General features: G+C 43.1%; 3 protein-coding genes and 2 long non-coding RNA genes across 5 annotated transcripts; all 5 read left to right on the top strand.

Annotated features, from left to right (window-relative positions):
* Positions 1-6,116: 6,116 nt before the first annotated feature.
* On the top strand, positions 6,117-7,350 carry LOC127304830 (uncharacterized). The gene is made up of 3 exons (XM_051335407.2): positions 6,117-6,479; positions 6,630-6,740; positions 6,865-7,350. Exons 1-3 carry the CDS (start codon positions 6,145-6,147, stop codon positions 7,208-7,210), a joined length of 792 nt encoding a protein of 263 aa, XP_051191367.1. The 5' UTR covers positions 6,117-6,144; the 3' UTR covers positions 7,211-7,350.
* A 4,129-nt stretch (positions 7,351-11,479) lies between these two features.
* LOC127300062 (uncharacterized) lies at positions 11,480-14,475 on the top strand. Its single transcript, XR_007850901.2, has 2 exons — positions 11,480-12,162; positions 13,955-14,475. It is a non-coding gene; the product is annotated as an uncharacterized lncRNA (long non-coding RNA).
* A 2,619-nt stretch (positions 14,476-17,094) lies between these two features.
* LOC127300061 (uncharacterized) lies at positions 17,095-18,495 on the top strand. Its single transcript, XM_051330141.2, has 3 exons — positions 17,095-17,534; positions 17,640-17,747; positions 17,845-18,495. Exons 1-3 carry the CDS (start codon positions 17,164-17,166, stop codon positions 18,305-18,307), a joined length of 942 nt encoding a protein of 313 aa, XP_051186101.1. The 5' UTR covers positions 17,095-17,163; the 3' UTR covers positions 18,308-18,495.
* A 14,033-nt stretch (positions 18,496-32,528) lies between these two features.
* On the top strand, positions 32,529-33,695 carry LOC139831612 (uncharacterized mitochondrial protein AtMg00810-like). Its single transcript, XM_071820913.1, has one exon. The coding sequence runs from the start codon at positions 32,529-32,531 to the stop codon at positions 33,693-33,695; it is 1,167 nt and encodes a 388-aa protein (XP_071677014.1).
* Positions 33,696-39,132: 5,437 nt separating this feature from the next.
* LOC127300063 (uncharacterized) lies at positions 39,133-41,771 on the top strand. The gene is made up of 2 exons (XR_007850902.2): positions 39,133-39,443; positions 41,541-41,771. It is a non-coding gene; the product is annotated as an uncharacterized lncRNA (long non-coding RNA).
* The last annotated feature ends 30,318 nt before the right edge of the window (positions 41,772-72,089 follow it).

The following is a 72,089-nucleotide window of genomic DNA, read 5'->3' on the forward strand; positions in this document are numbered from 1 at the left end:
TACTTCATTGCCTTTCGTTTTTCTGGAGGTTTATACCAGACTTGTTACCTCTGTTTATATAGCACACAAGTGCCTCACGATCCGCTCGACTCCTACACCGGTACGTGATACTTGTAACATCCGAAAAATTCAAAACAAAGAATAAAATGAATTTCCGTTATTCCAAAATTTGGAGCCAACAAAAACTTGGTTGGATTTTAAATTGAGTGCATAGTTTTCATGCATGAATGTTTGGATGTGGCCATGAATGTTTGTTTGATATGTTTCTAAACCCAAAACCATGCTTATTGGATCAAAGAGAAACAAAGCAAAAGAAAAATAAAATAAAAAGAGAAGCCTATATGGGCAAATGGCTACTTTTGCAAGTTTAGCATATGTCATGCTTAGATGGTTTGAAACCATTACACAACTCAACATAATACTCATTGAACCCAAAACAATAACATTTGAGTCAAAGAAAAGTAAAACAAATTAAAAGAATAATAATAACCAAGGCACATATGATAATGGTCACTTTTGACTATTTTAGTCTGATGCCTACTTTGAACCCTTGTGGTTATTATTTTCTAAACCAAACCTCCTCATATTTTTGCCCAGATCACAAGTACACGTAAAAGTGAGTAAATTGGCGTTGGCCAAACTTGCTGAGTCATTTTCAATTACTTATAATAAGCAACCATAGTGACAACTTTGAAACAGAAGTAAGATCACCTCAAATTTGATTTTCATCAAATCAACTTCACTTTGCAAACCAATGCCACCATGAGATGCCAAATATTATTAAAATCACACTCATAAAATATTTTGGAAAAATTCAAAATAAAGTCTCTTGCGGCCATTGTGTCAAACACCTTATGTGCAGAAATCAACTATGTGCATACACTCTAAAATCTGGTGGGTATTAGCCTAAACCATCACTCCAATTGTCAACCTCAGTGCCCCCTTGAACCCTTTGAACAATGGCAACCATCTGCACCAATGATCACTGATGATCCTCACCATGCCATGGCCATGCCGTGACCACCATGCCACTCACCGTGCCATCCCTCTCTCCTCTTGTCCCTGGCTGACCTCACCATGTCCTGGAGGTAGCCCTCACTCAACTGACCCTGCTGGTACACACCACTGGCCAAGGCGAGCCTCTGCACGCCCAGCCCAGGACGTGCCCATGCCACCCAGCGACGCCAGCGCGTGCACGGCCACGCCCACGGGCACGCCAGAGCACGACCTCGCCCCGTCGCCTCCGTCCTCGCCCGCCATCAGCGCCCGCCCTGAGCATCGTCACGACACCAGGAACCTGCCAGACAACGTCACCAGCTCCCCTGTGCCCTGTCGCTGTCGCCATCGTTGACGATGTCCGCCACAGTACCGCCGGACACGTCGATCGCACCACTGCTCGTGACCACCATTTTCCGTGCGATGACGCACGTGATGATCGCCGTGACACTCTGAACAACACACCATCCTCGCCCACGCCTCTAGTCGCCCATAGCACCACCTCACCGTCCGCCACCGTGACCACCCGCAGCACATCGTGGAACCTATAAAAGGAGCACTCCCCGTGCTCATTCTCCACACCAATCTCCTTCCCTCTTCTCCCTGAGCCTGCCCAAGCAATCCCCCGTCCCAATATAGATCACAACGCCCCAATTGTTCGCCGGAGCTCCGCCAGTACCACTGCAAGCTCGCCGACGATTGGAGCCACCCCAGGAGCTGATGCCGGTACCAGGAACCTCGCCGTCATCTTCCACGATGTCTGCCAGCCTCGCCGACGCTTGCCCGCCCTCCTGTGAGCCTCCGATCCCCTAGGTACGCCGCAGTTAGGGTTGGAGCTCGTCGTCGACGACGAAGAGCCTCGGCTGTTCGATCTAGTTCTAATCCTACGACCCCTGTTCGCGTACCGATTCAGGCTGGTTATGAGCCGCTGACAGGCGGGACCCGCTGTCAGGTCGCCAGCGTGTGCGCGAAGCGCCACTGGACCAACCCGATTAGCTCTTCCCTTGGCCCATTTCGTTTTTCCGCCTAAGCCCACGAATTCAAATTCGTTTAATTCTTGTTAAACAAAAATTAAATACTGATGCCCTGTTCTAAATTTAATTGAAAATATCTACTTAGCCAAATTGGATAATTCAAAATTTGTGTAAAAGTAAACATATCTATCCAACCCAATTAGTCCCAACCCTTGAATCATTACAGAGCAATTACAATAAAAATAACAAGGAAGTAACTTTGCCAAATTCAATTTTTTTTTATAAAATCAACCATAATGTATTTTGAGGTGTTTCCACCTCTCAAAATTCACATTTCAGATACTCTATCTGAATATGTAAAAATATGACATGGTTGTTTCCTATGATAATGGGCTAGATTCAAATAATGGCTATGTGGCTATTTCTAGTTCATTTAAATTATTTCAAAAAATGCTAGCCAAATAATATGATATGTAGCATCTCATTTAAATCACTTTCCCAAGTAATTTAATGTGAGGTGATGACTTTAGTTACATGGTCTCATATTTTATTATTTGAGGATATTAAATCTTAGTAAATTTTCAATGAGAGGAAATTACTTTTCAAAGGAAATAAATGGAAACCCTAGTATTAATTCTTGTGATGATAATAGATCGTCTTGTGTGAGCCATTATGGCTAAATAGTCTACTTAAGTATTGTTTGGTGATTGTATACCTCTTATCTATTTATAGACGCTAGTACCGAAGGCTACGAGGAGGAGGAGGTCTTCTACGAAGAAGAGGAGGAACACTTTGATCATTGTACCAACCAAGGCAAGCTCTACTAATGCAAGCTATACTAGTGCAAGATACCCTTGCAATACTATTGTGTTTAAGGATTTGTCCAAGCCCAAGTTTTTATCTTGCACTCTTTTACTTTGGTTATCAAGGCTTATTTGTATAGTTAACTTTGGTCTAAATGTAGAGTACTACAAGAGCATCAAACTTAGCCTAGAGAGCTAAAATTTAGTTAGCACTCCTCATGACTAGTTGCTAGTGCTAAAACTAAAATGGACTATTCTAGGTGGTAATTTGTGAATCAAATGACTTTGAAAACCTTAGAATGCTGAGTCATTCTACTGAAAGCTTTGAAGGTGAATATGACCTTTGAATAACAAGGTGAATTTGACAAAACTGATGGTTGGGTTCGGATGTGATACCATTCCAACTTTAGAGTACTCCCACAATACGTGATACTGGGTAGGGCTTACCTGGAAATTTATGTACTTTAGTATGGGTTCCCTCTGAAAAAACGTCATAGGTGTTATGCCGAGGCTGCCTCCGTGAAAAGTGAAATAACGTGAAAAAGAGATAAATGTCCTACCCAAGCCCTGTGCAGTTTCCAGGATGGTAGATCACTATCGCTGGGAGGCCAAGCTCATAGGGGAGGTGTCTATAGTAGGGTATGTAGGTAAAAGGTTAATGGTTGATGATCTGCATACTAAGTATGATGATTCAGGGCTATCCCTGATGGATGAAATCAAAAGTTGTGGCACAAGTATAGAACCTCTGCAAAGTGTTAAACCATTCGAATAGCCGCGTCCACGGTCATGGACGGTTGGATGGCCATACTGTTCCGTTGTCAGATGTTTTCTAAAAGTGACGGGTGACTTGAAAAATGAACTTGAGTGATCATAACAGAGTTGTGGGGATGACACTAATGTTCCCACTTGAGTAATTTTAGGCAAATAAAGAGTCTTTAACTACTAAGTGTTGAGGAAATAAAACTAGCTTTGTGCAAATAAACCTAGAAGCTTAGAACCCTTATTAGAGCTACTAGTACTTCTATTAGTGGTAGTTTGCGAGTACTTTATAAAGTACCCATGGCTTTGTCCCTGGCTATTCAAATGGCCAGACTATGAAGAGGGGGAGAACCAGTACCAGGAAGATGAACAGCAGGATGTCTGTGATAACTAGGATCACCTCCCAACGTCAAGTGTTGCCTGTGGATCAGATGGACGCTACTACGTTTCTTCCGCTATGTGTTTTGTATCTGATCTTTAGACCAACTGTTGTTTTAAGATTGGATCATGAGATCCCTTGTTGTAAGACTATTATGGTTTGTAATGAATAATGTTCTGTGATATCGACTGTTATGTCTCGCAAAAACAATCTTCTTGGGATTGCGATGTATGACATAATAGGCATCTGGAATTAAAAATCTGGGTGTTGACATACCTTTTCGACATAGTGCATATATTAATATCGGAGATACCAATTACACTCGGCCTCTGCAACAACGCATTTACCTAGCGGTATTACGGATGCACACAGCCAAAAAAAGAAAGAAGAATTACAGAAAAAGAAAAGTCCCGCTACGGTGGTTTAATCCTTGAAACAGCGGCACTAACACCACCAAGACAGCACCATAAGTCCAACTTCTACAAAAGCGGCGCCTCCAAGAAGGGAACAACGCACAAGCGTTGTCGTCGCCCGATCAAAAGATCTGGATTTTCACATTTAAGAAGGTCCTCGCTCTCAAAATAATGCATTCAACAAGGCCATTGCCAGGCACAACCAATTAAGGTCAGACCTTGGATTTTCACCCTGAAAGGTAAAACTTTGGTCTTCTCATGTGCAGTCGCCTCCACTTGCATGCCGCTGCTCCAAGTTATGAAACACCAAGCCAACTCCTCCTCGCCCCAAAGATTGGAACCTCCATTGCTAGTCCTCAGATCTCGGCCTTCATGACATTCTCTGCCAGCACCATGGCCGGAACGAGAACATACCCCATGATATTAACAGCCAGCAGAACTTCGAAGCGCTCCATCTGAAACCAAATAACCAGAGTAAAACATGGGTGCGCATGACCAAATCCCACCCGATCCAGCAGTCTCCAGGCGTGAATCTCCCATGGAAGATCGCCGGCGGCGCCTTCCGGAACCCGTCACTCTAGCCAGATCAATGGGACACACCCCCGGCAGATCATCATCTTGACGCAAGTTGGAATCCTAGGACCGCCGCCTTTATTCAGATTGCACGCAAACGCCGGCGACCATCCAGGCCGGCCAAGGCTCCCGCCGGAGACACCAAGCGCATATCGCGAAGTCCGGAGACACCGCACATGCCTGGGCCCTGCCGCAGCCGAGAGCCAGCCCTCCATCGCCGGTCGCCGGGAGGCAAGGAGAAGTCCCGCCCCCACCCCTCCCTCTGCCGTCGACAGGACACACCACCGCCTCGTCATCTATCATGCCGCCGCCGAGCCGAGGCCAGGCGCCGCCACCGAGGTCCCCGACGATAGGGCCGCACCCTGGCCCGAGGAGGGCGACCCGCGCCCGACCCCCGCGCACGAGAGGATGAGGAAATCCCCGCCGGCGCCGGCTCTGGCCAGGCTTTGCCTGACCGCGCCCCCTGGCGGCGGCGAGGGAGGGGAGTGGGAGAGGGGGGGAGGCGGCGGCAGCCGCGGTAGGGTCCCCCTCCGGCCGCCACGCGGAGGTGGCACGGGAGGGTTACAATCTGTTTCTGGAGATTCCTGATATTTTCTTACTATATGGGGGCGTCACGGGAGGGTTACTACGTGTTATCTAACTAGTAAATCAAAGCGGACTCAAGCTAAACCTTCCTATTCTACTAGTACTAGGACACGTTTGATGCGACTAGTATAAGTAGGTCACGGACAAACTTATGGCATGGAAGCCGACCACTTGGAAACCCAAAAGTAACAAACCGACTCTTACTAATTTGGATTTTACCCAACAGCCCCGTTCCCGGAACAGGAAATTATTCATTACCAGTATACAGGGTCTTACTGTGCTCGACGAACATGAAGTTCACATACACTCTGGTAAGCCTCCGTTTCAACCTGGTGTTCCCTGGTCCAGGTGATCGAGTTCTTTCTTTAGCCTATTTCCTTGATAAGAAAGTATCCTTAGCTAAGCACGAAACCGTGTCCCGGTCAAAATTCTCACTCCCACGCCTCGTGCTCGCCCAGTCTCAGTAGCGCGTTGCCATACCATATGCACTCACACTGTGAAACGGACGCCTCACTCGTTCTTTAAACTCAACCAGGTACACATCACCGTGCAACGTTCTGAAAAGGTGCACATCAACTTCGCTCCTAGTATATATAACTGCCACGAGCTTGCGAGAAGCGTGTGACCCCTAGACTGAGAAAGCAAAATCGATTCCAAAGCATATGGTTCATAGCGGACATGGTGCCGAGATCGAGGCGCTGCTGCGGCAGCAGCAGGAGCTCGTGACCCAGCTCCGGGCGCTCATCCTTCCACAACTCCACAGCGTCGATAGTGGATCTGCCGAGCTCGCCCTCCAGCTCTTCGACGATGTGATCGGCTGCAACACCAGCTTAGTATCAAAGCTCTTCAGTGTTCGTGGTGGAGCGGCCGCTGAGCCTGTCGACGACAAGTCCTTGGTGAGGAAGAACAGTGCTAGCACTACTGCTAATGATGATGTCATCCATGAAAGAATGGAGAAACAGGGGATGCCTAGTAGGAGTGCTGGTGGAAAGAGAAGGTGTGTCTGTGCGCATATATCGTTTCAAATTAATCTTATGCATAGAACATGTTCACAAAAGCTAATTAAGTCCATGTTTATCTGTGATATACTGTATATATTGCCTATCTTCAATTTGCATGATCAAGACGAATACCTGGCATCTTGTAGGAGGAACGATGGTAAGCGATCAAGATCACTCGTCACAAATGTCCCGGATTATGATGGTCACCAGTGGAGAAAATATGGGCAGAAGAACATCAACGGAAGCCAACATGCTAGGTAACAAATTTCTAAACAAAGCTCACCTGGACGAGCATATTTAAGTCCCTACTAATTAGAAAAGTGCCCAGAGATGATTATAGATAATTAATCATGCACTATGCATAAACTTGTGATTAAGCAGGAGCTACTACAGATGCACCTACACAGAACGGAACTGTCCAGCAACCAAGACAATCCAGCAGCAGGATAAAGACCGCGGCAGTGCTAATTATTCCACAGATGCCAATGGGGATGAAGCTGCAAAATACACTGTGGTGTACTACGGTGATCACACCTGCAAGGCCAGCGACATCATAAGCAACAACAACACTAGCGACTGTCTGCCCGATCTTGTAGATACTGGCTGTCGCAGCAGTGGGAAAACAGCACAATTAACGGCAGATATCACAGAGTGGGAGACGGAATTGGATGTACCGGCTCTGCTAGAAGTGTTCAACAATTCTCTTCTTAATTGGGAGATGATATGATAGGTAGCAGTAATGTTAGTTCAGATCAGGCATTTCTTTGCCCTTGCATGGTGGATTTTAATTTTAATAATTCTTAGGTTTTCCACGTATGCAGATTGCAAATTTGCCCTAATGGTAGCAGATTTTTCAATAAATAAACAAACACATATCTGCACAAGTGAATATTCACTAAGTAGTACTCCCTCCATGAAGATGTGCGATGCTCCCAAGTACTCCCTCCGTCCTAAAATATAATATGCCGGCCCTTAATTTTTTGCTAGTAATCAACTTAAAATTTTGACTATAATTTGTACTTATAATATGTCTATAAAATTAGTATAAATATATAAAATAAATATTTTTTGAAGACAGATGCAACATACCATTTACCATTCTCAATCAATATAATTTGGTGTATATCGGTGATCAAAGTCATGCATTAAAGACCATGCAAAAAAAACATGTCTTACATTCTAGAACGGAGGGACTACTTTATAAATCCATAATTTGACCTAGAAAACGTGCTATATGCCACAAAATTAAGGTACATATCATCGGATTAATATTTGAGTCAAGATAGAGTTTATTCAGTCACTAACTTCAGTCTGCGACCAAATATGGGTTGCATGAGACTCCCAATATAGCCCTAACTCCGTTTCACATGAATTTGGGCATTTCACAGTTGAAGAAGATGTTACCTACGGCGTATGGTTTACCAGAAAGGGAAAATTCATATTTGAAGGCCCCCAACGCTTGTACATTTTTTCATTGGACGACAAACAAACCTATGGCTATGAAACCCAATAGACGAGAAACGAACCTTGGCTAGCTTCCAGAGGAAAATCTTGATCTTCAACAAGATCAGAAGATTCCAAATGTCCTTGGCAAATGCGCCAACCGCGCCCTGGCTAAGTTTCTGATATAAGGAGTGTGTGGAAAAATGACCCAATGAATCTAGATATTAGGACATTCTGCCTTCTTCATCCAAAGGTTTGGAGTCCTTAATTTTAGCATACATACAATGGCATTGGTTAATTTCAGCAGGTCCAAAAGATCTGTGGAAAGATAAGCTACTCATGACAGCGATAAACTTGGCTAATAGAGATCTCCAGCGAAGAACAAATATGAAACAACTGCTGGTTATATGGATTTAAGGTTGCTCTCCCCATTCACCAGTAAGAGTAGAACAGAATATGGCAGCCATTTCCTAAAATAAACTTAGCACCTAGTTTAAACAGATTTTTTATCTGATAAATATTGTTCAATAATTGGGAGCCGGCTTGAGGATTGTAAGCAAATATGTTCGTGGATCACGGACATTTCGCCATGATCAGTTGTTCTGTGATCCGCGAACATATTTGCTTATATGGGTTGAGTTGTTCTGTTGTTCTGTAAGTTCTGTAAGTGTCGTCGATCGCCGGCTTGAGTTGTTCTGTAAGTGTCGTCGATCATCGGCGGCACTAACCTTTAGTGCTAAATATATGCTAATTTAGGCCTGGTGGTATTGTGAACGTCAGCACATAATTAAGGGGAATACAGTATATGTAGCATATTTCTGTTTGTCCTATCTTTTGAACCACTGCCATTAGGTGATCAGGATGCATGCCACTCCCTTTCTATTTATTGATGCAGGTTCCTTCCTGAAAATAGGGCCAAAATCAGATATAGTTGACTAGTCCCGGTGCGTTGGACTATATGCTTAAGCAGGCTGCAATTCGTTTTCGTGCATTTTGTCGTTGCATGTGCAAGGGGCAGCGTCGACTCAGCACAGGAATCTACCTAATGTATCTGCTGCAGCTAGCATAAACTCAGCCTCGATAAATATCATTATCCGTGGCAATACAGGACAACGTTGTGGCGGCCAGGAGGCGGGCCCACTTCAAAAGAAATGGTAGCTTAGGCAGGGTGGTTAACCTGTGGAAGGAACTCGCCATTGTGAGGCAACAGCCGGAAGGGAATACTGAGCATAATAAACCGTAGACAGCCGAGGTGCTGCTTTTCTTTTCGGACGTTCCAAGTGTCTGTAATATTGTAGAACGTAATTTAGCGAACTGCTGGTGTGTAGGGAACTGTAGTAATGTACTAATATGCTTCTTGGTTGTTGCATTGTTATCAGCATTTTTTCAGTAGGGGCTTGTAAGTTGTAATACCCGAACGGAAGAAATGTGTGAGTACCTACAATAAAACAAAATTATGAAATCTGAATATTTTTCAAAGGAATTCAAGTTGCAGTTTTGGAGTACAATATTACAATTAACAGTTATTAGTAGTGTCTTTTGATCAAAGTTGCAGTTAATATACTCCGATGTGGCCTACTCTTTTCAAATGGAGGCAAAGGCTTTGTCTCATTTTATTAATTAAGGAGTTTTACATGATAGAAAAGGAAAATATTACAACTCGGCCTACTCTCGCAGCATCAAATCACTCACACGCTTGGCGCCCACGGCAACACAATGTCTTAAATCTTTCTTGATATTCCCAAAAATCACCGTTGGTAGCACATGTTTATGCCCAAAAACTCTAGCATTTCGCTCGTTCCAAACTTCCCAAAAGGTGAGGAGAACAATGGACAATGGCTTTTCGGTTTGCTGTGGAAGCACCTGTCGTATGAATCCACCACTTATGAAGAGTCATCGTGTGCCATATGTGGAGGTCGAGGAAATATAGACCGAGCCACACTTTGAGGAGGCCGCAAATTCTTTTGATGTATCGACAATGGACAAGCAGGTGGTCAATAGATCCCGCGCTCCTCTTGCAAAGAGGGCAAGTGCCACAATTAGGGCCACCTCATTTTTGCAAGCACTCCGCTGTCCAAAACCTATTTTGAAAAGCAAGCCAACTCCACTTTGGGCGGTGCTCAAATCTTCCAAACGGTCCTTCATCTCCGAGGCATGGCTCCAAAAAATTGGGCTAAGTAAGCATAAGCCGCCGTGTATTGGCCATTATCCGTGAGCGTCCAAGAAATAGTATCCTCCACATCCTCATCAAAATGGAGTATAATATTACGATTAACAGTTAGCGGTCTCAGCAAAAGGCCGTCACAATGAAGAGCCAAAGGAGGGATGTGGCGACGAACGAACGTAATCTTTTTCGATGGTGATTGCTCGTTCATTGTTTTACAAAGTCTATGGGCTTAGGTTCGATCTCGACGACAAAAAGGGTACCATACCACTGAGCTCAGACTCTCGCTTTTTCTGACCATCTGATCGACTGGAAGAAACAAAGAAGGGGTAGATAAACGTGTTGCTGGTTGCATTACACTCCAAAATACAATTCGAATCATCCCACACACGCTTGCAGACTGAGCTCGGGAATGAAAACGAAATGAATTTGCAGACGACCCGAGAGAGTCATAATTTACCAATTTTACCTCAGTCTCGGGCTCTCGTCCACATATGAGGAGGTGACGAGATTGTGGTGACATTATCTTGCTTCTCACAGGGTGACGCGATTATCGTGCGTATGTGTTTCTTGATGAAGTATACAATTAGGCTGCAACCGGACCGAAGCATACAATTAAGCTACCTGAAATCCTGAACAGCATATGTTTCTTCGTGGGGAAATGGCAATATATATAGACGATTAACTGTCTTGGTCGAACAAGACGGATTACTGGCCAGACCTGTTTAATTTGATCGTGGGATGGAAACTGCTGAACACAAACGACATTGACCATTCATTGATGCAGATGAAATTAAAATCATGCTACCGATGTATGCGTCAGTTTAATTTGGTAATCATCTGAATGATCCCACGTGCTGGAATCCTACACTACAAATGCATGCATGGAGCCGATTAGGGCAAATTTATGTGCAAGTTGGCAGGGCCCCCCTAGTTTACGCGGTTCTATCACCATAAATACTACTAAACCGCACACACAGTTAGCTTCCTAGTCTGACTCCGAATTATCACATGTGCTTGATCGATCCCCCTCCTGCCTACACACGCATATGGAGCTTAATTAGGGAATAATTTTATGGGCAAGTTGGCAGAGGGCTTATAGTTTACGTGGTTCCATCACCATATATATACACTAGAGTTCTTTTGTGGTACCCCCAAATCAATAACAGCCATCTATTTTAGTCCATCCAAAGGCTTAAAAGAAATCATACTGCTCTCAAAAACGAGAGAGGTATGTATCATACCGATGCCAAATTTCGCAGCAAACTAGAAAGAGGCCCTATCTGGGCCCAGCCCAGTAGACGCCCACGACCCAATTGACAGCCCGACACATGTGTGGATATCCTCGTTCATCAGGGAACTCGATTCGCTCAAAAAAAAAAAAAAAAAAAAATCAGCGAACTCGCTGGGTTGGGTGCGGCCGGCAATCCACAAGTCCGACGCCGGCGTCCTTGCGAGATATCCACCTCCTCCCCTCCGCCGCCCCTCCCGTACATGTCCTGGCCGCGCTCCCTTGGCCGGCGACGACATCCTCGGTCGCTAAGGCGGTCGATTCTGGGGAAGCGCAACATCGGCGCCCTCTTCCCGGCCCGCGGCGCCCTTGGCCTCACCACTGATTGAAGATGGTGCTCGCCGCCCTCTTCGCACGCAAAGAAGCCCGAGGTATTCACAGTGGTCCGGGTGCGTTGCGTGGCGGTCATCGCGTCGCGGCGCCCGTGCTGGCTCGGCGGTGGCGCATGAGATTGGAGGAGGCCGACGATGTGAGGCGTCGCCCGCGCGTCGTCTTCTCCCGCGTCGGTCCTTCGCGGTGGTCGTCCTCGGCATCCAGACCGTGGTGGACTGCGAGCTGGACAGGAATTCGTCCCTAGCGACAAGACGGGGTTCGGCGTGCAGTTCTCGTCGCATAGGGGTTCAGCGGCGAGGTGGCCACAACAACCAGGGGGCCGGCGCTCGTGCGGGTGCCAGGAAGGTGTGCCTGGGCTCTGGGCGACTGCCTGGTGGGTAGTGGCCAACATTGGGTCACTGAGCGAGTGCCAGCTCTCTGAACAAGACACCGACAGGCTCCCTGTAAGGTTTGTGTACCACATTCTGAAATGAATACTGAAATTGCAGTATAGGGTATTGGCATTGGTAATTTTACTACACCATTGTGTCATTTTTGGTGGAAACAACAATTTGCTTGATGCATAAAAGTTTACAATGCCAAAGAAATGAGGAGATAAAGTGTGAGTAGTTATGCTAATACAGCACATTTTGCCGTTTGGCTGACAAAACATGGAAAAGAGGTGCCATACATCATTCTTGCCCTCTAGAATATGTTTTAACAATTTACAAATTTGTTTCATCCATTTCTTTTCTTCTGTAGTATGGTAGATCTGAACCCTTCCATTTGTTAACAAAAGTGTAGTTAGGCTACTTGTATGCTCATCATAATTCTCAAATACAACAAAAGTGATATTGTGTGCATAAGTAATATTCAAGTTGATGAGCAAAATAAAGATTGCAATGCTTATAAAGTTGTACTGAAGCTTATGGCTTGCACTTTTTTTAATAATACAAATAATATAGTAAGCCTTATGTCTTGTTCTTTCTTGAAAAATCAGTTTAAAATCCACTGAGCAAGTTTAATTTAAAAAGAATGTTTCCATGATAAATTTTTACCAGGCCTCGTTGGTGGCTTTGATCACCAGTAGCAAGAAAATCATAGTAATTCATGCTTGCTTCATCAGCTCTGTTTCTGTTTTCTTTTATTATTAGTCTCTATAAGCATCATCGAACTGCATTGTCCAGTTAGTTCTCTGCTATAGCAAGAGCTTCATTATTTATTTGTCGACTAGTGCAAACACAATGTTGCGTCGACTGATTTGTTTGGAATGACAACAGCCTAGCTATTCTGATCAGCTAAAAGAGAAATCACATATGAAGTTGTGATTTTGCTGTGTCCAGGTTTCATCCAGATTAGGTTAGTTACCTGCTGTTGGCGGTAGTATTTCACTGTTAAAGAAAATAAAGCAAGAGTAAAGTCATAGTTAGAAGACCACATCACACACGTGAAGATGATAAATCTGTTTATAAGTGCTACTGCTTACATAAATGATAGGAGGATTAAAATTAGAAACAGAAGCTAAGAAGTTGTACTAACTATCAGAAATATGTAGGTAAAATGGGTGGAATGAAGGCAAAACACAATATATTATTAGGACCTAAATATGGCATAACTTGGACATGTAATCATATAACATGGAAACCAAAAGGACAGAATATGATTTTATAAATGATGGGTGGCCATAACATGCCCACAACGGTAGTTGAAAGAGATGCATAGAAAGATCCCACAACCATATCAGTAAGGCAGAGCACCAACCATGTCCAGTATGCATGGAAAACAAAGCAAAGACTCGAAGAATAGCACCACAAGTGACATACTTGGGACAATGTCCTGATTCATCGTCACCTAGAGTGAAGCAAAAATGGTCAACTGTCAATTTTGCCCAATTAATCGATCTAACTTTTTGAACACTATCAACCAGACTAAGGTACTTGGAGTTTACTGCTAAACCTGTAGTAGGGCATAATATCTTCCCAATAGTATATAAAACAAAGCATTGTAAAAATTCCTCTAGTGGCAACTCTTTATTTTGCATTTTTTCTAGGAGGGAACTATACGTGATTTCAGTTTCCTTGGTCTCCTTAAGGTTTCTTTTGTCCATTAGATCTGCGTGTAGATTAGATGTTCTTTGGGACGCTATAGGTTGTATATCATGCCCTTGAGAGGGCAGTCCCATTAAGCTCTCCACATCCTGCAGAGAAATTGCAACATGTCTGCCATATTTCATGACAAAGTATTTAGCCTTCATGTCGTAGGTACTTGCCAGCCATCGGCACATGCGGCGCCAGATGTTCACTGGCTGTATCTTAAGAAGGTGGCCTAGTTCAGCAGCAATTATGAATGCTCGCTGATCGCGTGTCAGCGAGTTGATTAATTTAAAGTACGCTTGCTGTGAGCATCTCTACCCTGACGATGATGAAGACCTGAGCTGCAAGCACAAGTTTAAGACCTGGCGCAGCAAGATTGACGGCACAGACCTGGATTTCATGGCGATGCGTGATTAGAAGTTGCTATGATCAGCTTTTCTCCGGTGTTTACTTGAATTTGTCATGTTTTAGACTAGCTGTTTTTATCGAGTTTGGTACTAGTACTGTTTACTTCAATTTTTCATTCCGTTTGATACAGAGATCTTGTTATTTAATACTCCCTCCAGTCTGATAAGATTGACGCGAGCGTGTATACTAATTAGCCTAGATTAGGCACAAACGTTGCGTCGATTAAATCCGACCAGATGAGTAATACAATTTGGATATCATTTATCATACTTTTGAAATAATTCAGTTGCACACTGAAACTCACCATCTACATATTGCTGTTGTGTCTGTGGTCCAGCTCAAATGGATCAACAGGACCAAGACAGCCGTTTTTGTGTCCATGGTATAGATCAAAAGGATCAAAACAATTTTGGTGTCTAAAATGGGTCAGGCGACCTAACAAAGGTGGTACAATTTCAGCTCCTCCATGCCATATTTTCCTTAGCCAACAATGGGCTCTGTCGGCTCATCCAGAGAGACGGATACCGCGTCCGTGCAAAACATACCTGACTGTCGACTACATATGTATTGTTCTTCCGTAGCATTTCCAAGCACCCAAATTCTGGTACCACCAGTCCACCACCCTCACCTAGACCCCGAACCCCACAAGTGCAATCTTTCCCAGTAACGTCAAAGCCGGTCAGTCCATTTCCCCCTCCAGATTTTGCAGATAGACAAGAGCATTCACATTGCATATGTAAAAACTACCAGATCTGACAACACTTTGTGTACAATAAGAAAAAGTATTATATTCCCTACAAATTTTAATTGATGCATCATTTCACTGGAGAAAATGCTCTCTTTCTCAAGACCTTTCACTAAGCCATCATTTCATTTCATTCAAGGGGTACATGGAACGGAGAAAGAAAAACACCAGCAATACTGAGTTTTTTTTGTTGCAAATTAACTATGGGCTTCTACTCAAAGCAGCAAGAAAACATTTGTTTTGATCCTGCAAATTAACTATGGCCATGAACATGTGTGCCGTTTGAATCAACTTAACACATCCATGATCAAGAAGGAGCAGCTATCAAATGCATAAGCAGAGATCAAGAATCCCCTGAGCAGCATCCGTACAGTCAATGTACCTGAATAAATAGGAGTTAATATATTAGCATCCATAAATCAGCATCTTAACTCTCTCATTATCATTGACCAAATCATGGACTAAACGAAACCCAACAACACTGATGCACATAAATCTTAGGGAAACCAATAGTGCTGCACTAGCAAAAGAAATTGCATGCTAGGCATACATACAGTGAATTTTAATTTTTCAGAGTGTCTAGAGGAATTCCAGGCATACACACAGTGAATTTTAATTTTTCCTCCAATCACTGATATCTTATATCCAAATCTACAATAAGGACTTAACATAGTTGGACAAAGTTTCCAAATATAAGGTTAACTCTTACGGGCAGACTGTTCTTTCGGTTGTCCTGACTGTCTTTTGCTGCTCTCAACTGCACAATGGTCTCTACTAGAGTGTCTAGATTGAACATACTCAAATGAAATTTATCATATGAGCAGTTAGTTTCCATAATTTCAGTTCAAGGCTTGTGGCAGATTTCACAATGGTTGACCAAAATAACAGCTATCCTTGTTGATATGTTACTATCATTGTATATATATAATTGGCATAGCTTTCTCACTCAGACATATGTTGTGCCTATACAACAGGTTGGTACTAAATTAGATCAATGACTTAACATCTCACTGGAACTAAAGTTCACGGTGAACTGAAACTTACTGGGGCTTTGAGATGCCTGTAGAAGCTCCTAGAGTTCAAAGATCCTATTAATACCACCAGAAAGATGAAGGAATTTCTTATGCAACTCAATGTACCTGCCGGCGAGATTGGTTCTGGCCTCTGTTGATGTTGCGGCAGCATCGACCTACTGGTGGCGTCGCTCGCCGGCCACGCACGATAGGGCTGACCTCCAGAATATATCTCACTATTCAGCTGGCCCATGACCAAATGCAAGGGATGTCTAATACTATCTTATACTAGGTTAGCGTGAACATACTGCAATTTTTACTATTTCCCTTATAAATCATTGGTACTGGGAACCTAACTTTGTAACTCTTCGGAGTCTTCTTATTTCCTGCAACAATAGCAGTAGCACTGTAGCCAACTCCACCCTCTATGCCTGCTGCCTAGCCAGGACTAGTTACTGAATTCCGGCAATTTGGTCCTATGGTGATTTGACTCAACGATTTCATATCTCTGCAAGTCATTTGTGTACTATTCTCTCTAAAAGATGCAATGAAGGGACTAGTTACAAACCTAGGAATAGGCCAATACCCACAGCACATGAACAACATACTCATGCCTTGAATACCGATATGGACAAAACAAGTTGCAGCCTTGTCGCCCTGCATCCACAATATGGTGTTCAGTGTATCTGCGGATGCTGGCCATGGCAAGTGGCAAGCCAGACAAACACCGTGCCTATTTTTCCGTTGGCTGCAGGACCGGGCCGATCCGCTGCGGCGGTGGTCGCCCTTGATGCAGGACTACGGGGAGTCGATGGCGGCGGCAGCGATAGCCCTCGATGCAGGAGGACCGGGTGTCGAGGGCGGCGGTAGTGGTCGCGCTTCAGGCAGGACGACGGGATGTTGAGGATGTCGATGGCGGCGGCGGCGGTCGCGCTCCAGGCAGGATGACGGGTGTGAGTTGTGAGATAGGGGTCGCGTGCTAGGCTAATTGTTGGGCCGATGTCAAAACTGCTACTTTTAATTTTTTTCTCTATTATCTACGTCTTGCTGGGCTGTTGGGCCGTTTAATCCTGACCGTTGCCTAAATCATACCTCTCCCCTCATCAGGTGTGGTAAAAGGTACTGTAAAAGAAGTCATACAACTAAGCAGCGGGCACACAATTAGATCCAGGTGAGGGGAATTGGTTGTTGAGAGTTGAGACTTGAGAGAGATGAGGCAAAGCAAGGACAGCACCAGCAGCTCGAGGCTTGTCTGCGACAACGACCATGACCGGTCGGCGGCGGTGTTGAGGGAGATGGCTAGAGAGCAGTCTCTGGTGACGCAGCTGCGCGCCCTTGTGCTGCCGGCGCTCCAACTTGCCGGCGGCGAACAGGCCGAGGTGGTCGCCCATATGTTTGAGAGCATACTGGACTGCTCAGCCAAGGCTATAGCCGAGCTGAAGCTTCTTCGGCTCGATCGTTCTAAATGCGACGATGTGCCACCGCTGACGGGGGTGGACGACAAGAGGAGAGTCAGGAAGATCCTCTCTGGCGGCGGCAACGGCGACAGTGCCAAGCCCAATCGCCAGCAACACAAGAGAAGGTGAGTTGTGTAGAGCACAACATAATTTGTCGAGAAATACTAATTGATGGATCCATTACAATCATTGCATGCTTAATTGATGATTTTATTGGTTTAATCAAGCAGGAGATTAGCTAATGACTCTGTGACGCTTGAAACGCCTGTTCCTCACTACGACGGCCACCAGTGGAGGAAGTATGGGCAGAAGCTCATCAACAACGCAAACCACCCAAGGTACATAGTACAATATATACTACGCACGTCAATCAATCGAACTGCAAAAAGTTGACCTTAATTTGTACGGCCAATAATATGGATTTGAATGAAGCAGGAGTTACTACAAATGCACCTACAAGCAAGAACAGGACTGCGGAGCAACAAAGACAGTGCAGCAGTACCAACAGGACGGCGGCACCGATGACCCTGCCATGTACACCGTCGTCTACTTCGGGCAACACACCTGCAAGCCGGCCGGTAACGACACCGATGCCGCAGTCGTCAAGACAGAGAGCACAGGCCGTAGCAGTGGCGGCGGCGCTGGCAAGCTGTCACCGAGCGACAGCCAGTGCAGCAACATTTCGGTGACCTGCACTTCGGTTGTAGTTGACCACCACCAACGGACGGCATCCATCGCGAGCAACTGCGAGCTGCTGGACATGGCTGCAGACCTGGAAAATACAGAGGTCAACACATACGATCAGATATATGACGAGGCTGGATTTTCACCCTTCGATTTGGACACCGATTGGGCCATAGATGCGCATGGGCATGACCTCCTAAAGTATGGTTGGTAAGAGCAAAACTCGAAGGTGTGCTCCGGTATCCCCCCGTACCCCATTAACCACCAAAGTTGAAAGGATAAATTTCCGCTTGGTTTCCCTGTGTTTTAGTAAAACCGTAGGTAATTATTACGGACTTATCCAGTCCACGCTGAAAATCCTGCATGCTCTCTATATTATCCAGCTCCGCCCGGTATTAAAAACAGCATTTCGAACGGGCCCTAAGTTAACCCACCAAGAGGTATTGAGAGATCCTGACCGTCTACCAGGACCAAAATTCAGAGAGGGAGGGAACACCAAAGTTGAAGCCAAACTCGAATCATGTGAGGGGTGATATTTATGCTTCGCTATGAGAGGACCAAAGTTATGGAATCATCTTAAATTATCTATGGGCAATGCTTGATTGCGATATTATGGATCCATTTTTTATGGACATTATTACATTAAAACTGCGTAATTGGTTATCTGGTGCATAACCATATATATTTAATTATAAATTTCATGAACCGAGACTCAGTCAGAAGTTTGAACTAGAGAATTGAATGCAACATTTCCCTTCACAGCCAGGCTCTAAAAGGCTTTACACGTCGCATCAATATAGGCCGCTCATATTTTTATTGGTTCTGGGTTGGTTCTTTTGCTTTGAAAAGGAGATTCGCTCCAGCCTCTGCATCGATTGATTCATGCCATTATTATTATTATTATTATATTCAGTAAAAATCTGACAAAGATCCTATATTAAAAAACATGAATCCACAACGCAACACCTACAAACTCTTGAACTAGAGATCTCTATCTTACCTCTGATATCGTACGGGTCGTGACAGTTTTAAACGCCGAGACATACGCCTAGAAGGCGCGATCGCGTTGAGGCGGAAAATAAAAGCCGCCAGGAGTAACTACATCGAGAAAAGTGCATACATGGTTTTAGAAGGATCTAGAACATCGGGAAAAGTTTCGGAAGGGACATGGGCCATGGCCTCATGTGCCCTCCTTGACCATTTCAAAAATGGAGGGAATAGTCCACGTGGACTACAACTCCCCCCCTAATAAGTTGGTTCGGGAGGGAGGACTCCACGTGGACGCCTGGAGATCTTACGGTCTTCCATACAAATAAGTCTTCATAGAATATGAGAAGAAAGTCATCTATAAAGCATATTATGATCACTAGTCATCAACCTGTGCTTCGCACAGGCTTGATCATATCTCTATTTTTTTTATTGTTATGCATAGTATGTACCATATAATTATGCTTCATGATAGAGAACCTTAAGTTACATATTTGCGTGCCAAGGTAGCTTGAGTGCAGATCATAGTAATTTGAAGTAGGCATAATATCTATCTTTTTTATACTTCTATTGTAATACACATTCTTTGCTGCATATTGAGGTAATTTAAATTGGTGAAACTGGAATACCAAACACAGCAAATTTCTTTCTTGACACATATTGAATACAAATTTATGTTAATATTTTTTGGCATTTCATTGGTTACACATTAAAATGTGAAAAATTATACAAATTTATCAACATGGCCGTATCCCTAAAACGGCTGATATTATACATGGCGCTTTAAATAAACTTGTCGAGAAGACAATTTAGAACTTTTACTATCTCTTTTAATTTGGCTTTCTAAGATGATGATATTAGTTGTACACTTTTTTTATGTTAGTTCTATATGAATATTTAAAATTTCACCAAATTCTCTATGTGCAAGAAGAAAATTGAATAATGGCAGTAGTTGTAATAATAATAATAATAATAATAATAATAATAATAATAATAATAATAATAATAATAATACCTCTATCTATAATAGATGTTTTCGATTTATCAAAATTTAGATTTATGTAGAAACTATTTAGTATATAATAGTTAAATTTAAAAAAATTAAAATATATGTTTACGAACGGAGGGAGCATGATAATATACTATCGAAATCTTAGCATTATCAGTAAGCACGGAGTTTACTTTATTTGTTAATAAATTGATGTCTGAACTTTATTAAAATTTAAATGTATGTAAACCCACTTTATTAACTGAATATATTCAAATTTAGCTGAGACATCATTTTTGGACAGAGGGAATATTTGGAAACATTATTATTATGGAATGTCTAAGGGCCGCGTCTTATCCATTCACTAAGCATCATCTACCTTTGCCCATCGTTGTACTACACGAAGAGGCAGGGCCAGTCCGCTCCAAATCTGAGCAAAAGCGAATTGGCAATCAGCACCATCTCTATCATCCCGAAATTCCCTTCAATTTTAGGTGTCTCCACACCCTGATTCCACTCCTTTTGCGCCTCCCGTGTTCCGTTCTTTTGCATCTAGATGCGGCTTCGCCGGTGAGGTGTGAATGTTGTTGTTGAAATGTTGAGGGAAGGACCCATCAAGTAGAGTACCGAAGCAGAGGAAGTGGGTAGCTAACTGGTGATATGCGGATGGTGTTTGCCAGTGCCGGTGTTGATGTGAACTTGTGAAGTAGGTGCCCACGAGTCGGCAGCTCGGCGTTGCGTCTTGATTTTCCTTCTCTAGTTTTCTAGGATTTGGGATTATTTGTAATTTATTTGAGTAATACTTAATTAGTTGCTAACATTTTACATGATTTTTCTTGTAGTTTGCATATTTCTGAGGATGGAAGAACAACGCTTGTGTACTTCTGAAATTTTTTGTTTGGCAAGAATTTCTGGATGTATTATTTGGTGGGATTGAGCCGCACGCTTTTGAACATGCGTTCATTTAAACGGAAGGTACATGTTCCTCTTGTTGGTCAATATTTTCATTCTGACTATGCAATGTACCGTTTACCTATTGTTTGAGACCTAGTATAGGTACAACAATACACAACATATATCTAAAGAATAATTGTGCAAATGTAGGTCAGCAAAAAGATCTGATTTAATGTAAAAAAGTACTACATATAGTTAAAAAAAACATTCTAAGGTCTCTTGCACTAAAGGATCTGCTTGTACCCATTATATTTTTGCCAAATGATTTTCTTGGGACTTTTAGCCAATATGTACTTGTGATGCATTATGCTGCTACATAGAGCTTTTTGTGCAAATGTTAGGTGAACACTTGCTTTGGTAAACATAGTCCATCAGCTTTTTGTGACTGCCCGTGATTATTGTCTATCATATTTGAAAACAAACTCATATTGGATATTGCCTCCTCGTCAATAGAATCCATTTTATTCAGTTGGTAACATGATTATTCCTGGAATATAGACCTTGTTTGTTGTTCCCAGTGTTTGTCACTGCTATTATTTACGCTCTGATGAACCACTTCGCTAGCTGTATTACATTTTCTCAAGCCATTGCATAAGTCAATGCCTCCATCTATAAGCGTGAGTTTTGTTTTGTCAGACATGGCTGAAGTGCTTAAAAGTTCAAGATTATCCTGTGACATCATTGTATGTCCTGAGAGACTAATTTCCATGTAGATTCTCATTGTTTTGCTTGATCTGTCACCTCACAAAATAGAAGTACTATGCAGAATAGTTTTCTTTTTGTTGTGCAGAATCCCAAAGTGATGTTTATGAATACTCCCACTCTCTGTCATCATCAAGTAATTCAACCATGTAGCAGAATAGTTTGCTTTTTTGTAAGCCAGGTGTATAATACTGTTTACTTTTCTGGTGTCTTGAAATCATTTACAACCTTTGACCATGTTTAGCAGTATTCTCAGGTAGTATTTCTCACCACTTGCTGGATGGTCATTGTAGTTCCTCCTAATAGATCTTTATTTTTGCCTTCTCTTTGTTTCCATTTTTGTCTTCGAGTGTCAGGTGCACTTAGTTTGAAATTTTGCATAGTGAGATCATGGGCATCTTCAGATAATTGATTCGCCGTCGCCCGTTCAGTGAATTTTTTTTTCTATATGCCAATTCTAGATACAGATTACTAATATCATATGATGCTGGTAACACCAACAATTGTTCATCTTGAAGGTTGAACTACAATCTTTGTACATAAGTCTTCCACTATGAAGTTAATTCAAATCCAAATAATTTTGGTTGGATGTGAAAGTGATAAATAGATCTCGATCCAGGGTACTGGCAAATCACCATGTTAGAGTTGTATATGGCATTGTATAGGTAACGTGTGTGTTCCGGTATTCTCTACCGTGTGTGTTCTTGTTGTACAAGTATTTACCCATATATAATGATGCCAGCCGGTTGGGGCAAACCACGGCAAATAATTCTTTTTGACTTGGTATCAGAGCGACCGATGATCCACCTAGGGTTTCTGTCGGTCCTCCCTTAAGACGTCGCCGCCGCGCGTGCCTAGCGCCGCCGCCGCCTCTCTCCCGTGCAGGCTTTCGCCGCACTAAGCTTCTGTCCCCGCGCGCGATGACGTCCGCACTGCAGCTCTCCACCTCCACCGGCGCGTTGGCTTCCGCCTCCGCTCCATCCATCCCCGCCGGCGCCATCATCTCCGCCCCCACCGGTTCCACCCTCAACACCATCACGGTCCGCCTCGGCCGCTCGAACTTCCTGCTTTGGAAGATGGAAGTCGTCCCCAACATCGCCGGCCAGGGATGGTACGGCTTCCTGGACGGCTCGGCTACGATGCCACCGGCTACGGTCACCGAAGGATTGTGTGTCGATGCCGTGACCAAGCCCAACCCGGACTACGCCAACTGGTTCTATACCGATCAGCGTTTCCTTAGCATCCTCGTTGGCTCTATGACGGAGGAGATACTCGGCCACCTCATCGGCCGCAGCACCTCGGCGTCCGTATGGGGATGCCTCATGACCATGTTCTTGGCTCGGAACAGGGCCGGTGCGCGCCAGATGCGGCACCAACTGACGTCGGAGAAGAAGAACGATCTCACCGCCGACGCCTACTTTCACAAGATGAAGGGATATGCCGACGCCATGGCCATGGCCGGCCACCCTATCACCGACGATGAGCTGGTGGATTACATAATCGTCGGTCTCGGGCCGCAGTACGCGTCCCTTCAGTACTCGCTCACGGTGCTTGCCGCCGCCAACGCCGATAATCTCAGTTTGTCGGCGTTCTACTCCATGCTGCTCAACAGCGAGAAGATCAACGAACAAAATTCTGCAGCTCCCGAGTTCTCCACCTCCGCCAATGCTGTGTCTAGGCAAGGCGATGCGAACCGTGGGGGGGGGGGGGGGGCGTCCGTTTAGTGACAATACTGGGGGTCGCTTCGGCAGCCGCCCGACCGGTCAGCCTACCGGTGGTGGTCAGCAGCAGCCGCCGCAGGGCCAGTGCGGCAACCGTCCCAATCAAGGGGGCGGTGGTGGTGGCGGCAACAGCGGCAGTGGCAAGGGCAGCCGCCGTCGTAATAGGCAGCCGTGCCAAATCTGCAAGTACTGGGGTCACGAGGCGCTTCAGTGCAAACAACGTTTCAACCAGGCGTTCCAATACGAGGACAACCGTGCTGCCTACCAGGCGGGCACCGGCCAGTCTTGGCTCTTCGACATCGGCGCTACTGACCACCTCACCAACGACATGGGTCGCATGACTGTCCAGGAACGCTACACCGACACGGACCAAGTGCAAGTCGCCAACGGTTCAGGTTTGTCTATTACGCATGTTGGTCACTCTCGTTTACCTGGTTCATCATCGCCTATTGAGCTCAAGAATATTCTTCATGTCCCTGGACTTAGCACTAATCTGCTTTCTGTCTATCGCCTTGTCTCTGAAACAATAATATCTTTGTTGAGTTTCATAAATATTTTTTATTTGTCAAGGACAAGGTCACGAAGAGAATCCTTCTTCGCGGTAGGAGTCGTGGTGGCCTCTACCCCCTTCCTTTCAGTCGTGTCTCGGCGTCTGGGCGTCAAGCATCTTCTGGCATTCGACTGTCTTCCGAGCAGTGGCATCGGCGTCTTGGTCATCCTTCAAATAAAGTAGTTCATCAAATTGTTAGCTCCAATAATTTACCTTGTTCCTCAAACACTGAGTCTTCCGTGTGTGATGCTTGTCAGCGTGCTAAGAGTCATCAATTACCTTATAATTACTCTACTCGTGTTTCTACATCTTCACTTGAGCTTATTCATTATGATGTTTGGGGTCCTGCTTTGCCTTCTTCTGGGGGTTTTAAGTATTATGTGAGCTTCATCGATGATTATAGTCGCTACTGCTGGATTTATTTGATCAAACACAAATCTGATGTTGAGAGTATTTTCTACACCTTTCAGAATCATGTTGAGCGCCTTCTCCATGCCAAGATCCGCTCAGTTCAGTCGGACTGGGGGGGGGGGGGGTGAGTATCATCGTCTACACGCTTATTTTCAGCGCACCGGCATTGCTCATCGTGTGTCGTGTCCTCATACTTCTCAACAGAACGGTATCGCCGAACGCAAGCATCGTCATCTAGTCGAGACGGGCCTCGCTCTTCTCGCACACTCTTCCCTACCCTTTCGGTTTTGGGATGAGGCGTTTCTTACTGCTTGTTTTCTTATCAATAGGATGCCTACTCCGGTGATCAATAATGCCACACCCGTGTTTCGCCTTCTGAACATGCTTCCCGAGTATTCGTTTCTCCGCACCTTTGGTTGTGCGTGTTGACCTAGTCTGCGTAAGTATAATTCTCGCAAACTAGAGTTTCGGTCTCGGATGTGCGTGTTTCTTGGATATAGTCCCATGCATAAAGGTTACAAGTGCCTAGATCGTTCTACTGGTCGTGTCTATATTTCTCGCGACGTTGTGTTCGACGTCCCTATGCTACTCCCGGTGCCACAGTTGATGTATCTAAACTGCTTTCAGTGTCGTTTCCTTCTGATGAACCCGTTACACAGAGTACCGACACGCGTAATTATGAAATAACCTTGTTATTGGCTAATGCACCTAGTTTGTTTGCTAGTTCTCCTATGCAGGTTTCCGCGCCTTCGGCCTCACCGATCGACGTCCTTGCCTCGGATCATGCGCCGGCTTCCTCGGCGACTACACCCGCATCCCCCTCGGATGCCCCTACTTCCGCAGCGACACAGTCGATCGACGTCGCGCCGTTGCACCTGCATGCCTCGGCGGGCGCGTTCGGGCCCGGCTCCCATGCAGCCACGTCGCCCAGATCGACGCCCCGTGCGGCCACAACGCCTGACTATGTCTTGACAGACACGACTCCTTCGCCGCCTCCAGCGTCGTCCCCATCTCGCGCTGCATCGCCTCCATCGAGCTCTTCCCCGCCGGCATCTCCAGCTCCCTCGACCTCAGCACCACCACCTCCTGCTCGAGTTATTGTCACCCGACAGCGTAATGCCATATACCGTCCCAAGGAGTATAAGGATGGTACGGTTCGGTATAATCTGTACCGACGTCGAGCTTTCTTGGTGGAACCAGCGTCCCATCGCGCCGCTCTCTCCGAGCCGGCGTGGCGTACTGCTATGGAAGCTGAGTTCGCTGCTCTTCAGGCTAATCAGACATGGATATTGGTACCGCGTCCTCCTGGTACTAACATTGTCGGCAGCAAGTGGATTTTCAAAACAAAGTTCCATCCTGATTGTTCTGTTGATAAATATAAGGCGCGTCTCGTGGCTCGTGGCTTCATGATGTCTATGCACGCTTCTTTTCCTGTAGACAGTGTTGGACCTCCAAGAGCAGAGGTTTGTAGAACAGCAGCAAGTTTTCCCTTAAGTGGATCACCCAAGGTTTATCGAACTCAGGGAGGAAGAGGTCAAAGATATCCCTCTCAAGCAACCCTGCGATCACAATGCAAGAAGTCTCTTGTGTCCCCAACACACCTAATACACTTGTCAGATGTATAGGTGCACTAGTTCGGCGAAGAGATAGTGAAATACAAGTGGTATGAATGAATATGAGCAGTAGTAACGACGCCAGAAAATACTTGCTGGCGTGCAGTTGACGTGGGAGATATTGCAGGAAGTAGAGATGCAGTAAAACAGTAAATAAGCGGTGATTGCAGTATTTGGAAACAAGGCCTAGGGATCATACTTTCACTACTGTACACTCTCAACAAATGATCACATAATAAAACCACTCTACACTCTCTTGTTGGATGATGAACACCACTAATTGTGTAGGGCTACAAGAGCACCTCAATGCCGGAGTTAACAAGCTCCACAACATTCGATATTCATATTTAAATAACCTTAGAGTGCATGATAGACCAACACAATTATACAAAGTACTAACATAGCATGCACACTGTCACCATCATACTATGAAAGGAGGAATAGATCACATCAATACCATCATAGTAATAGTTAACTTCATAATCTACGAGAGATCACAATCATAAACTACGCCAAGTACTACATGATGCACACACTGTCACCATTACATCATGGAGGAGGAATAGAGTACTTTAATAACATCACTAGAGTAGCACATAGATTAATAGTGATACAAAGCTCATATGAATCTCAATCATGTAAGGCAGCTCATGAGATCATTGTATTGAAGTACATAGGAGAGAGATGAACCACATAGCTACCGCTACAGCCCTTAACCTCGATGGAGAACTACTCCCTCCTCATGGGAGACAACAGCGGTGATGAAGATGGCGGTGGTGTCGATCGAGATGCCTTCCGGGGGCACTTCCCCGTCCCGGCGGCGTGCCGGAACAGAGACTCCTGTCCCCCAGATCTTGGCTTCGCGATGGCGGCGGCTCGGAAATGTTTCTCGTACCGTGGCTTATTCGTGTCGAAGATTTAGGTCAGGAGGCAACTTATAGGCGAAGAGGCGGAGTCGGAGGGCTGACGGGGCCACCACACAGTAGGGCGGCGCGCCTGGCTCCTTGGCCGCGCCGCCCACACGGGTGGGCCCCCTGTGGCTCTCCTCTGGTCCCTCTCGGGTGTTCTGGAAGCTTCGTGGAATTATAAGATGCTAGGCGTTGATTTCGTCCAATTCCGTGAATATTTTCTTACTATGATTTCTGAAACCAAAAACAGCAGAAAACAGGAACTGGCACTTCAGCATCTTGTCAATAGGTTAGTTCCGAAAAACGCATAAAATCATTATGAAGTGTGAACAAAACATGTAGGTATTGTCATAAAACAAGCATGGAACATCAGAAATTATATATACGTTGGAGACGTATCAGCATCCCCAAGCTTAGTTCCTACTCGTCCCGAGTAGGTAAACGATAACAAAGATAATTTCTGAAGTGGCATGCTACCAACATGATCTTAATCATACTATTGTAAAGCATATGAGATGAATGCAGCGATTCAAAGCAATGGTAAATACAATGGTTAAACAATTGAATCATATAGCAAAGACTTTTCATTAATAGTACTTTCGAGACAAGCATCGATAAGTCTTGCATAAGAGTTAACTCATAAAGCAATAAATTCGAAGTAAAGACATTGAAGCAACACAAAGGAAGATTAAGTTTCAGCGGTTGCTTTCAACTTGTAACATGTATATCTCATGGATAGTTGTCAATGCAAAGCAATATAACAAGTGCAATAAGCAAGCATGTAAGAATCAATGCACAGTTAACACAAGTGTTTGCTTCTAAGATAGAGAGAAATGGGTAAACTGACTCAACATAAAAGTAGAAGAAAGTCCCTTCGCAGAGGGAAGCATTGATTGCTATATTTGTGCTAGAGCTTTTATTTTGAAAACAAGAAACAATTTTGTCAACGGTAGTAATAAAGCATATGTAGTATGTAAATTATATCCTACAAGTTGCAAGCCTCATGCATAGATTACCAATAGTGCCCGCACCTTGTCCTAATTAGCTCGGATTACCTGGATTATCATCGCAATACATATGTTTTAACCAAGTATCACAAAGGGGTACCTCTATGCCGCCTGGACAAAGGTCTAAGGAGAAAGCTCGCATTGGATTTCTCGCTTTTGATTATTCTCAACTTAGACATCCATACCGGGATAACATAGACAACAGATAATGGACTCCTCTTTAATGCATAAGCATTCAACAACAAATAATATTCTCATAAGAGATTGAGGATTGTTGTCCAAAACTGAAACTTCCACCATGGATCATGGCTTTAGTTAGCGGCCCAATGTTCTTCTCTAACAATATGCATGCTCAAACCATTCAACTCATGATAAATCGCCCTTACTTCAGACAATACGAACATGCATAGCAACTCACATGATATTCAACAAAGTGTTGATGGCGTCCCCAGGAACATGGTTATCGCTCAACAAGCAACTTAATAAGAAATAAGATACATAAGTACATATTCAATACCACAATAGTTTTTAGGCTATTTGTCCCATGAGCTATATATTGCAAAGACAAAGAATGGTAATTTAAAAGTAGCACTCAAGCAATTTACTTTGGAATGGCGGAGAAATACCATGTAGTAGGTAGGTATGGTGGACACAAATGGCATAGTGTTTGGCTCAAGGATTTGGATGCACGAGAAGTAATCCCTCTCAATACAAGGCTTAGGCTAGCAAGGTTATTTGAAGCAAACATAAGTATGAACCGGTACAACAAAACTTACATAAGAACATATTGCAAGCATTATAAGACTCTACACTGTCCTCCTTGTTGCTCAAACCCTTACCAGAAAATATCTAGACCTTAGAGAGACCAATCATGCAAACCAAATTTTAGCAAGCTCTATGTATTTCTTCACTAATAGGTGCAAAGTATATGATGCAAGAGCTTAAACATGATCTTTATGAGCACAACAATTGCCAAGTATCAAATTATTCAAGACATTCTACCAATTACCACATGTAGCATTTCCCGTTTCCAACCATATAACAATTAACGAAGCAGTTCAACCTTCGCCATGAATATTATGAGTAAATCCAAGGACATATTTATCCATATGCAACAGCGGAGCGTGTCTCTCTCCCACACAATGAATGCTAGGATCCAACTTTATTCAAACAAAACAAAACAAAAACATACAGACGCTCCAAGTAAAGCGCATAAGATGTGACGGAATAAAAATATAGTTTCACTAGAGGAACCTGATAATGTTGTCGATGAAGAAGGGGATGCCTTGGGCATCCCCAAGCTTAGATGCTTGAGTCTTCTTGAAATATGCAGGGATTAACCACCGGGGCATTCCCAAGCTTAGAGCTTTCACTCTCCTTGATCATATTGTATCATCCTCCTTCTCTTGATCCTTGAAAACTTCCTCCACACCAAACTCAAAACAACTCATTAGAGGGTTAGTGCATAATCAAAAATCACATGTTCAGAGGTGACATAATCATTCTTAACACTTCTGGACATTGCACAAAGCTACTGAAAGTTAATGGAACAAAGAAATCCATCCAACATAGCAAAAGAGGCAATGCGAAATAAAAGGAAGAATCTGTCAAAACAGAACAGTCCGCAAAGACGAATTTTTTAGAGGCACTGGACTTGCTCAGATGAAAATGCTCACATTGAATGAAAGTTGTGTACATATCTGAGGATCACACATGTAAATTGGCAGATTTTTCTGAGTTACCTACAAAGAACACTGCCCAAATTCGTGACAGACAGAAATCTGTTTCTGCGCAGTAATCCAAATCTAGTATCAACCTTACTATCAAAGACTTTACTTGGCACAACAATGCAATAAAATAATATAAGGAGAGGTTGCTACAGTAGTAACAACTTCCAAGACACAAATATAAAACAAAAGTACTGTAGCAAAATAAACACATGGGTTATCTCCCAAGAAGTGCTTTTTTTATAGCCATTAAGATGGGCTCAGCAAATTTAATGATGCACTACCAAGAAATAAGAGTTGAAGCAAAAGAGGGCATCAAGAGGAAAATTCAAAACAAATTTAAGCCTAACCCACTTCCTATGAAAAGGAATCTTGTAAATAAACAAATTTATGAAGCATAATGCAACAAGCATAGAAAGATAAAACAAGTGCAGCTTCAAGATTTTCAGCAAAAAGAGAGGTGTTTTAGTAACAGGAAAATTTCTACAACCATATTTTCCTCTCTCATAATAATATCCAGTAGCATCATGAGCAAACTCAACGATATAACTATCAAGTGAAACATTCTTATCATGAGTCTCATGCATAAAATTATTACTACTCCCAACATAAGCATACTCATTCTTATTAATTGTAGTGAGAGAAAATTCAACAAAGTAGCTATCATTATTATTCTCATCAAGTGTAGGAGGCATAGTATAATCATAACAAAATTTACTCTCCATAGTAGGCGGCACCAAAAGACCACTGTCATTATAATCATCATAAATAGGAGGCAAAGTATCATCAAAGTAAATTTTCTCCTCAATGCTTGGGGGACTAAAAATATCATGCTCATCAAAACCAGCTTCCCTAAGCTTAGTATTTTCCATATCATTAGCAACAATGGTTTTCAAAGCGTTCATACTAATATCATTACTAGCACGCAAATAAGGTTCCATAGGTTCTTTAACTTTCGCAGCAAACAATCAATGTCTTAACTCAAGAAATAGATTAAAAAGCTCCATGTTGATTTCCATTATGCCTAACTAGTGAAATAAAAACAAGAAACAAAAAGATGCAATTGCAGGATCTAAAGGAAATATCTTCGAGCACTTACAACGGCACCAGAAAATAACTTAGTTACCTGGGACCGGAGTGTGAGTGCCTTTTACCTTTCCTCCCCGGCAACGGCGCCAGAAAATAGCTTGATGTTTACGCACGCTTCTTTTCCCGTAGACAGTGTTGGGCCTCCAAGAGCAGAGGTTTGTAGAACAGCAGCAAGTTTTCCCTTAAGTGGATCACCCAAAGTTTATCGAACTCAGGGAGGAAGAGGTCAAAGATATCCCTCTCAAGCAACCTGCGATCACAATGCAAGAAGTCTCTTGTGTCCCCAACACACCTAATACACTTGTCAGATGTATAGGTGCACTAGTTCGGCGAAGAGATAGTGAAATACAAGTGGTATGAATGAATATGAGCAGTAGTAACGGTGCCAGAAAATACTTGCTGGCGTGCAGTTGACGTGGGAGATATTGCAGGAAGTAGAGATGCAGTAAAACAGTAAATAAGCGGTGATTGTTGTATTTGGAGACAAGGCCTAGGGATCATACTTTCACTAGTGGACACTCTCAACAATGATCACATAATAAAACCACTCTACACTCTCTTGTTGGATGATGAACACCACTAATTGTGTAGTGCTACAAGAGCACCTCAATGCCGGAGTTAACAAGCTCCACAACATTCGATATTCATATTTAAATAACCTTAGAGTGCATGATAGACCAATGCAATTATACCAAGTACTAACATAGCATGCACACTGTCACCATCATACTATGAAAGGAGGAATAGATCACATCAATACCATCATAGTAATAGTTAACTTCATAATCTACAAGAGATCACAATCATAAACTACGCCAAGTACTACATGATGCACACACTGTCACCATTACATCATGGAGGAGGAATAGAGTACTTTAATAACATCACTAGAGTAGCACATAGATTAATAGTGATACAAAGCTCATATGAATCTCAATCATGTAAGGAAGCTCATGAGATCATTGTATTGAAGTACATAGGAGAGAGATGAACCACATAGCTACCGGTACAGCCCTTAGCCTCGATGGAGAACTACTCCCTCCTCATGGGAGACAACAGCGGTGATGAAGATGGCGGTGGTGTCGATGGAGATGCCTTCCGGGGGCACTTCCCCGTCCCGGCGGCGTGCCGGAACAGAGACTCCTGTCCCCCAGATCTTGGCTTCGTGATGGCGGCGGCTCTGGAAGGTTTCTCGTACCGTGGCTTTTTCGTGTCGAAGATTTAGGTCAGGAGGCAACTTATAGGCGAAGAGGCGGAGTCGGAGGGCTGACGGGGCCACCACACAGTAGGGCGGCGCGCCTGGCTCCTTGGCCGCGCCGCCCACACGTGTGGGCCCCCTGTGGCTCTCCTCTGGTCCCTCTCGGGTGTTCTGGAAGCTTCGTGGAATTATAAGATGCTGGGCGTTGATTTCGTCCAATTCCGAGAATATTTCCTTACTAGGATTTCTGAAACCAAAAACAGCAGAAAACAGGAACTGGCACTTCGGCATCTTGTCAATAGGTTAGTTCCGGAAAACGCATAAAATCATTATAAAGTGTGAACAAAACATGTAGGTATTGTTATAAAACAAGCATGGAACATCAGAAATTATAGATACGTTGGAGACGTATCACTTCACACAGCAGTACGGTATTAACTATGATGATACTTTCAGTCCTGTGGTTAAACCAATCACTGTTCGCCTGGTTCTTTCTCTTGTTGTTTCTCGTGGATGGTGTCTTCGTCAAATTAATGTGAGTAATGCCTTTCTCCATGGTTTTCTCAAAGAGGAGGTGTACATGCAGCAGCCCCCTGGCTTTGAAGATTCGCAGCACCCTCAGTATGTTTGCAAGTTGCAGCTTGCTCTTTATGGTCTCAAACAGTCGCCCTGCGCTTGGTACGCCCGGTTAAGTGACAGGCTTCATCAGCTTGGCTTCATTGCTAGCAAGGCAGATACCTCTTTGTTCATCTTTGCTCATCAGGGAGTTGTGATCTATATGCTTGTGTATGTTGACGACATTGTTTTGGCTGGATCTTCTTCCTCGGCTATTGAGAGGCTTGTTGCTACATTGTCTGGGTCTTTTCCTATCAAAGACCTTGGGCCCCTGGAGTATTTTCTGGGCATTGAGGCTGCTTATTCATCCGAAGGGCTGGTATTGTCGCAGCATAAGTATGCGCTTGATCTTTTGCATCGCGCCAACATGGAACAGTGTCGGCCCGTTACTACTCCCATGTCGGTGTCTGATAAGTTGGTCAAAGATCAAGGCGATTTGCTCAGTTCGGAGGATGCTTTCAAGTACAGGAGTCTTGTTGGGGGTTTGCGGTATCTTACCCTGACGCGTCCTGACTTGTCTTTTGCTGTCAACAAGGTGTGTCAATACTTGTCGCAGCCCACTACTGCTCATTATGAGGCAGTAAAGCGCATTCTCCGGTATATCAGAGGCACTGTTTCCACTTGTTTACGGTTTCGGCGTTCTTCCTCCACCGGTCTGAGTATTTTCACTGATGCTGATTGGGCGGGGTGTTCTGATGATCGTCGTTCTACAGGTGGTTTTGCGGTTTTTCTTGGCTCTAACCATGTGTCTTGGAGTTCTCGCAAACAACCTACGGTCTCTCGCTCTAGTACTAAAGCAGAGTATAAGGCATTGGCGGATGGCACTGCTGAAACTATGTGGATTCAGTCTGTGCTAAAGGAGCTGGGTGTGTTTCTCTCCAGTCCTCCTGTTTTATGGTGTGACAATCTTGATGCCACCTATTTGTCTGCAAATCCGGTGTTCCATGCCCGCACAAAGCATATCGAGATCGATTTTCACTTCGTGTGTGAGAAGGTTGCTTTGGGTGCGTTGGATGTTCGCTTCATCTCCACCGGCGACCAACTGGTTGATGTATTCACCAAGCCAGTCACTCAGCTCACACTACGCTGTTTTAGTTCCAATCTCAACCTTGTTCACGACGGTTTAGATTGAGGGGGGTTGTTAGAGTTGTATATGGCATTGTATAGGTAACGTGTGTGTTCCGGTATTCTCTACCGTGTGTATTCTTGTTGTACAAGTATTTACCCATATATAATGATGCTAGCCGGTTGGGGCAAACCACGGCAAATAATTCTTTTTGACTCACCACAGCATCTTGGTGGTACTGTTGTGGATTTCTAGGACTTCCGGGTATGTGATGATAGTAGTATAATTCTTTACCTACTTCATCAGATCTCGTGTCATCATTTTTGGTTGGGTTTCTCTGAACTATGTATATCTATATTCATAGTGTTCCTTGATGTATCCTATACCAAATTGACCTCCAGTGCTCTATGTGTATTGTTGTGTCTATTATAAAGTGAAGGAACAGCATGCCACTCATTTGCAAGACTATTCATTTGTTTATTTTCTTTGGATGACATAGGCCTGATACTCTATAGAAACATGCTTTCTCTTTCCATTGCCTGCATACTCACTTAAGTTGGAGAGCTATGGCATTTACCACTTTTTTCATTGCTGAAATGACTTTCTCATTCGAAGTAGACCTAGTGTCTGCATTTTGCTTGCTCTGAACAAACCTTGCACACCATACTTTTATTTCCATGGGATCGTCCGTTTCCACCTCTGTGGAGTTTGTTTCTTACTTTTTGTGGCCTTTAAATCCTACGGTAATACATATTGAGTAGGATTTAAAGGGCCACAAAACTAAATCCTACGGTAATACATATTGAGTTTTCCATAAAACCAAATCCTACGGTAGATTCAATATCGAAATAAAACCAAAACTAACAATTGCCAAAAGGTTGATAAGAATTATGGGTAATAATAATCTATATGTATGTGCTAGTGGTAATAATTTGCTGAAAATATAACTGATGTTGCCTACCACTCTATCAATAGATCAATGATTATGGGAGTTTCTTGAAACTATTGACCAGTCTATACCATCCTAACCTGAGTTGGTGCAGCCATGGAGCTGATTTAAGTGCACCTCCGCACATGAAGGTGCTAGGAGGATAGGATGCCGGATGTGCAGTTGTGCACACGTGAAGCTCGAGATGGTTGCCAACGATTCGAAGCTATATGATCACCTTCCGTAAGACCTACATGAATCGAGAGGAACTCGTGTCCAAAGATTTTAGTTTTGTAACGTCAATGTGGGAACATGCTTTTCTTGTCGTAATGGAGGCGGTTTCACCTTTACTCAGTTGAACCAGCAATGGAGAAGACAACGCTGGGTATGCCGCTTGCCCGAGAGCCAATTCCTGCCAGCGCTGAGGGAAATTCCTGCACAAATCCGATGTTGACAGTCTCATTAATTATTGATTCTGTTGCTGCTGGGAGGCAGATGTTGCTGCTTCCGTGCACTTGCCGAATCAATCGGCGGCAGGCCACACGGCTATATCGATTCCAAAATCAAGTCTTCATCGTCAGATCTAGGAGGAGCTTCACGTTTTCTTTAGTTTTTTTTATAGAAACGTGGAGATATCAGGGAGAGCATAATTCACGCGCGTACGACAGAAGGCCGCTTTCATCCAATGGCGGCAAACACATCATACATTAATCGGACGGATTAAAATTCTTAACCTCTAGGATTAATGTGGTGTCCCCTAGGGAGTCTTCAATTAGTAAATATAAGATTGGTTTAACTATATGAGAGAGAAAAAATTAGAAAAAGAAAATTATTGTGAAAGAAGTTTCATGCTATCAAATTATTTATGAAAGGAGAAAGAAATAAGATAAAAAAGAGTCGCTCATAGTTCTCATATAAAACCTAAGCTTCATGATCTTATAATATGTGAAGAAAATACTCTGCATGTATACTATCGAGTATGAAAGGTGTGGAGATCTTTAAGTCATTTGAGTATGAGAATAATATGGTATGGTTCATCTTCTAGTTTTATATTCGATGTTATAATCATTGTTCTTAAAAATGCCTCATTTATTTAACGACTCAGCTTTCATGAACAAAGATGACTCTATCCATTAAGCTTATGTCTTGCTCCGGCATGAGCAAGAGTCTAGTTTGGAGAAGTTGATGAGTGCATTTTTAGCATGTTTTTACACCGTTATTTCATACAGATATCTCTGAGTAGCAATAGGATTTTTTTCTATTTTACCGCGCTACCGCGCCCTCTTATGATTATCTACGCAGGATATTGAAATATTACGGCAATAATGAAATATCAATAAAAACTATCATTTTTATGGTATTTTGATGTGATAAAAATCATTTAAGCCTTTAACCATACACATGAGCGAATGGGAAACAGGAGGATAAGTTTTAGTACGTTTAGCGGGCATCGGTACTGGGGGACCCGCCCGTCCGCCCGTACACAGTATCAGGAGCACCGCCTCATCAAATACTTTCGTCTCGCACAGAAGGCAAAGAGATCGGAGACACACAGCTTCAAAAAACACAGAAACACCGCCTCTGGGAACATCATCAGGGCTGCTACACGGATCATCAGAGGACAAGGCAAGATCCCCTTCATCATCAACCACTACATCTCCATCACCATCACCGATCCCGTTCTCCTTCAACCATAGTTGTAATCCCGATTTCTATTGTGGATTTGTATTCAAATTCATACCATTACTTTCATCCCATTCATAAGAGTATGATGTTCTTGATTGTTTCCATGTGTGAGTAGTTCCTTTTGTTCTTGCACTACTAGAAAACAGGCAATCAGCGGTGCACATGTTTTTGCCATCAGTGGCGCACTAGTGGTGCGCCACTTTTATCATGCCACTGCTAACAATTAGCAGTGGCGCAGTAGTGGTGCGCCATTGCTATTTGGCTTAGCAGTTGCACACCAGGTAGTGCGCCACTACTAGCTTCATGGTGCGCCACTCCTAAACGTCTTAGGTGCGCCACTGGACAGAAACAAGGTGCGCCACTACTAAAATTTGAAATTTCTAGATCTGGATCTGGATCTGGCACATTTTGTTTCGATTTTTTTTGGCTTGTTAGTTTTTCTCGTTCTTGTTGCTAGAATTATTTGTGCAACGTTCATTCTCATTTTTCTTAGCCTAGCCACCGGTAAGGATGGATGAGAGAGGTAGGAGAGGTGAGTGATACGTCTCCAACGTATCGATAATTTCTTATGTTCCATGCTACTTTATTGATGATACCTACATGTTTTATACATACTTTATGTCATATTTATGTATTTTCCGGCACTAACATATTAACGAGATGCCGAAGAGCCAGTTGCTGTTTTCTGCTGTTTTTGGTTTCAGAAATCCTAGTAAGAAAATATTCTCGGAATTGGACGAAATCAACGCCCAGGATCTTATTTTTCCACGAAGCTTCCAGAACACCGGGGGAGATACGAAGTGGGGCGACGAGGCGACGCCACACTAGGGCGGCGCGGCCCAGCCCCTGGCCGCGCCGGCCTATGGTGTGGGCCCCTCGCGTCGCCCCTAAACCTACCTCTTCCGCCTACTTAAGCCTTCGTCGAGAATAACTCCAGTACCGAGAGCCACGATACGGAAAACCTTTCAGAGACGCCGCCGCCGCCAATCCCATCTCAGGGGATTCAGGAGATCGCCTCCGGCACCCTGCCGGAGAGGGGAATCATCTCCCGGAGGACTCTTCACCGCCATGGTCGCCTCCGGAGTGATGTGTGAGTAGTCTACCCCTGGACTATGGGTCCATAGCAGTAGCTAGATGGTCGTCTTCTCCTTATTGTGCTATCATTGTTGGATCTTGTGAGCTGCCTAACATGATCAAGATCATCTATCTGTAATGCTACATGTTGTGTTTGTTGGGATCCGATGAATAGTGAATGCTATGTTATGTTGATTATCAATCTATTATCTATGTGTTGTTTATGATCTTGCATGCTCTCCGTTACTAGTAGAGGCTCTGGCCAAGTTTTTGTACGTAACTCCAAGAGGGAGTATTTATGCTCGATAGTGGGTTCATGCCTCCATTAAATCTGGGACAGTGACAGAAAGTTCTAAGGTTGTGGATGTGCTGTTGCCACTAGGGATAAAACATCAATGCTATGTCTAAGGATGTATTTGTTGATTACATTACGCACCATACTTAATGCAATTGTCTGTTGTTTACAACTTAATACTGGAGGGGGTTCGGATGATAACCTGAAGGTGGACTTTTTAGGCATAGATGCATGCTGGATAGCGGTCTATGTACTTTATCGTAATGCCCAATTAAATCTCACAATACTCATCATAACATGTATGTGCATGGTCATGCCCTCTTTATTTGTCAATTGCCCAACTGTAATTTGTTCACCCAACATGCTTATTCTTATCGGAGAGACGCCTCTAGTGAACTGTGGACCCCGGTCCATTCTTTACATCGAATACAATCCCATCGCAATACTGCTTCTCTTGTTTTCTGCAAACAATCATCATCCACACTATACATCTAATCCTTTGTTACAGCAAGCCGGTGAGATTGACAACCTCACTGTTACGTTGGGACAAAGTACTTTGGTTGTGTTGTGCAGGTTCCACGTTGGCGCCGGAATCCCTGGTGTTGCGCCGCACTACACTCCGCCGCCATCAACTTTCAACGTGCTTCTTGGCTCCTACTGGTTCGATAAACCTTGGTTTCGTACTGAGGGAAAACTTGCCGCTGTACGCATCACACCTTCCTCTTGGGGTTCCCAACGGTCGCGTGATGTACGCGTATCAAGACTGTTTTCTGGCGCCGTTGCCGGGGAGATCAAGACACGCTGCAAGGGGAGTCTCCGCCTCCAATCTCTTTACTTTGTTTTTGTCTTGCTTTACTTTTATTTAGTACTTTGTGTAGGATAACGTTGCATAGAAAACAAAAATTTTCCTACCGCGAACACGCAATCCAAGCCAAGATGCAATCTAGAAGACGGTAGCAACGAGGGGATTACCGAGTCTCACCCTTGAAGAGATTCCAAAGCCTACAAGATGAGGCTCTTGTTGCTGCGGTAGACGTTCACTTGCCGCTTGCAAAAGCGCGTAGAAGATCTTGATCACGGCGCCACGAACGGGCAGCACCTCCGTACTCGGTCACACGTTCGGTTGTTGATGAAGACGACGTCCACCTCCCCGTTCCAGCGGGCAGCGGAAGTAGTAGCTCCTCTTGAATCCGACAGCACGACGGCGTGGTGTCGGTGGTGGTGGAGAAATCCGGCGAAGCTTCGCTAAGCGTGCGGGAAGTGGAGGAGAGGGGGCGGCTAGGGTTTGGGGAGAGGGGGGCGCCGGCCACTAAGGGGTGCGGCCACCTTGGTGGTTGTTGGGGTGGCCGGCCCCCTCCCCTTGTCCCTCATTATATAGGTGGAAGCCCCAAGTGTTGGACTACAAGTCTCCGAATAAGACCCGAACCCAAAACCTTCCATGTGATAGGGAAACCTACCCAAGGTGGGAATCCCACTTGGGGTGGGATTCCCCCTTCCGGCCTTGTTTACTTGTCTGGTATTTTTGGGTTTGGGAGGGTAAAATACCGGCCCACGATCGAATCCCGAAAGTTACCGGATGGGCTGTTTACTTCTCTGGTTTTTTTGGGTAACATCTCGGCCCATCCCAGATCTTCCCGACCCGGTAAGCTGCACGCTCCGGTTTTCTCAGCCACGAGGTCGACCCCGTGTTTTCGGTCGTGAAAAGGGGAACGAAGCGACGGAGGCAACGCAACGGCGGCGATAGGCGGCGGGGAAAGGCGACACGGCGGCGGGGAAAGAACTAGCAGATCAAGACGGCGCCGACGAGATCCTCCTCCGGCGACTGGTCCTGGTGAGTCCTCGCGCCTCCTCCCCCTTTTCCCTCCTCTCTAGCTAGGGTTTCTTGTTGTTGCCTCCGTCCGCGACGGAGCTCCGGGAGCTTGCGGATCCGACAAGATGAGCTCCGCCGTTCGCTGGACCTGGACGGTGAACTCCGCCATCAGTATTTGTTGCCGCCAGTTTCCTAGTCCTAGTAGTATATGGGGGTTCGATGAAACACACTGGCATTAGTATACGATTGTTTGCGGTAGATGCAGCAGTTGTCGGCCATGAAGAAGTAGAAGTTCTAGGAGGCGCAGATCCAAGACTGGGTTCGGAATCAGTGGCCAGATTCTAGTAACATCGAATTAGTTTCATCGGGCAACTTGGTTTCCTCCATCGTCCCAGGGTGCTGGGAAGGAAATTTCAGAGTTGGAGGAAGCTCTTGAATCATTGCATCCTCCTGTACCCCTGTAGCAAACGTGTTTTTCCTGTTAGTTCATCACACTGTAGAAAATTGCTATTGTGTAACCTTGTCAAGCTGGCATCCTGATCTGGTATACTGCAACACAACTCACTGATACTGAAAATGTAAAACTAGCTGGTTCAAGATTGTGCAATACGATGTTGAAGTAAAAGACTTCTGAACTACTATGGTTTTGGAGAGAGAGAGGTAGAAGCTGTGTTGTTTTCTTGCTGAAAGTATGTCTGGTTAATTACTGCATCATGCATCAGTTCTCTACATAACTAAGGTTTCTTGATCATTTATACTATCCTGACATCCCTAAATTTACATGCATGGTGCCAATTCTATATTGTGTGTGATTTAACTGAACTTCAGCTTGCAATGCTTTATAGTTTAGTAACTAGGACATTGGCCATCTCACCCAAAAACATTCTCTAGTTGAATTATCTGCTGAATTGTGCATACCCATGTAGCAATTTTCTGATGTTATGATCCTATGCAGCATGGTAGTAGTTCATTTGCTATGAAGCTCCATGGTGATGGTAGTAGTTCACATATGATTCAATCATGTTGATTAAGTAGTTTTTTTTTTATAGATACCTGCACCTTGGCCTATTGTTGGATTGGATCAACCACCTCCATCTTGGGAAGTTGTGAGAACTCCTTTTTTTGGTATGAATCATATTTACTGCTTGTACTTGATGTGAAACCATGCAATCTAGCTTTTGTATTCTTATTGTCTGCCTTTAATTGCTATTATTTTAGTGCTGCAATGAATACACAAAGGCTAGAGCTTATTAGGAAGAGGAGAGAGGAAGACGACGAGGAGTTCATGTTCTTACTTTTACCAATATTGCACTATCACAAAAGCAACCTACAGCAAGGGGAACAACTTCTGAAAGTTAGCCATACCGGTGATGTGGTAGTTTCAGTCAGTAAAGCACACTTGGTTTTGCCTATACTGGATTTATACAAGATGAATTCAGATTTTGCATCTTCTCCATCTAGCTCCATGCTTGACCATTTTTGTATGATCCCTAGCGCTGTTAAGTTATGATGCCTGATGCTACTCTGTATTGTCTAGTTTGCATTTCCATTGCACGCTTTCTTTTTGTTTGACCTTTTGCCACTGTGCTGGTGAGTGCATTCTAGCTCTGGAATGCAATCACTTGTTAGTGAGTACATCATGTTTCTCTACTGAAATTTCCTAGATATTATAAATTCATATTTCTTTCTTAATATCCAGAGAGATCACTAGGTCAGGTTTCACGTCACTAGAAACCATTTTCTGAACATCCTACTGTATTTGAAACAGAGCTAGAAAATACTATGATCGATATGTAGCATCATTTTATATGGGAGGCGCTCTAGCCTGCCGTGTTGGTCAATTCAATCATGTCTGAACTATGAACCTGACCACTAAAATTGTTTGCATGTTCATTTTTCAGTTTGAGTGCCCAAGGATGCAGCTATGAGATTCAAATTTATAGTACTGTGCAAGAATAACCAGTCAAACTGATCAATTTTCTATTGTTTCGTAGCTTCTGTTACTTTTGACAATTACCTTAAATTATAAGGATGCTCCCTAGTTGCAGTTACTATACAATTAAACTATCTGTAAGCAATGTATCAATACTAAATTTTACCTCTGCGTGTATTTTCTAGCTGGAGGTCCTCTGGCGGCGGCGCGGTTTCCGGAATTCGGTGGCAATGACTTCTAATGTTCTTCAAACTGCATGACACTGAGTTTATGGCGGCGGTTGCTCATCTGTTCGGTCGACACTTATTTATGTGTGTTGGGTCGACATTTATTTATGTGTGTGTTCTTGTTCGAGAAGATTGCATAACATAATTGCATGACACCGAGTTTATGTTAAAGACATGGTTTTTAATTTACTGATTGTCCATTATCACGTCCTGGGATGCAAAGATTGAGTTTTTATTATGTGATCTCAATCCTCTCATATCCCCTCTCATCCCCAAAAAATAAAGTAACTAGAGGATGTGGGGGAGGGTGTGAGGAAATGAGGGGAAATTAGGGGAAAATTGGGGATTGGGTGAAAGGGGGTTTTTCACCCAATCCCCTCTCATCCCCAAACCCCTAGGGGGTGAAAATACCATAGGAGTAAACAAGGCCTCCATGTGGGGGGTTGGCCGGCCCCCATAGGGGGAGTCCACTTGGGACTCCTCCCCTTCTAGGGTTGGCCGGCCATGGAGGTGGAGTCCCTTTGGGACTCCGCCTTCCATAGTGGTTTCTTCCGGACTTTTCTAGAACCTTCTAGAACCTTCCATAGAACCTTCCGGATCATTTTAAATCTCATAAAATGACTTCCTATATATGAATCTTATTCTCCGGACCATTCCGGAACTCCTCGTGATGTCCGGGATCTCATCCGTGACTCCGAACAAATATTCGAACTCCATTCCATATTCAAGTTCTACCATTTCAACATCCAACTTTAAGTGTGTCACCCTACGGTTCGCGAACTATGTGGACATGGTTGAGTACTCACTCCGACCAATAACCAATAGCAGGATCTGGAGATCCATAATGGCTCCCACATATTCAACGATGACTTTAGTGATCGAATGAACCATTCACATACGATACCAATTCCCTTTGTCACGTGATATTTTACTTGTCTGAGGTTTGATCATCGGTATCACTCTATACCTTGTTCAACCTCGTCTCCTGACAAGTACTCTTTAATCGTACCGTGGTATGTGGTCTCTTATGAACTTATTCATATGCTTGCAAGACATTAGACGACATTCCACCGAGAGGGCCCAGAGTATATCGATCCGTCATCGGGATGGACAAATCCCACTGTTGATCCATATGCCTCAACTCATACTTTCCGGATACTTAATCCCACCTTTATAACCACCCATTTACGCAGTGGCGTTTGGCGTAATCAAAGTACCTTTCTGGTATAAGTGATTTACATGATCTCATGGTCATAAGGACTAGGTAACTATGTATCGAAAGCTTATAGCAAATAACTTAATGACGTGATCTTATGCTATGCTTAATTGGGTGTGTCCATTACATCATTCATATAATGACATAACCTTGTTATTAATAACATCCAATGTTCATGATTATGAAACTAATCATCCATTAATCAACAAGCTAGTTAAGAGGCATACTAGGGACTCTTTGTTGTTTACATATCACACATGTACTAATGTTTCGGTTAATACAATTATAGCATGACATATAAACATTTATCATAAACATAAAGATATATAATAACCACTTTTATTATTGCCTCTTGGGCATATCTCCTTCAGTCTCCCACTTGCACTAGAGTCAATATTCTAGATTACATTGTAATATACCTAACACCCATGGCATTCTGGTGTTGGTCATGCTTTGCCCTAGGGAGAGCTTTAGTCAACGGATCTGCTACATTCAGATCAGTGTGTACTTTGCAAATCTTTACTTCTCCATCTTCGATGTACTCGCGAATCGAGTGGTAACGCAGCTTGATATGCTTTAGCCTCTTGTGTGACCTTGGCTCTTGTGCATTGGCGATGGCACCCATGTTATCACACTAAATGATTAATGGGTCCAATGCACTAGGAACCACACCGAGCTCTACAATGAACCTCTTCATCCATACCGCTTCTGATGAAGCCTCTGAAGCCGCTATGTACTCTGATTCTGTTGAAGACTTCGCCACCGTGCACTGCTTCGAGCTTGCCCACCATCGCAGCACCATTCAATATAAACACGTACCCAGATTGTGACTTAGAGTCATCAGGATCAGTGTTCCAACTTGCATCGGTGTAACCATTTACAACGAGCTCTTGGTCACCTCCATAACAAAGAAACATATCCTTATTTCTTTTCAAGTACTTCAGGATATTCTTGACCGCTGTCCAGTGTTCCATTCCTGGATCACTTTGATATCTGCTAGTCAAACTAACAGCATGCGCTATATCTGGTCTAGTACATAGCATGGCATACATGATAGATCCTACTGCCGAGGCATAGAAGATATTACTCATCCTTTCTCTTTCTTCTGCCGTAGCCGGTCCTTGAGTCTTACTCAAGACCTTGCCTGGTAACATAGGTAAGAATCTTGTCCAGATATGTACTCTGTGATAGCCCTATTAGGCGTCTTGATCTATCTCTATAAATCTTGATGCCTAATATATACGATGCTTCACCAAGGTCTTTCATTGAAAAACTATTATTCAAATAACCTTTTACACTGCTTAATAGTTCTATATCATTCCCAATCAATAATATGTCATCTACATATAATATCAGGAATGCTACAGAGCTCCCACTCACTTTCTTTTAAATACAGGTCTCTCCATGACACTGTATAAACCCGAAGTCTTTGATCACCTTATCAAAGCGTCGGTTCCAACTTCTTGATGCTTGCTTCAGTCCATAGATTGAACGCTGAAGTTTGCATACTTTGTCAGCATTTTTAGGATCGACAAAACCTTTGAGTTGTACCATATACAACTCTTCCTCAATGTCTCCATTAAGGAACGCCGTTTTGACATCCATCTGCCAAATCTCATAATCAAAAAATGCAGCTATTGCTAACAAAATCCTCACAGATTTTAGCTTCGCTACAGGTGAGAAAGTCTCATCGTAGTCAAATCCTTGAATTTGTCGGAAGCCCTTTGCGACAAGTCGAGCTTTATAGACAGTAATATTACCATCAGCATCTGTTTTTCTCTTGAAAATCCATTTATTCTCGACAGCCTTTCGACTATCAAGTAAGTCTACCAAAGTCCATACTTTGTTATCATACATGGATCCCATTTCGGATTTCATGGCTTCTTGCCATTTGTTGGAATCTGGGCTCATCATCGCTTCTTCATACGTCGCAGGGTCCTCATCATTGTTATCCACAATCATGACATTTAGACAAGGATCATACCAATCAGGAGTGGCACGTTCCCTTGTCGATCTGTGAGGTTCAGTAGTTTCCTCGTTCGAAGTTTCATGATCATTATCATTAGCTTCCTCTGTTGCCGGTGTAGGCGATGCAGTAGAACTTCGATCGCGCTACTCTGATCAACGAGTATAGATTCATCAATCTCATTGAGTTCTACTTTTCTTCCAGTCACTTCTTTAGTGAGAAATTCTTTCTCAAGAAAGGTTCCGTTCTTAGCAACAAAGATTTTGCCTTCGGATTTGTGATAGAAAGTGTACCCTATAGTTTCCTTAGGGTATCCTATGAAGACGCATTTCTCTGCTTTGGGTTCTAGCTTGTCCGGTTGTAACTTCTTTACATAGGCTTCGCAACCCCAAACTTTAAGGAACGACATCTTAGGTTTCTTATTAAACCATAATTCATACGGTGTCGTTTCTACGGATTTTGATGGTGCTCTATTTAAAGTGAATGCGGCTGTCTCTAATGCATAACTCCAAAATGATAACGGCAAATCAGTAAGAGACATCATAGAACGAACCATATCTAAGAGAGTTCGATTACGACGTTCGGACACACCGTTTTGTTGTGGTGTTCCCGGCGGGGTCAATTGTGAAAGTATTTCGCATTTCTTTAAATGCATGCCAAACTCATAACTCAGATATTCACCTCCACGATCAGATCGTAGAAATTTAATCTTCTTGTTACGTTGATTTTCTACTTCACTTTGGAATTCCTTAAACTTCTCGAAAGTTTCGAATTTATGTTTCATGAAATAGATATACCCATATCTACTTAGATCATTTGTGAAGGTTAGAACATAACGATAACCACCGCGCGATGCTACGCTCATTGGTCCGCACACATCGGTATGTATGATTTCCAATAAGTAAGTAGCTCACTCCATCATACCAGAAAATGGAGTCTTAGTCATTTTTCCCATTAGACATGCTTCACATCTATCAAGTGACTCAAAGTCAAGTGATTCAAGTAATCCATCGCTATGGAGTTTCTTCATGCGTTTCACTCCAATATGACCAAGACGACAGTGCCACATATAAGTAGAATTATCATTCAATTTAATTCGCTTAGCATCAATGTTATGTATATGCGTATCACTACTATCGAGATCTAACAGAAATAAGCCATTCTTTTTAGGTGCTCGACCATAAAAGATATTATTCATAAAAATAGAACAACCATTATTCTTAGACTTGAATGAATAACCGTCTTGCATTAAACAAGATCCAGATATAATGTTCATGCTCAACGCGGGTACAAAATAACAATTATTTAGGCTTAAAACTAATCCCGAAGGTAGATGTAGAGGAAGTGTGCCGACAATGATCACATCGACTTTGGATCCGTTTCCAACGCGCATTGTCACTTCATCTTTCAGTAGTCTTCGTTTATTCTTTAGTTCCTGTTTCGAGTTACAAATATGAGCAACCGAACCAGTATCAAATACCCAGGTACTAGAACGAGAACCAGTGAGATAAACATCTATAACATGTATATCAGATATACCTTCTTTCTTCTTCTTGACAAGGCCGCTCTTCAGATCAGCCAGATACTTGGAGCAATTACACTTCCAGTGTCCCTTCTCCTTGCGAATAGCACTCAGCATCAGGCTTAGGGCCGTTCTTAGGTTTCACAGGAGGCGTGGCAGCTTTCTTGCCACCCTTCTTGAATTTTCCCTTAGACTTGCCATGTTTCTTGAAACTGGTGGTCTTGTTGACCATCAACACTTGGTGCTCTTTCTTGATCTCAATCTCAGCAGCTTTTAGCATGCCAAAGAGTTCAGGTAACTCCTTGTTCATGTTCTGCATATTGTAGTTCATCACAAAGTTCTTGTAACTTGGTGGCAGTGATTGAAGGACACGATTAATCCCCGCCTATTAGGAATCACTATTCCCAAGTCATCGAGTTTCTTCGCATGCCCGGTCATGGCGAGCATGTGCTCACTAACGAGCTGCCTTCTTCCATCATACAAATTTGAAGAAATGTTTTGATGCTTCATAGCATTCCACGGCCGCATGAGTCTCAAATATAGCTTTCAGCTCATTCATCAACTCATGAGGATCGTGGTGCTCAAAACGTTTTTGAAGATCGGATTCAGATCGCAGTGATGGCACACTGAACTTGAGAGTACTGAGCTTTCCGAGTCGCGTAAACAGCTTTTACTTCATCGGTTTCAGTTTCTGCAGGAGGGTCACCTAGCGGTGCATCAAGCACATATTGCAGATTTCCGCCAGAGAGGAAGATCCTCACATGACGGAACCAGTCGGTGAAGTTGCTACCGTTGCTCTTAAGTTTTTCTTTCTCTAGGAACTGGTTAAAATTGATTGGGGACGCCATCTCTACAACATATATTTGCAAAATTTTAGACTAAGTTTATGACAAATTGAGTTCAAATTTTAATTCAACATAATTAAAAATCTAGGTGAACTCCCACTCAAAACAATATCCCTCGCATTGTCTTAGTGATCACACGAACCAAATCCACCGCACCTATGTCCGATCATCACGAGACAAGGTGTGATTTCAATGGCGAACACTCAAAGTGTTCATCATATCAACCATATGATTCATGCTCTACCTTTCGGTATCACGTGTTCCGTGACCATGTCTGTACATGCTAGGCTCGTCAAGGCCACCTTAGTATCCGCATGTGCAAAACTGTCTTGCACCCGTTGTATGCACTTGTTGATTCTATCACACCCGATCATCACGAGATGCTTCGAAACGACAAGTCTTGGCAACGGTGCTACTAAGGATGAACACTTTATTATCTTGAGATTTTAGTGAGGGATCATCTTATAATGCTACCGTCGCAATCTAAGCAAAACAAGATGCATAAAAGGATTAACATCACATGCAGTTCATATGTGATATGATATGGCACTTTTGTCTTTGCGCCTTTAATCTTCATCTCCAAAGCACAGACATGATCTCCATCATCTTCGGGAATGATCTCCATCATCGTCGGCGTAGCGTCAAGGTCAATGGCACCGTCTTCATGATTGTCCTCCATGTAGCAACTATTACAACTACTTTGAAATACTACTCAACATGAAATTTAAAGACAACCATAAGGCTCCTGCCGGTTGCCACAATACAATAATGATCATCTCATACATATTCATCATCACATTATGGCCATATCACATCACCAAACCCTGCAAAAACAAGTTAGACGTCTCTAATTTGGTTTGCATATTTTACGTGGTTTAGGGTTTTCGAGAGAGATCTAATCTACCTACGAACATGAACCACAATGTTGATACTAATGTTGTCAATAGAAGAGTAAATTGAATCTTCACTATAGTAGGAGAGACAGACACCCGCAAAGCCTCTTATGCAATACAAGTTGCATGTCGAACGAGGAACAAGTCTCATGAACGCGGTCATGTAAAGTTAGTCCGAGCCGCTTCATCCCGCTATGCCACAAAGATGCAAAGTACTCAAACTAAAGACAACGAGAGCATCAACGCCCACAAAACCATTGTGTTCTACTCGTGCCACCATCTATGCATAGACACGGCTCTGATACCACTGTAGGATAACGTTGCATAGAAAACAAAAGTTTTCCTACCGCGAACACGCAATCCAAGCCAAGATGCAATCTAGAAGACGGTAGCAACGAGGGGATTATCGAGTCTCACCCTTGAAGAGATTCCAAAGCCTACAAGATGAGGCTCTTGTTGCTGCGGTAGACGTTCACTTGCCGCTTGCAAAAGCGCGTAGAAGATCTTGATCACGACGCCACGAATGGGCAGCACCTCCGTACTCGGTCACACGTTCGGTTGTTGATGAAGACGACGTCCACCTCCCCGTTCCAGCGGGCAGCGGAAGTAGTAGCTCCTCTTGAATCCGACAGCACGACGGCGTGGTGCCGGTGGTGGTGGAGAAATCCGGCGGAGCTTCGCTAAGCGTGCGGGAAGTGGAGGAGCGGGGCGGCTAGGGTTTGGGGAGAGGGGGGCGCCGGCCACTAAGGGGTGCGGCCACCTTGGTGGTTATTGGGGTGGCCGGCCCCCTCCCATTGTCCCTCATTATATAGGTGGAAGCCCCAAGTGTTGGACTACAAGTCTCCGAATAAGACCCGAACCCAAAACCTTCCATGTGATAGGGAAACCTACCCAAGGTGGGAATCCCACTTGGGGTGGGATTCCCCCCTTCCATGTGGGGGGTTGGCCGGCCCCCATAGGGGGAGTCCACTTGGGACTCCTCCCCTTCTAGGGTTGGCCGGCCATGGAGGTGGAGTCCCTTTGGGACTCCGCCTTCCATAGTGGTTTCTTCCGGACTTTTCTAGAACCTTCTAGAACCTTCCATAGAACCTTCCGGATCATTTTAAATCTCATAAAATGACTTCCTATATATGAATCTTATTCTCCGAACCATTTCGGAACTCCTCGTGATGTCCGGGATCTCATCCGGGACTCCGAACAAATATTCGAACTCCATTCCATATTCAAGTTCTACCATTTCAACATCCAACTTTAAGTGTGTCACCCTACGGTTCGCGAACTATGCGGACATGGTTGAGTACTCACTCCGACCAATAACCAATAACGGGATCTGGAGATCCATAATGGCTCCCACATATTCAACGATGACTTTAGTGATCGAATGAACCATTCACATACGATACCAATTCCCTTTGTCACGCGATATTTTACTTGTCCGAGGTTTGATCATCGGTATCACTCTATACCTTGTTCAACCTCGTCTCCTGACAAGTACTCTTTACTCGTACCGTGGTATGTGGTCTCTTATGAACTTATTCATATGCTTGCAAGACATTAGACGACATTCCACCGAGAGGGCCCAGAGTATATATATCCGTCATCGGGATGGACAAATCCCACTGTTGATCCATATGCCTCAACTCATACTTCCCTGATAGTTAATCCCACCTTTATAACCACCCATTTACGCAGTGGCGTTTGGTGTAATCAAAGTACCTTTCTGGTATAAGTGATTTACATGATCTCATGGTCATAAGGACTAGGTAACTATGTATCGAAAGCTTATAGCAAATAACTTAATGACGTGATCTTATGCTATGCTTAATTGGGTGTGTCCATTACATCATTCATATAATGACATAACCTTGTTATTAATAACATCCAATGTTCATGATTATGAAACTAATCATCCATTAATCAACAAGCTAGTTAAGAGGCATACTAGGGACTCTTTGTTGTTTACATATCACACATGTACTAATGTTTCGGTTAATACAATTATAGCATGACATATAAACATTTATCATAAACATAAAGATATATAATAACCACTTTTATTATTGCCTCTTGGGCATATCTCCTTCACTTTGTTTGCTGCATTATATCAAAATACAAAAAAATTAGTTGCTAGTTTTACTTTATTTGCTGTCTTGTTTGCATTCTCCATATTAAAAACACAAAAAATTAGTTATTTGCATTCGCCTTACTTATTTCATCATGTTTCCTCCTAATTTTACTTTAAAAGATATACCAGTAGGACAAGGGTCTATAATTGGAAGAGATAATATAGAAGAATTTTTCACCCATGTTAGTATGCATGAAGATCTTGAAGATATACCCCTGGCAAAAACTGTCCCTACCTATGAAGATGCCTCTGTCTGTTTGGTACGCATGATGGAAACTAGATTTATTAGTCTCAACCCCATGATACAACACATGTTTCTTACACTTTCTGATATGGAGAGGGGAGAAAAGAGAGATTTTGTTTTAAAAGTCCTTGTGCGAGAATTTGAGGATATAGCCAAAGAAGCTAGAAAAGTTTTTATTAAGCATAAGAGGTTTGGTATGTTCACCGATTTTAATAGAACACTTGAAAAGATGGATATGGATAGAATTAAGTACACTAATAATGTTAATGATGGTGGGGAGATTAAAGCACCAATACCTTGCAAGCTCCTAGGAATACATGAAGCTCTAGATGATAATTATGCTTGGCTTGTCCCTGAAAATTTGTTTGATGAGAGTAGCAAGCCCAAGACTAATGAAAAGGGAGCATCTGAAACTTATGTATACAAAATACAATGCATGGTTGAGAAAACTCCAAACCCCGCTGTAGATGCATCATCTCTTGATAATACTTGATACACACTTTCTGCGCCTAGCTGAAAGGCGTTAAAGAAAAGCGCTTATGGGAGACAACCCATGATTTTACTACTGCACTTTTATTTTATATTTGAGTCTTGGAAGTTGTTACTACTGTAGCAACCTCTCCTTATCTTAGTTTTGTTGCATTGTTGTGCCAAGTAAAGTCTTTGATAGTAAGGTTCATACTAGATTTGGATTACTGCGTAGAAACAGATTTCTTGCTGTCACGAATCTGGGCCTAATTCTCTGTAGGTAACTCAGAAAATTATGCCAATTTACGTGAGTGATCCTCAGATATGTACGCAACTTTCATTCAATTTGAGAATTTTCATTTGAGCAAGTCTGGTGCCTCTTAGAAATTCGTCTTTACAGACTGTTCTGTTTTTGACAGATTCTGCCTTTTATTTCGCATTGCTTGTTTTGCTATGCTTGATGAATTTTTCTATTCCATTGACTTTCAGTAGCTTTGTGCAATGCCCAGAAGTGTTAATAATGATTATGTCACCTCTGGACATGTGAATTTTGATTGTGCACTAACCCTCTAATGAGTTGTTTTGAGTTTGGTGTGGAGGAAGTTTTCAAGGATCAAGAGAGGAGGATGATACAATATGATCAAGGAGAGTGAAAGCTCTAAGCTTGGGGATGCCCCGGTGGTTCACCCCTGCATATTTTAACAAGACTCAAGCGTCTAAGCTTGGGGATGCCCAAGGCATCCCCTTCTTCATCGACAACATTATCAGGTTCCTCTAGTGAAACTATATTTTTATTCCATCACATCTTATGTACTTTGCTTGGAGCGTCTGTTTGTTTTCGTTTTTGTTTTGTTTGAATAAAGTGGATCCTAGCATTCATTGTGTGGGAGAGAGACACGCTCCGCTGTTGCATATGGACAAATATGTCCTTAGGCTTTACTCATATATTCATGGCGAAGGTTAAAACTGCTTCGTTAAATTGTTATATGGTTAGAAACGGGAAATGCTACATGTGGTAATTGGTAGAATGTTTTGAATAATTTGATACTTGGCAATTGTTGAGCTCATGTTTAAGCTCTTGCATCATATACTTTGCACCTATTAATGAAGAAATACATAGAGCTTGCTAAAATTTGGTTTGCATAATTGGTCTCTCTAAGGTCTAGATATTTTCTAGTAAGGGTCGAACAACAAGGAAGACGGTATAGAGTCTTATAATGCTTACAATATGTCTTTTATGTGAGTTTTGCTATACTGCTTCATACTTGTGTTTGTTTCAAATAACCTTGCTAGCCTAAACCTTGTATCGAGAGGGAACACTTCTCATGCATCCAAAATCCTTGAGCCAAACACTATGCCACTTGTGTCCACCATACCTACCTACTACATGGTATTTCTCCACCATTCCAAAGTAAATTGCTTGAGTGCTACCTTTAAATTTCTATCCCCTATCTTTGCAATATATAGCTCATGGGACAAATAGCCTAAAAACTATTATGGTATTGAATATGTACTTATGCACTTTATCTCTTATTAAGTTGCTTGTTGTGCGATAACCATGTTCCTGGGGACGCCATCAACTACTCTTTGTTGAATATCATGTGAGTTGCTATGCATGTTCGTCTTGTCTGAACTAAGGGCGATTTACCATGAGTTGAATGGTTTGAGCATGCATATTGTTAGAGAAGAACATTGGGCCGCTAACTAAAGCCATGATCCATGGTGGAAGTTTCAGTTTTGGACAAATATCCTCAATCTCATATGAGAAAATTAATTGTTGTTGAATGCTTATGCATTAAAGAGGAGTCCATTATCTGTTGTCTATGTTGTCCCGGTATGGATGTCTAAGTTGAGAATAATCAAAAGCGAGAAATCCAATGCGAGCTTTCTCCTTAGACCTTTGTACAGGCGGCATAGAGGTACCCCTTTGTGACACTTGGTTAAAACATATGTATTGCGGTGATAATCCAGGTAATCCGAGCTAATTAGGACAAGGTGCGGGCACTATTAGTATACTATGCATGAGGCTTGCAACTTGTAGGATATAATTTACATGATGCATATGCTTTATTACTACCGTTGACAAAATTGTTTCTTGTTTTCAAAATCAAAGCTCTAGCACAAATATAGCAATCGATGCTTCCCTCGTCGAAGGGCCTTTCTTTTACTTTTATGTTGAGTCAGTTCACCTATTTCTCTCCATCTCAAGAAGCAAACACTTGTGTGAACTGTGCATTGATTTCTACATACTTGCATATTGCACTTGTTATATTACTTTACATTGACAATATCCATGAGATATACATGTTACAAGTTGAAAGCAACCGCTGAAACTTAATCTTCCTTTGTGTTGCTTCAATACCTTTACTTTGAATTTATTGCTTTATGAGTTAACTCTTATGCAAGACCTATTGATGCTTGCCTTGAAAGTACTATTCATGAAAAGTCTTTGCTATATGATTCAATTGTTTACTCATTGCATTTACCATTGCTTTGATCGCTGCATTCATTACATGTGCTTACAATAGTATGATCAAAATTATGATGGCATGTCACTTCAGAAATTATCTTTGTTATCGTTTACCTACTCGGGACGAGCAGGAACTAAGCTTGGGGATGCTGATACGTCTCCAACGTATCGATAATTTATTATGTTCCATGCTACTTTATTGATGATACCTACATGTTTTATACATAATTTATGTCATATTTATGCATTTTCCAGCACTAACCTATTAACGATATGCCGAAGAGCCAGTTGCTGTTTTCTGCTGTTTTTGGTTTCAGAAATCCTAGTAAGAAAATATTCTCGGAATTGGACGAAATCAATGCCCAGGATCTTATTTTTCCACGAAGCTTCCAGAACACCGGGGGAGATACGAAGTGGGGCGACGAGGCGACGCCACACTAGGGCGGCGCGGCCCAGCCCCTGGCCGCGCCGGCCTGTGGTGTGGGCCCCTCGCGTCGCCTCTAAACCTACCTCTTCCGCCTACTTAAGCCTTCGTCGAGAATAACTCCAGTACCGAGAGCCACGATACGGAAAACCTTCCAGAGACGCCGCCGCCGCCAATCCCATCTCGGGGGATTCAGGAGATCGCCTCCGGCACCCTGCCGGAGAGGGGAATCATCTCCCGGAGGACTCTTCACCGCCATGGTCGCCTCCGGAGTGATGTGTGAGTAGTCTACCCCTGGACTATGGGTCCATAGCAGTAGCTAGATGGTCATCTTCTCCTAATTGTGCTATCATTGTTGGATCTTGTGAGCTGCCTAACATGATCAAGATCATCTATCTGTAATGCTACATGTTGTGTTTGTTGGGATCCGATGAATAGTGAATGCTATGTTATGTTGATTATCAATCTATTATCTATGTGTTGTTTATGATCTTGCATGCTCTCCGTTACTAGTAGATGCTCTGGCCAAGTTTTTGCTCGTAACTCCAAGAGGGAGTATTTATGCTCCATAGTGGGTTCATGCCTCCATTAAATCTGGGACAGTGACAGAAAGTTCTAAGGTTGTGGATGTGCTGTTGCCACTAGGGATAAAACATCAATGCTATGTCTAAGGATGTATTTGTTGATTACATTACGCACCATACTTAATGCAATTGTCTGTTGTTTACAACTTAATACTGGAGGGGGTTCGGATGATAACCTGAAGGTGGAATTTCTAGGCATAGATGCATGCTGGATAGCGGTCTATGTACTTTGTCGTAATGCCCAATTAAATCTCACAATACTCATCATAACATGTATGTGCATGGTCATGCCCTCTTTATTTGTCAATTGCCCAACTGTAATTTGTTCACCCAACATGCTTATTCTTATGAGAGAGACGCCTCTAGTGAACTGTGGACCCCGGTCCATTCTTTACATCGAATACAATCTACTGCAATACTCGTTCTACTGTTTTCTGCAAACAATCATCATCCACACTATACATCTAATCCTTTGTTACAGCAAGCCGGTGAGATTGACAACCTCACTGTTACGTTGGGACAAAGTACTTTGGTTGTGTTGTGCAGGTTCCACGTTCGCACCGGAATTCCTGGTGTTGCGTGATAACCCACAAGTATAGGGGATCGCAATAGTCTTCGCGGGTAGTAAAACCCAATTTATTGATTCGACACAAGGGAAGACAAAGAATACTTGAAAGCCTTAACAGCGGAGTTGTCAATTCAGCTGCACCTGGAAACAGACTTGCTCGCAAGAGTTTATCAGTAGTAACAGTTTTATAGCAGTAACAGTAGTGAAATAACAGCAGCAGAGTAACAGAGACATCAGTAGTGATTATAGTAAACAGCAGGATTAAAATACTGTAGGCACAGGGATGGATGACGGGCGTTGCATGGATGAGAGAAACTCATGTAACAATCAAAGCAGGGCATTTGCAGATAATAATAAAACGGTGTCCAAGTACAAAGCAATCAATAGGCATGTGTTCCATATATAGTCGTACGTGCTCGCAATGAGAAACTTGTACAACATCTTTTGTCCTACCAGCCGGTGGCAGCCGGGCCTCTAGGGAATCTACTGGATATTAAGGTACTCCTTTTAATAGAGTACCGGAGCAAAGCATTAACGCTCCGTGAACACATGTGATCCTCACATCACTACCATCCCCTCCGGTTGTCCCGATTTCTGTCACTTCGGGGCCATTGGTTCCGGACAGCGACATGTGCATACAACTTGCAGGTAAGATCATAAAACAATGCATATCATGATGAAATAATAACATGTTCAGATCTGAGATCATGGCACTCGGGCCCTAGTGACAAGCATTAAGCATAACAATTTGCAACAATATCATCAAAGTACCAATTACGGACACTAGGCACTATGCCCTAACAATCTTATGCTATTACATGACCAATCTCATCCAATCCCTACCATCCCCTTCAGCCTACAGCAGGGGAATTACTGACACATGGACGGGGGAAACATGGCTGGTCGATGGAGAGGCGTCGGTGGTGATGATGGTGATGATCTCCTCCAATTCCCCGTCCCGGCGGAGTGCCAGAACAGCGACTTCTGGCCCCCGAGACGGAGTTTCGCGATGTGGCGGCGTACTGGAGGGTTTCTGGCGACTTCGACTTCTGCCTCGCGATTTTTAGATCGAATCCTTTAAGTAGTCCAGAGGGGGGCGTCGGAGGCCAGCCGAGGTGGCCACACACTAGGGCGGCACGCCCCCCCTGGGCCGCGCCGGTCTGGTGTGTGGGGCCCTCGGGCCTCCACCTGGCTTGCCCTTCTGGCTCCCTAAGTCTTCTGGTAAAATAGGCCCATTGATACAAATTCCGAGGATTTTCCCGAAAGTTTAATTTCTGCACAAAAACAAGACACAAGAGCAATTCTGCTGAAAACAACGTTAGTCCGTGTTAGTTGTATCCAAAATACACAAATTAGAGGCAAAACAATAGCAAAAGTGTTCGGGAAAGTAGATACGTTTTGGACGTATCAACTCCCCCCAAACTTAGCTTATTGCTTGTCCTCAAGCAATTCAGTTAACAACTGAGTGCGATAAAAGAACTTTCACGAACACATTTGCTCATATGATGTAAATATTCTCATGATATGGCTAACACTTAGGTAGTTCATAATAAGGTACATGCAAATAAGATCATCCAACAGATATATCAATCATGGAGATGTACCAACAATTAATAATAAGTATCATGAATCATGTCTATAAGCAGGATTGCAATGTTCATAAAAGAATATGATAAAGTGGTATCTCGCTTGCCCGAATTTGAACAGCAAAACATAAATGCCCAGGCACCTCTGAGGTTCATAGAAAGACTAGAAATAGAGATTGTCAAAGATAAAAGCATCAAAGTTATACCACAGTCAATCATATTTTGGGACAAGCATATTATACTAAGAATGACAGTTGTGCTCTCAAGAAAGTGCTCAAAGAAAGGATGGAGACACAACATAAAAGTAAAAGATTGACCCTTCGCAGAGGGAAGCAGGGATTAACATGCGCTAGAGCTTTTCATTTTTAAAATAGGAGTAAAATCATTTTGAGAGGTGTTTGTTGTTGTCAACGAATGGTAATGGGTACGCCAACTACCTCGCCAACCGGACTTTCAAGAGCGGCTCCCATGAAGGACGTTATTTCTACCAGCAAGGTAGATCATCCCTCTTCTCTTTTGTTTACACATGTACTTTAGTTTTTATTATGAGTGACACTCCCCCAACCTTTGCTTACACAAGCCATGGCTAACCGAATCCTCGGGTGCCTTCCATCAATCTCATACCATGGAGGAGTGTCTATTTGCAAAATTAAGTTGCTTACTGAAGAATCAGAGCAAAACATGTGAAGAGAATTATTAATGAAGTTATTAGTCGGGGCTGGGCACCCCATTGCCAGCTCTTTTTGCAAAATTATTGGATAAGCGGATGTGCCACTAGTCCATTATGAAAGTCCGTCAAGAGTAAATGACAAGGTTGAAGGATAAACACCACATACTTCCTCATGAGCTATAAAACATTAACACAAATTGAGAAGCATTTTGAAGGTTTTAAAGGTAGCGCATGAGAATTTACTTGGAATGGTTTGAAATGCCATGCATAGGTATTTATGGTGGACACTTTGGAACAACTTGGTTTTCAGGTGTTTGGAAGCACGAGCAGCGTTCCCGCTCAGTACAAGTGAAGGCTAGCAATAGACTGGGGAGCGACAAATCAAGAGAGTAGTCACTGTCATAATTATGCTTGCGGCAAAATAAATTAACGGAGGCATAAAAGTGATACAAGAACTCTCAAGCAATGTAAATCATCGAGGCTTAATTGACTTTTGTTCAGTCATATGCATGCGTGAGCATGTGCCAAGTCGATACAAATGAATTATTCAGAGGAGGATACCATAATGTCATACCTACTTATGAATAAAACAATGCAAGCAAACATCCATGACATGTTACTCATATTAATAAATTGGAGCTAAACATGAGAGATCATGAACTACTAGACTTTCTTAAATGACATATACCTCACATGAACCAACTAAGCATGCTCACATGGATGAGTATATGTACAAAAATGAAAACAAATAGAGTTCATACCAGCCTCTCACCACAATTCAATTGTCGTAGATCGTCATTATTGCCTTTCACTTGTGTAGCTTGGATAATATGAAATGAAAACCACGCTCCAGCCATCGAAGACCATTGAACTCATAGTGAACTTACAAAGCAAAGAAGAACAGCAAATATTTTTGGTGTTTTTGAATTGGAAACAAGAACAAAAGAAAACAAGCAAACAAAGCAAAATCTTTTTGGATTTTCTTATAGCAAACCAACGATAGCAAATAAAGCAAAATAAATGCAAGAAACCAAAACAAGCAAATGGTGAAGAGAAACAACAGAAATATTTTTGGTCTTTTTGTGTTTTAGGAAAGAAACAAAGCAAAAACAAGAAAATGGAAACTAGAAGAGTCACATAAACACAAAGCAGCAGAAATTCGTCAAACTTGACAGCAGTACAGTACTAGATTTTTAAGAAATTCTTCCACTGCTCAAATTGAAAAGTGTTCAACTAATGAAAGTTAGATAACAACCTGGGGAACATGCACAAAAATGGGCTTCGCAAAATATCGTTCTGGCTATTTTTGAGAATTTTTTTGGTAACAGTCCAGAATCTGTTTTCAGGCAGCACTTCCCCAAATATCATCTCCCTCTCATTAGAAAACCACTCAAAGAAACTAAACAAGTATATACAAGTATCCAGCAACCATAATATGCAAAGAATGAGTGATGCCGGTATACCTCCCCCCAAGCTTAGGCTTTTGGTCTAAGTGGAGTTCAACCCCAGCGAGGGTCGCTGTTCCACGCCGGTGGATCATACATGGCGTAGTCATAATGAGGTCCCTGTGCAGAATTAAAGCGTGGAGGCTCCACATGTCCAAAATGTTGATGCGAAGAACTTGCTGCATCGGATGACGAGTCGAGGTGTTCCTCGGCCTCCTCCGTGTTGTCTCTTGCATGATGGCCTCCTCCCTCTATGTGTGCATTCAGTGCACCTTCTGTGACTGACCAATCCTCCCTGGAATCAAGGTTAAATAGAACAGGCGCAGGCAATCTTACTAGTTTTTCAGTTTTCTTAGTTATTCTCCAAGCTTTCTTATAAAATGTTATCTTGTAAAATAGGTTACCCAAATTAGATTAATCAGAAACAAATTCATGTTTAATCATGGAGACTATGTCAAGTTTTTCTATGGGAAGTTGAATATCAAGATGGTGAGGTTCTACACCATGCAAAGCTAGTAAACGAGAGGCGATGAGACCTCCACAGATTCCGCCCTTCTCACGGTTAGTAGCAAGTCTATAAGCTATCAACGCACCCAAATTATAAGCCTTACTACCTTGCAGTGCAGCTGCTAGAAAAGCTAAATCCTGGATGGATAGTTTACTACCATTCTTTCTAGCAAGAACGCATTTAGTAATGAAATAAGCAAAGTAGCGGATAGCTGGGAGTTGAATGCTGCTGATTTTACCACCATCCTCTGAGAAGCTCCTTCCATGACAAATCCTCTCGAAAAGGTTTAAGAGCTCTCGCGGCGATCCCCTTATCTTCTCGCATGATCCCCATTGCGGTACTCTAATTGATGTACAAAAATCATTGAATGGCAAGTTGACAGTTTTATTATAAATTTTATACTGAACCATGGGGTTAGATTGCGACCAATTGAACTTAAAATCCTGCACAACAGACATAGTAAATTTTGCATATTGGCGTGGTTCTCCGTCAACAAAATCATTCAACCCTGCATGAGAAATTAGATTCTGAACATCTCCCAAGATTCCTGCACTTCTCATGAAATCTGTGCACGGGTAGTAAGAGGGGTATACTCCCTCTTCGCGGTTCACTCTCATGACTTGTTGCACCTCCAATTCTTGTTGGTTTAGTTGATGTCTATTCCACTCCATTTTTTGAAATTTTCAACAAACAACATAAAATCTGATTTGGTGACATATAATTGAGGGGAACTACTATAGGAACTTGCTAGAGTACTAATTATGCATCAAAACTAGTTTATACATCTTATAACAAGCATGCAAGTTCACTAAACATGTTACCTACAGCAGCAAAATATTCAAGATATACTCAACCAAACAAAATTCTACTTGGATAATCGGAGGAGTCACATACCGGAGAGCAAATATGCCAAATTTCAGATAGAAATCTGGGCTGAGCAAAGAGATCAAGAAATCTTGAGCTCTTGAGTAGAAACACGAGTGAGAGAAAGCTGGTGTTGATTTTTTCGGGAGAGAGAAGTGTGGGAGGAAGAGATGCTAAAGTGGGGCAAAGGGGGACCCACACACCAGGGTGGCGCGCCCCCCTTGCTGGCCGCGCCGGCCTGTGGGGTGCCACCCAGGGGTGCCCCACTGGTCATCCCCAGGTGCTCCAAGATGCATTTTCGAAAAATAGGACCAACGGTATAATTTTTGTGAATTTTTGAAAACTTTGAAAAATGCACATTTCTGGGCATTAAGTTTATTATTACTGGACAGGAAAAAATTTGAAATCTCTAATTAACTAAGGAACTTTGCAACAAAGTGCTACAGCAAGTAAAACAAGTGGAGGAAGAAAGAGATGTTGTTTACCTCCTCTATGCATATAAAAAGTATTTGTTAACAAGGTTGATCAAGTCTTGCCACCAAATAAATTTTACATAGCATAAGAAGAAATAAACCTCAAATCAATCATGTTACCTTGAATTGTATTGATATGGATCCAATCATAAGACTTTCATATCCTTCTTTAGGCTCATATATAGGACAATCGATAGTTCCAACTTTGATAGTTGTCACATTAGAAATAGTATTAACTCCACATACTTTATCAATCCTCTTGGGGAAATAGACGGTATGCTCCTTGTCATCAACATTGAAAGTAACCTTTCCTTTATTGCAATCAATAACAGCCCCTGCGGTGTTAAGAAAAGGTATCCCAAGAATAATAGACATATTATCATCTTCAGGCATTTCCAACACAACAAAATCAGTTAATATCAAACAATTATTAGTAACTTGAACAGGAACATCCTCACATATACCAACAGGAATAGCAGTAGATTTATCAGCCATTTGCAAAGATATATCAGTAGGTATCAACTTATCTAAATAAAGTCTCTTATAAAGAGAAAAAGGCATAACACTAACACCGGCTCCCAAATCACATAGAGCAGTTTTAACATAATTATTCTTGATAGAACAAGGAATAGTAGGTATACCTGGGTCGCCCAACTTCTTTGGAACTTTGCCATTGAAAGAGTAATTAGCAAGCATAGTGGAAATCTCCTCATTGGGGATTTTCCTCTTGTTAGTGACAATATCTTTCATATACTTTGAATAAGGAGGCAATTTAATAGCATCAGTCAAAGAGATTTGCAAGAATAAAGGTTTCATCCGATCACAAAATTTATTATAGTGTTCCTCTTCCTTTGATTTTAGTTTCTTAGCAGGAAAAGGCATTTGCTTTTGCACCCAAGGTTCTCTTTCATTACCATGTTTCTTAGCAATAAAATCTTCTTTAGTATACTTTTTATTTTTAGCATGCTTTTCAGGTTCATCTTCAACCTCTTCTTTATCAGAAGCATCATCCTTATCATTATCATTATCATGTTCATTACCACGTTCGGTTTCAGCGTCGGAAATAGAAATACTATTAGGATCATTAACAGGTTCAGAGGATTCTACAACATTTTTATGTTTCTTCTTCTTTTTCTTAGAAGGAGCACTAGTTTCAATTCGTTGAGAATCTTGTTCAACTCTTTTGGGATGCCCTTCAGGATATAGAGGATCCTGGGTAGAGACACCACCTCTAGTTGTTACTTCATAAGCATGTTTCTCTTTAGAATTATTTTTTAACAGGTCACTTTGCACTTTAGTGAGTTGATCAATTTGAGTTTGAACCATTTGAAAATGTTTAACAAGCATCTTAACATCATTGGAGGTTCTCTCCACAATATCATGCAAATTGCTAATAGCTTGAGAATTTTCCATTAGATGATTCTCTACTCTCATATTAAAATTTTCTTGCTTAACAATATAATTATCAAACTCATCTAAGCATTGAGCAGGAGGTTTTGAATACGGAATATCTTCCCTAGTAAAGCGTTGAAGGGAGTTTACCTCAATCATGGATGAAGGGGGAATTATCTCACATATATCTTCTATGGGAGGTAGATTCTTCACATCTTCGGATTTAATACCTTTCTCCTTGAGAGACTTCTTGGCTTCCCTCATATCTTCATCATTCAATTTAATTAAACCCCTCTTCTTCAATATTGACGTCGGAGTTGGTTCAGGTGTAGTCCAATCATCATGATTCCGGCCTATTTTAGCCAATAATTCCTCAGCTTCGTCTGGAGTTCTTTTCCTGAAAACACAACCAGCACAACTATCCAAATATGCTCTAGACTCAACGGTTAGTCCACTATAGAATACATCAAGTAAATCATGCTTTTCCAATTCATGTCTAGGTCGAGCCCTGATAAGAGAGCAAAATCTTTCCCATGCTTCAGGCAATTTCTCTCCATCTTCCTGGTCAAAGCTATAAATTTTCTGTAAAGCAGCATGTTGAGCACTAGCAGGAAAGTATTTCCGAAAGAAAACATCAAGAAAATCACCTGGACTTTTAATAGAACCAGGAGGCAAATTATTATACCAAGTTTTAGCATCATCATTTAATGAGAAAGGAAAAATTTTAGCAACAAAATAAGTACGCATCTTGACATCATCAGAAAACAAGCTACTCATAGAAGAAAGTTCATTCATGTGTTCTACAGCACTTTCTTTTTCAGTACCACAAAAGGGTGTTTTCTCAACAATAGCTATATGAGATAGATCAAGAGAAAAATCATAATCTTTATCCTTAATGCATATAGGAGATGTGGCAAATTTAGGATCAGGAGATAGCTTATGTCTAACAGTATATTGTGCGAGAAACTTTTTAATTTTTCTTGTATCAGCAGTAGCATTGCATCTATTAATAAAATCATCATTAAGCTCCACATAATCCTCATCAGGATCATCACTAGAATAATCAAGTTCAGGTGAATTAACAGGTGTAGTAGCATTTTCATTAGGAGTTTCAGTATTTTCAATTTGTCTAGACCTAGCAATTGTAGCATCTAGAAAGGATCCCAATGAACCACTATCATCAAGCACATCAGAAACATTATCAATATTATGAGAATTTTCAGATTCAGCAGAAGTACCAGCAAGTGAAGCTTGTGGCGGTGAAACAAGTTGACTTATCACAGATGGTGAATCAAGAGTAGCAGAGGTACTCAGAGTTGTACCTTTTCTTCTAGTGGATGGTAATATGGAGACTTTAGGATCGCGAGGTTTACCCATTATGGAGAATTTGCAGCGAACAATATCAATCCAAGTGAACTTCCAAATAAAGATATGCTCCCCAGCAACGGCGCCAGAAAACATTCTTGATAACCCACAAGTATAGGGGATCGCAATAGTCTTCGCGGGTAGTAAAACCTAATTTATTGATTCGACACAAGGGGAGACAAAGAATACTTAAAAGCCTTAACAGCGGAGTTGTCAATTCAGCTGCACCTGGAAACAGACTTGCTCGCAAGAGTTTATCAGTAGTAATAGTTTTATAGCAGTAACATTAGTGAAATAACAGCAGCAGAGTAACAGAGACAACAGTAGTGATTATAGTAAACAGCAGGATTAAAATACTGTAGGCACAGGGATGGATGACGGGCGTTGCATGGATGAGAGAAACTCATGTAACAATCAAAGCAGGGCATTTGCAGATAATAATAAAACGGTGTCCAAGTACAAAGCAATCAATAGGCATGTGTTCCATATATAGTCGTACGTGCTCGCAATGAGAAACTTGCACAACATCTTTTGTCCTACCAGCCGGTGGCAGCCGGGCCTCTAGGGAATCTACTGGATATTAAGGTACTCCTTTTAATAGAGTACCGGAGCAAAGCATTAACGCTCCGTGAACACATGTGATCCACACATCACTACCATCCCCTCCGGTTGTCCCGATTTCTGTCACTTCGGGGCCATTGGTTCCGGACAGCGACATGTGCATACAACTTGCAGGTAAGATCATAAAACAATGCATATCATGATAAAATAATAACATGTTCAGATCTGAGATCATGGCACTCGGGCCCTAGTGACAAGCATTAAGCATAACAAGTTGCAACAATATCATCAAAGTACCAATTATGGACAGTAGGCACTATGCCCTAACAATCTTATGCTATTACATGACCAATCTCATCCAATCTCTACCATCCCCTTCAGCCTACAGCGGGGGAATTACTCACACATGGATGGGGGAAACATGGCTGGTCGATGGAGAGGCGTCGGTGGTGATGATGGCGATGATCTCCTCCAATTCCCCGTCCCGACGGAGTGCCAGAACAGCGACTTCTGGCCCCCGAGATGGAGTTTCGCGATGTGGCGGCGTACTGGAGGGTTTCTGGAGACTTCGACTTCTGCCTCGCGATTTTTAGATCGAACCCTTTAAGTAGTCCAGAGGGGGGCGTCGGAGGCCAGCCGAGGGGGCCACACACTAGGGCGGCGCGCCCCCCTGGGCCGCGCCCCCCTGGTGTGTGGGGCCCTCGGGCCTCCACCTGGCTTGCCCTTCTGGCTCCCTAAGTCTTCTGGTAAAATAGGCCCATTGATATAAATTCCGAGGATTTTCCCGAAAGTTGAATTTCTGCACAAAAACAAGACACCAGAGCAATTCTGCTGAAAACAGCGTTAGTCCGTGTTAGTTGTATCCAAAATACACAAATTAGAGGCAAAACAATAGCAAAAGTGTTCGGGAAAGTAGATACGTTTTGGACGTATCATTGCGCCGCACTACACTCCGCCGCCATCAACCTTCAACGTGCTTCTTGGCTCCTACTGGTTCGATAAACCTTGGTTTCGAACCCAGGGAAAACTTGCTGCTGTACGCATCACACCTTCCTCTTGGGGTTCCCAACGGTCGCGTGCTGTACGCGTATCAGTGAGGAAAGGTGAAGAGAGGTGAGGAGATGGAGGATGTAGGAGAGGATGAACAAGAGGACGAAGGCCAGAGGTAATGGAGGCCAGAGGGTCACCGGAGGGTCGTCGGAGGGTCGTCGTAGGGTCGTCGGAGATTAAGGTCACCGGAGGTCACCATAGTGGAGGAGCTCGCCAGAAAGTAAGGTCAACGGAGGTCGACATAGTGGAGGAGGTCGCCGGAGTGAAAGGAGAAGTAGAAGAAAAGGATGAAAGGGAGGAGGAGATGAGAGGAGGAGAGCAGGATGAGGAGAGGAGAATGAGAGCAGGAGAATGTGTGGAGGAGGAGGGAGGATGGGGTAAGTGGCCGGCTCCTCCCATTTTGAATCCAATTTTGAAATTCGTGGGCGGGAAGCTTAGCAGTGGCGCACCAAGGCATGGGTGCACCACCGCTAATTTTTTTCTATTTTTTGCCCAAAATCTAAAACCTGAAAAAAGTCCTGTTTCTGTTTTGAATTTTACGAATCCATTTTTTCTCCAAACGGCTGTAGGCCGTTGAATTCGAATAGGAAATTTTGCGTAGATCGATTTTGATGTATTTTTTTTTTCATCGGAGGTCGTATGCAACCAGAAAACCCATTTTACCGAAAGATGATGCCATTTTGCATAATATATCGAAATTCATTTTTTCAAATTTTGATGAAAGCTAGATTACATAATACATGGGCAGTTCAAAGGATTTTATTTTTTGAATTTTCTATCTACTTCTTTTTATTTTTTGCAAACTCGAAAAGGCGATCCACGGGTTGGAAATGTTTGTGCACCACCTAGCAGTGGCGCACCAAGGATGGTGCGCCACTAGCAATGGTGCACCATGTAGAGGTGCGCCACTGGTACGAAAATAGCTGTGGCGCACCTCTGCACGGTGCGCCATTGCTATGTATAAGGCTGGGTCAAACCCATGGTCAAACTTAGTGGTGGCGCACCACAGGGGAGGTGCGCCAATACTACATTCTTTATAGTGGCCCACCACTTTCCGGTGCGCCACTGCTAAGTAGTAGTGGCGCACCGCCCTCCTGGTGCGGCACTAACACCCATCTTACGGCTAGGCCATTTCCTAGTAGTGTTGGGGAGATGGATAAACCTTAGCATGGATATGAGATGAATCTAACATGATCTATGGTTCTAAGTTATTAATGTGTGTTCGTTCCCTCCATTGATATTATATGTTGTGCACCATGTAATATATGCCTTATGGTCTGGAGCGGAACTACCCTTCGAAGTGTGGTAAAGTGTACGATGAGAAGTGGTATTACGGTATCGACACTTTAACACGTGGAAGAGTGGGATAAAGGGAGACTCACCAAGCTCATATCGATAACCATGGGGTAAAACGCTTAATTACGATGGTCAATATGTGGTTTGCAGAAGGCTAGCCGCATCGGTTAGTTAGAGATGCGGTGACCGATGGCTTTCTAGGCGCATCTTGTTATGGAGCTCTCTCCACCCACAATATGATTAAAAGCATATTTTATCTTGATTAACATGAATCCTAATGCTAGAGATGGATCCAATAATCCTTGAGAATGTTGTATCTTATTAAGTTTCAACCCATTTCTCACTACGCTTTTACTTATTACTTTGTTTACTTTCTTACGACCAATTATAACACTTTGTTTACCTTTTGCATGTGCGATAGTTGATCATGGGAGCGGTTCGAACGATAATACATCTCCTCGCGAGTAGATGATGCCCACAACTATAGGGGACCTGAAATCTTCAATGGGAAGTGTTACCCAAATTAATACTTCAACTCAAGGGAAACACAAGAATACCAATAGGACTTAAGCAATTGAGACGTCACTCTCAACCGCACTTCTTGTATATCAATAAACTAACAAATCAAGTGGTGATTTTATAGCAGTTAATTTAAATAGTAAAAAGCAAATAGTAAATAGTAAACAGTAGCAGCAGATTTATAGTTTTCATCGGAAGTAGTAGTATGTAACTTTCAGTGGCTAATTAAAAGCATAGGCATGAGATAGTAGTGGGGTATTGTATGAATGATATTGATCATATAATGTAATCCAACTAACATAGCATTCCATCTATAATTTAGTTGTGTGTAGGTGTGTGCTCCAAATATTGATATGCATACTAACAAAGAGAATTTGCATACAATCTTTTATCATGCTTGCCCATTTTACCGGTGCCAATTTGAAACTACAAGAAATTAAGGTTTGTCCTTTCGAATAGCCCGAGTAAAATATTAAGATTCATGAACACACAATATCCTCGAACTATCATATATTTCCTTTGTTTTTTCCTATCTGTCACCTCAGGGATTCGCAGGATCAACATAATAATAAGTAATACACCTTGCAAATAGATATCAACCTCATATATATGATACAGTATGATAAAGAAATATAGGTTCAGTACTAAAATCATGTCACTCGGGCCCTAGTAACAAGCATTAAACATAGCAAAGGTGTATCAACACTCATACATGAATATTCTCAAGACAAACACCTCAAATCTCGATACATATGGATGATTACATGATCAATCTCATCCAAACCCCATCCACCTCTTAAGCCTATAGAGAACTACTCACTAATGGTGATGGAGAGTGAGGTTGTTGGTGATGAGGTTAGTGGCGGTGGTGATGAAGAAGCCCTCAAAATCCCCGAAATGAAGATCGTGGTCTTGGTGAAGCTCTGTTTCGTGAAACATCTCGTGCCACTGGCAGGGTAGGTTTTTAGGGTATATAAGGCACCATGCGAAGGGGGAGGCGAGACGACGACCGAGGGCCAAACGGGCCCTGGTGGGTGTGCCACCTGGCCTCGTTTGGGCCTCGTGGCTATCCAAAGCTCCATGTCCACTCTTTTGGTGAAAAACTTTTTTCTCCAATTTTATTTCCTGCGAAAACTAACAAAAACAAGACTTTTGCTAGAACAACATCAGATTCAGCAGTTTCATCAAAGTATGCTAGAATCGTTGTCTCTCTTCTCACATATGATCTTGGTTATGGTCTAGGAAAAGTGTTGTTTTGTGTAGCGCGTTCCCCAATAGTAGAGAGTACGCCTAAAGGAGTGTAAACGTCAATTCCAATTCAGGACATGATAACGTATGCCGGCCGTGTTCACCTTACCTCTATCCATCATTCCACCTACCATGGCGTAATTATCTGCAGGTATGGATAAACCACAGCAAAAATTTATAACCCATATTTTTTGCAGCAGAGAAAGCCTATGCATACTCCAGAAGAAAAATCCTTTTGCAAGATATTTTAGCTTCCCTAAAAAAATCGCGGAGTGGGGTCATGTGTCCTTGTAGTGATTGGATGGAATGGCTAGTTTCAACTACTCTTATTACGAGCACACTAAATAGATATTGAACTGAAGACCTGTAAGCACTCATATCACTTATATATAATGAATTTCATCAACCAGCCAATACACCCCAAAGTCCAACTAAAATATAATGGCCCAAAATAAGTTTGAACAATTTCAAGTATAGGTTAAAGTATGACGCAATTATTTTCTTAAAAATTTATGGTTAGTTCTTGCCTCTTCAATGAAACCTAGATTGACTTTGGTATCAACGGATTTTTTTGCATCGATTAGTTTACCTGAATCATATGATTTTGAAAAGACAACATTATATTCCATCATGCAAGGCACACTTTTGTGGATATTTCTGCTTTTACGATTGCCAACGTGTGTACTTTGTCGTATCTCTATGAGCTTTACAATATTTCCCTGCACATTCAGGGTATACCAGGCCTTAGACATCAGATTAATATTGGATACAACTGTTTTTATTAAGAATTGCTAATTATTATCTGGATGAGGATTAAATTAGAGCTAGGTCAAGTCTTCATCCCGTGGATTTGCATTGATTTTTGCTAATCTGTGAGATGCGTATGAGTTGCAACTCAGGTTTTCCCTCAATTAGGAAAAGAGCATTTCACAAAGGCGACATGAGTTCTTCTCTAGGCTTTGTTAATCTTATCGGCGGCACTAAGGGTTAGTGCTAAATATGGTTCTATAGGGATGATGATGCTGTGCAAGCTAATTAAACACTTAATTAAGGGAAATATGGTGGTACTGCATATTTCTGATTGTTTTGTCTTACATGTTGTACTACTACCATCGATCAGACTGCATGAATGCCTCCATTTTTAGCAGTCGGTGCAGTTTCCTTACCGAGCTATATAAGGCCAAAAACATATATAGTTGACTATTCCCGGTGCCTTGGATTATCTGCTTGAGCTGGCTGGAATTGGTTGTCGTGCATTTTGTCATTGCATGTACAGCAGGCAGCGTCGACTAAACACAGGAATCTATCCATAATGCATCTGGTACATAATATACTAACAATGTATCAAACATCATTATCCACGCAATATAGGGACAACGCTGTGGTGGCGAGGCAGGCCCACTTGAAAAGAAATTATCATATTAGCTAGGGTGGTAAATTATTTGAAGGAACACGCCACATCGTGACGCAAAACCCAGAAGGAAAGATGTGTTTTTAAAGCTAGGAATATCCAACGATTCTTAGAAACTATGAAAGGTTAGAATATTTGCCGAAGTGATTTGTAATATGTTCCCATATTTTGTGCCGGTGTGTGTTCAAGAGATTAATATCTGCTAAATCGAAAAAAATGAGATTAATATCTGCTTGAGTTTCTTGTAGTACTAGTCCATCCATGCCGGTTTACTAAACCTTTTCGAAAACCTTAGAGTTTTCAAATTATGAGCCCCCTCTTTTATTCCTCTCTTAACCACGTTCCATGTCTATTTCGTCTCGTCTCATTGAACTTCACTCGGCTAGCTCAGAGACTAAGCTTGATAATGATATATGACCATCGATCAATGGGAAGGAACAAAGAAGGAGCATATAAACGTGTTAGAGATGCAATACACTCCAAAATACAATTCCAATTAATTTTCCCACACACGCTCGCAGACGTAGCTAAGGCATAGAAAAGATATGCCTTTGCTGACGACCGAGGGAGTCGTAATTTACCATTTTACTTCAGTCTGCAGCATGGCCACATTTGGGGCTGACGATCGAGATTGTGGTGACATGAGCCTGCCTCTCACAGCCTGACGTGATCGACGTAACTATATTCATTCGTGGTCTTGGCGCAGAAGTATACACGCACGTGCTTGATTTGATCATCATAGGGTAACTGGTGACTGGTGAGCACAAGACGACATTGACCATGCCTTCATGCAGATGCTACCGATGTATTCGACAGTCTAATTTAGGTCTCATCTGAATTATCCCATGTGCTTGATCGATCCCCTTCTGCGTACACATGCATGTAGCCGGGTGTATATTAGTTAGGAGACAATTTTATGTGCAAGTTGGCCGATTGTATATTGATCGATCCCCTCCTGCAGTCTCCCATTATAGTTTACGCGGTTCTGCTATAAGCTTCCTAATCCGACTCTTAGATCCAGGAGAGGAGCATTAGTTGAGACTTCACGATGAAGAGGGTCCACCGGTTGGCGGAAGTTTCTCTAGTGGCGATCTTGGAGGCGATCGTGTTAGGCTAGGTTTTCCTCCTCTCGGGTGGCGGTTGTCGACGGCGGGGCTCGATCTTGACGGCAAGATCTTCCCCGGGCGGCGGAGTGTTTGCCTTCTCAGGTGCCTGGTGCTCTGGGAGGGTGAGGTGTTGGTCTCTCATGGCGACTCCAACCTGGTCTTCTTCGCGTGAGGGTGGTGCTGCGTCCAGGACGGCGGGGCGATCGCCCGCTGGAGCTGGTGCAGAGGAGTTGGCTGCGGGTCTGTCGGCGAAGATGGGTGATCTTCTACTGACAGATAAGGAAGCGACGGGCCTGATCTTCAGAGGTACGGATTCATCTCAAGTCCCTCGTCCTAGATGGGCTGCTGTTGGGAAGGTTCTTGCACCGAGGAAACTGGTGATCTCTGCCCTAGAAAGAGCTATGCAACGCGCATGGGGGTTGCACCGTGCTGCACAATTCAGGGACATTGGGGACAACCGGTTTGTGGTCAAGTTTTCTTCAGAAGGGGACTGGCGGCACGTCATGAAAAATGGCCCGTGGCAATTTGATTTCAACGCTGTTCTTATGAAGGATTTTGCTGGGTCAGTCCGGCCTTCCGATATGGTGTTCGACACGATGGAGGTCTGGGTCAGGGTTCTGGATCTTCCGATGGATATGATGAATAGATTCTTTGGGGAGCTTATTGGGGGATGGATTGGAAAGTACATTGGAGTGGATGTTGATGAGGATGGGATTGCATGGGGTAAAGAGTTGCGTATTAGGGTGGCTGTGAGGGTTGATCAACCTCTGCTAAGAGGGGTCAGTATTCGAGAATCAAAGGAAGATAAAGAGGGAACCTGGTTTGACCTGCAATACGAGAAGATCCCTCACTTCTGTTTTGATTGTGGCTGCCTGGTGCATCTGGAGGAGTTTTGTACTGCTGAAAAACAGGAAGAGAAGCAGCAATGGGGAGCTTGGCTGCGGGCGTCACCACGACGTAGCTCCAAGGCACCGGCTCCTGCTCGCCCTGCTGTTTCCTCTGCAAGCTATGGGAATCGTTTCTCTGATCTTGAAGACAGGGCTTTTTTGGGCGCCTCGGTCAGGGATATTCCCCCTCGCCGAAACCTAGCTCGAGACTTTGAGTCCTCGAGCTCATCCCGCACTGGCGGTCATGAGTTGAGGCGAGATAAGGCACAGGCCTCTAGCCCGGTTAAGCGACACTGGGCGCGAGAGAAAGACCTGCAAGGTGATTTGCACCGGGAGAGGGGGAAGGACAGGAAGAACCAGCGAGGAACTTTTACGAGGCGCCCAAGGATCCAACCTGTGAACGCAAGCAGCAAAAACCCTCCAGTGCCACCGGGCACCAGGAAGCGGGGTTCCAAGCAGGTCTGGATGCCGATACAGGCTCAGGTAGTGGAAGAAGGTTCCTCGGAATCAGCTGGGAAGAGGCAAAGGACGAGCTCGGTGTTCGACAGACTGGAGAATGCAGATGACAACCAGACTGCCCAACGTTCTAGTTCTGTCTTTGATCGAATTGAAGAGCCATCGGCGGACCCTGCAAGGCAGGGCCGCCGGGCACAATGAATATCCTCGGCCTGAACTGCCGCGGCTTGGGGTTGGACGCGGCGGTAGGCGAACTACGGGACCTTGTCAGGTCTTACAACCCGGGGATAGTGTTCTTATGTGAAACAAAGAAAAAGGCAAAGGCAATGGACAAGCTCAAATGGA

This window comes from Lolium perenne, chromosome 5, assembly GCF_019359855.2.
Source record: "Lolium perenne isolate Kyuss_39 chromosome 5, Kyuss_2.0, whole genome shotgun sequence".
Taxonomy (NCBI): domain Eukaryota; kingdom Viridiplantae; phylum Streptophyta; class Magnoliopsida; order Poales; family Poaceae; genus Lolium; species Lolium perenne.

Bases quoted from the DNA above. Each gene is read 5' to 3' on its own strand.
- LOC139831612 (XM_071820913.1), top strand. From the start codon at position 32,529: ATGCAGCAGCCCCCTGGCTTTGAAGATTCGCAGCACCCTCAGTATGTT.
- LOC127304830 (XM_051335407.2), top strand. From the start codon at position 6,145: ATGGTTCATAGCGGACATGGTGCCGAGATCGAGGCGCTGCTGCGGCAG. The intron at 6,480-6,629 runs GTGTGTCTGTGC...GGCATCTTGTAG, and splicing joins AGTGCTGGTGGAAAGAGAAG to GAGGAACGATGGTAAGCGAT. The intron at 6,741-6,864 runs GTAACAAATTTC...GTGATTAAGCAG, and splicing joins AACGGAAGCCAACATGCTAG to GAGCTACTACAGATGCACCT.
- LOC127300061 (XM_051330141.2), top strand. From the start codon at position 17,164: ATGAGGCAAAGCAAGGACAGCACCAGCAGCTCGAGGCTTGTCTGCGAC. The intron at 17,535-17,639 runs GTGAGTTGTGTA...TTAATCAAGCAG, and splicing joins CGCCAGCAACACAAGAGAAG to GAGATTAGCTAATGACTCTG. The intron at 17,748-17,844 runs GTACATAGTACA...TGAATGAAGCAG, and splicing joins AACAACGCAAACCACCCAAG to GAGTTACTACAAATGCACCT.